The sequence below is a fragment of the Camelus dromedarius genome, chromosome 4, assembly GCF_036321535.1.
Source record: "Camelus dromedarius isolate mCamDro1 chromosome 4, mCamDro1.pat, whole genome shotgun sequence".
Classification (NCBI taxonomy): domain Eukaryota; kingdom Metazoa; phylum Chordata; class Mammalia; order Artiodactyla; family Camelidae; genus Camelus; species Camelus dromedarius.
The window spans coordinates 41827640-41899728 of record NC_087439.1 but is presented as its reverse complement, the minus strand read 5'-3'; the positions used below and the strand labels follow the sequence as shown (position 1 = coordinate 41899728).

Here is a 72089-nt window from a genome sequence, read left to right as displayed (position 1 = left end):
AAAACTTTTGAACTGCAGGTAGACTCATTACACACAAAGTGAGGGGCCTACGGCAGGAGAGGATTTCCTTTCCTTCAAACTACTCTACCACCATACAACCATCTATCCCTATCTTCTTTCCCTGCTTTAAAGGGGAGAAAAACACAAAAGCTCTCCTAGGAATACTTGTCAATGATTAAATTCCACCATTGGAAGCATGTATTCCTTTGATATAATGTGTTACCTCTTAATGATATGGAGATGACTCCGGAGAGAAGTTGCAGGTTTGACTTTGTCATCTTAGCCTTTCATTTTGATAAGGGAAAGATTTGGCTCCAGAAATCAGCCTGAGATCAGCCAATATAGCAGAGTAGAAAAACCTTAAGCTCACCTCCTCTCGTGAGCACACCAAAATCACCAACTATTTGCAGAAGAATCACTGATGAAAGACCGGAACCGACCAGAAAAGATCTTCTAAACTAAAGATATAAAGAAGAAACTACAAGGAGATGGTGGGAGCGAGCGCACTGTGATATAATTAAATCCCGTATCCCCAGGTGGGCAACCCACAAGCTGCAGAATAATAATATTGCAGAGCTTTTCCCACAGGAGAGTTCTGAACCCCATGTCAAGCTCCCCAGCCCGGGGGGTCCTGCACCCCAGGTAAGCCCCCAGAACATTTGACTTTGAAAGCCAGTAGGGCTAATTTCCTACAGGACTGGAGGAAAGAGACTTCACTGTTAAAAAGCCCACACCAGATTCCACATGCCCCAGACCCAGGGCAAAGCAGTAATTCGATAAAAAGCCAGTGCGAGACTTACCTGCTGGCCTTGGAGAGTCTCCCGGAGAGGCAGGAGGTGGCTGCGGCTCGCCCGGGGACGCAGACGCTGGCGGCAGGCAACTTGGGGAGCTTACCCTGCCGCGCGGCCGGCGCCGTTTTGAAACCTCCCCCCAGCTCGTTAACTCCAAGACCCGGCCCCACCCAGCAGCCTGTAGAAGAAGGTGCGGGGATGCCTCAGGCCCAGCAACTACCTGGCCTGGGGCACAATCCCACCTATCAGCAGACAGCCCGCCTAAAGCCCCCTGTGCACACTGCTACCTCTGGACGTGGCCCTGCCCAGTAGAGGGCCCAGGACTCACTTCCACCTACTAGTGGGCAGGCGCACAGAATTTAGGGGTCCTCGTAATGATGATTTGCGTTGCTCTGCTTCAGCGGTTCTCTGTGTAATCCCTGAACCAGCGTTGTTAGCATCACATGGGTACTTGTTTGAAATGTAAATTCTCAAGCTCCAACTCAGACTCACTGAATCAAAAGTTGTGGAAGTGAAGCCCAGAAATCTGTGGCTCCTCTAGCCCTCCAGGTGATTCTAATGCATGTTCAAATTGGAAAACGCTGCTCTGCTCCATAATTTACAGCTGCTAGACCACAACCCATGGTCCAGGCCCACGTTACAAGGAGTGGTCTATTAAAACAGCGGCTGAATTATACGGGGGGCAATGTTAGATTCTGAAAGGTATGAATCTTTTATTTGAATATAAATCACTTAAAGAATAGATTTTCATCCTCTACATGTTCTTAGGTGCAGCACTTAACTGCTGAGGATTAAGGTTCCACCAGTGAACAGTGATAACGATAGTTTTAGTAAATATCTTTCAAGCAACCTATGATAGCTCCCCATAGTTTACTGTAATTGAATAAGATTAGAATAGATAAAATTTCCCCTAGTAACCTAATATAATACTCATCTTAAACTTACAGTTTTGAAACATTTCAAATCAACACAGAGTAAAATTTTCAATAAGCATAGCTGAATTTGACAGTTACAATGTGGATGGCTGATTTCATGGTTTACAGCTGTTCAAATTTAAGCGTTTCAATTTGGATGCTCGGTTACCTCCTCCCCAATGAGATCTCCTTGACTCCTCTCTGCTTTTACCCATCCTAGTAGCAATGCCTTCTTTAGGGGAAGCCTAATCTCGTTCTCAGTGTGGAAATAAAATGAGCAGTGAAATGTAAACAATATCTATTGACTTGAAAGATGTGTTTTAGACACAAGGTCTCTGTCAGGATGGTCAAAGTCCAAAATCCCTCTTCACAGGGTAATAACTGCACCACTACTTAAACAAATATATTCCTAGCAACTATGTTGCACATCATTCGATGCTGAATTATCTGCATCTAAAAGTCGAGCCTCATGTTTGTGGGCATCTCTTTTCAAAGGATTATTTTAGCTTCTGAGATTTCTCTGGCATTCTCATCTCACTTTCTTTCTCCTTAATTTTAAGTACTGTTTTGAGTTTGCAAAGGAATCTCCTGAAATCCTGTTTCTGGCACAGGAATGAATTTAGATGAGGGAGAGAAATGATGAGATGCAAAGAGAAAAAGAGTGTTGCTAATCTGGGTTACAACTGCTCTGTGTATGTTGTAGGTGGTTTATTATTATGCATTATCTCAATATGTAGAAAATTAGTGATTATTATGCCTTTGAGGGGCATCTCCTCTTATACCACCCCCTGTCATGATTCTATGACATATTTTGAACTGAACAGAGAAATAAACCATTTTAATGTCTAGAGAGACTCAAACAAGGATGTCGTCTAGTAGACTTCCAAAAAACAGAGATTTGGAGGCTGTTTCTGAACAACTAATTGAAACTTACAGGTCACATGATCTAAGGTGGGGCCTTTGCTCGTTCCACAGCCTATTCTCCTATATTATCATTTCTCTAGTGTAAAACTTATGTAAGCTATTGCATGACTTAGTGGCATAAATCAACAGCAATCATTTATTATTTTTATGACTCCTCATGGTTTGGGAGGTTAACTGGACTCAGCAAGGTGGTTGTCACTCGGGGTATCTCATGTGGTTGCATGTGCTGATTCTGACAGTTGGCACTCTCTCTACCTTTATGTGGTCTCTGCAGCACGACAGCTTCAGGGAATCAGATTCTCAACATGGCAGTTGAGGGACCCAAAGCACACAAAGAACTTCCAATCAGCTTTTTGGTTTCTCATTCTTAAATATGAACACACAGCCAAGGATCACCAGGTAGTGGAGGGAGACATGCATGACACAAAAGATAAAGACTAAAACAAAGCAAAACTGTAAAACAAACAAACAAACAAACAAACAAACAAAGGTACTGTTCTAAGTGCTTAATACAAATTAATCTCGTTTGTACTTCCCAACAACTCTATGCAATGAGTACTCTTATTACTTCTATTTTAGTGAGAAAACTGATAAACAGAGATCTCGTAACTTGCCCAAGGTCATTGGTCATAGTCAATGGCGGTACTGGCTGCAGAGTCTAAACTCATAACCATTATATCATATACCAGAAGCCATTCATGGAGCAAAAGGAGAAGTCTCTGGACATAATATCTTTAGAGACAAAAGTAGATTTTTGCACTCAAGAAACAAGAAATGAATGCTACTGACAAGGAACATTCAGGAAAAAAAAAAGAGTTTTTTTTAATTAGAAAGAATATAATGGTACAAATAAAAACAGAGAGATTGAAACACAAATTTTGAGAAAATCTTTCAGACATGTGAATAAAAAGCAGAGATGGAAAATAAAGAGACAAGAAAATTAGAGGCTTCATAGCCCCTTAATGAGTCCTCTAAACAGGGAAGAGAAAAAACACAGGTGACAACATTATCAAAAAAGTGAAAAAATAAATGTTTGGAGCTGAAGGACACAGTTTTCAGATGAAAAGGACCTCTCAAGGGTCTATCTTAAGCCCAATGAGTGAAGAAAGAGCCACATCAAGGCTCATCATCAAAGAGCCAGAGATAAAGAAAAGACCTTACACATTTTCCAGAGAGAAAAACCAGCTCTCAGGGTGAGGATTTAGAACCGGGAACAGATTCCACTGGACTTCTCAACAGCAGCATGGGCCCTGTTCCAGTTGGAACTCTGCCTTCACCATTCTAAGGGGAAATGACTTCCAACCGTGAACGCTGTACCGTGCCAAGCCACAACCAGACCTGAGGACACAATAAAGGTATTTTCTGACGTGCAGCCTCTCAGCACATTTACTTCTCAAGCCACTTTGCTGCTTCAAAATGAGGGAGTAAATTTAAAAAAGGACGACATGAAATCCAAACGATAAGGAGTAGACTGCAAATGAGAATAGATGGGAATGCCCCGGATATAGGGCAGAGGAAATTTCCAAGACTACAGCAGGCCTGGAGCGTGGAAGGACAGATGGCTCCAGGAAGGCTGTCTCCATGAAAAAAGTAGTCCTGATGGGTCATTTAATGGGTCTGATTTTACTAGGAGTTTAACAGCAGCATCCAAAAATGTGAGGGTGTGTGAATGATGGGTATGTATGAAACACAATAGTGCAGGACTCTGTTAAAGTCCAGGGAAAACAAAAACTGATACAGGAAATGTAAGTGACAACACATGGTGCGGTTCAGCTGTGATGCCTGCAGTTAGGAATCTACACAGGAAACACAAAGTAACCCAGAAGTGTGCTAATTCAGTGGGAAGACGGAAAGAGGGACCTGTATTTGTGGTGTGTGGTGGGAGGGATGAGTTAGACCCCTTGATCTTCATTTTAAATGCAGGGAAATCAGCCAATAAGGATATCTCCAATTGAAAAGTCAGAACAGTGAGCAGTAGTTGAAAAATTGGGGGATACACATTAGGGTAGACTAAGAATGTCACCTGCCATTTCAGTAAGCAAAGAATGTTGCCTGCCATCCAGCCATCAGTCACTGCAGCCGCCCCTAACAATGCGCCCTGAGAGGATACATGAAGGAGATAAACAGGACACTGGCCCTAAATAGTTAAGATGCATATCTAAGGAATAATTTCAATGAGCCCAGACCCTTGCATCTTCCTATACATAGAGAAGCAGTAAAATCATTAACCTGAGATGTCTGGGTTTTTGTGATTAGCAGTAATCTTCTGATGTTCGACTACATGTTTATTTGTTTGCTTTTCAGTAAAAACTATGTATCCTGGCTCCTCCCTTACCTCTTCAGAAAAGTTCCCCAGAGCTATCTGAGAGGCTGTCTCCTGAGCTATACTCCTTAGTAAGATGCTCGAATAAAACATAACTCACAACGTTAGGTTGTGCATTTTTCTTCAGTCGACGTTATAAACAAATCTAGTGTTGAAATCCCTGCTTTTTAAGTGGGATAATGGAGCAGGGGTGGGCTCGTTTTATTAACAGCCTTAAGTGCTGTTGTACTTTTTAAAAAGTATGCACATGTATATTAATCTGTTAAAATTTAAAATTAAATAAAATCAAAGTTCTGCTGAAATAATATCTGTCAGTATCTCTCCACCAGTGCCTATAATTGTGACTAGAAACCAGGAGCTGTTGCCTTATTTGGCAACATTTAAATGTTGACCCAAAAACATCCTGTTGCAGAAAGCCTAAAATCCCTCTACATAACAGATTTTCTTTCCATTGAGGCATTTACGGCCGCTCTTAAATTGCTTTTGTTATCTGGAGTAATAACACACTGACTACCATCACTTATTAGTTTTGAAAGGAGTTCATCAGATACGTGACCACCATTTAGGTGTGCCCTAAGGAAACGAAGTCAAAAACTCAAGCATTCAGTGGGTGTAGAGACTTAAGTTAAATATGATCCCACCTAAATGTCCTGCCTTGGAGGGACCAAGCTGGACTGGGGAAGGAAAGGTCTGCAGGGGCAAAGCGATGTCATTTGATGAGGATGGACACCTGAGGAAGAGTAGAAAGATGGAAACATAGTATCCAGAAGGACACATTTTTCTGTTTCATGGATTTGCTGAGACATTGTTTTGCAAAACTAATAACCTCTGTGGTTTTAGCCATTTAATAAACACACCTAGATTTAAATATTTGAAGTTCAAGAAGTATCTTAATTCACTTTGGAAAATTTTCAAAATTAGAACTTCTATTTCTATTTTCTCCAGGAGGACATTTGTTAATTAACGCAGCATCTTCTCGTTCAAACTGAAGATGTGTGAGGGAAAAAGAAGAAAATGCATTTCCTAAGTGTAATAAGAAAGGGGGATGGGGGGGTGTAGAGCTCAGCATGCGCAAGGTCCTGGGTTCAATTCCCAGTACCTCCATTAAAAATTTTTTTTAAACTAATAAATAAACCTAATTATCTCCCCCCCAAAAAAGAGAAAAAAATTCTTAAAAAGAAAAGGGGGGCTTGTTTTTATGGCCCATTGAAAAACTGGGAATATTATATTTGAAAATAGATTTAGGCAAGATCTCTTGGTATCTTGTCCAATCTCCAGAACAAAATAGTAACATTCCAGCTCATTCAAGCTAAAATTTTTGGGTTTCTCTCCTTTGAGTAACTTATTGGCTCACAAGACTGTTCTCTCAGCAACTCTTTGAATTGGTGCCTGACTTCATGTAACACATACCTTTTTCATTATTAGACAAAAACCAAAAACCTCCAAACTATACTCATTTTTCTGTCTTCTCAAAGATGATTTTTCTTCTTTAAGAAATACATCTAGCGTCATCTTCATCTTAGTGTTCCTTCCCTTCTCACCACCTCCTGTCTCCCAAAGGCTCTTTCCAGATAACTTTCCTATGAAGTAGAAACTACCTCTTAATGATATTAAAACCATGCTATTGGGTTTTAACATATTTGAAGGGTAAATTGAGAGTACACTTCAAACTTTAAAATATTCATAATCAGTAGCTTTAGGAATAAAACCTAAAGAGATATCAGACAAACACACATGGACATTTGAGTTATTTAAAAGTGAATTGAAATTACTTAGATATTCATTCATAGTGGGTTGGTGAAATAGGTATAACAGAATTCTTGTACTTTGCAGCGTTATAAACAGTGAGGTAGAGATGGTCTATCTATCTATATACCTATTTAATCATCTACCTATCTATATATCTTAAACAGCTCAAAGTATATTGTTAATTGAATGAGTATAGTATGACCCCATATACAATAGCCAAGACATGGAAGCAACATAAATGTCCATCGACAGATGACTGGATACAGAAGTTGTGGTATATTTATACAGTGGAATACTACTCAGCCATTAAAAAGAGAATAAAATAATGCCATTTGCAGCAACATGGATGGACCTGGAGATCGTCATTCTAAGAGAACTAAGCCAGAAAGAGAAAGAAAAATACCATATGATATCACTCATATGTAGAATCTTAGAAAAGAAAAAAGGATACTATGAACTCATCTACAAAACAGAAACAGACTCACAGACATAGTAAACAATCTTATGGTTACTGGGGAAAGGGGGTGGGAAGGGATAAATTCCGGAGTTTGAGATTTACGAATGTTAGCCACTATATATAAAAATAGATTTTTTAAAAGTTTCTGCTGTATAGCACAGGGAACTATGTTCAATATCTTGTAAAAAACCTTTAGTGAGAAATACACAAAAAACAAATATGTGTGTGTGTGTGTGTGTGTGTATGCATGACTGAGACATTGTGCTGTAAGAAATGGACACATTGTAACTGATGGCATTTCAATAAAAAATAAAAAAAGAAAGAGTATAGTATGACCCCATTTTTTCATAATGTGTGTATCTAATATCTATCCATATAAATGTCTGGAAGGATGTATGTGAAAATGTTCATAGTAGTTTTCTTTGGGTGCTTGGGAATATGGATGGATTTTTTTTCTTTTTACATTTTAATGAGTTGTCTGCTTTGTTTTACAACAAATAGGCATTACTTTTTAATCACAGAAAGAATATATGATTTTTATTTAAAAATACATGCTATGGGAAATTATGATTTAAGTTCTTTATAAATCCTTCCAGTAAGAGTTTATTCCATTCTTAATATATCTAAATTAACTATTGGGGAAAATAAATAAACAACTTTCAAATCATAAAACAATAGTCCTGGAAGCAACTCTAAGAAATCTTCCCTATCTTTGAGCAAGATAATACTTTTATCTATTTTTATGGAACTATATTTAGGGGCAGCACTGGGAATATCATTAAAAGGCCAGCCATGAATTGTAACTGGGGACAGCACTGCCCTTTGGACAGAGGCAGTGACTACTTTCATCAGCTGACTGAAGATCACTGATTAAAAACACTTATTTTACGTGCATAGTGGAAGCTGAGATCTCACTGTTCCATTAGTGAATTGGGAAATAAAGTATGCCGACTTGTCAGGAAACTTGGAAATGCAACTGTGTTTTAAGAGTTTCCAAAGTAAAACAGAGATCTGTACGAAAGTTCTGATGATACCACACAAATATTTTCTGCTCATCAGCATAAGGCCGAATAACTTGATTAGGATAATTGGCCACAAGGAAACTGGAGCCTCTAGAACACAAAGCAAGGTTCCATTGACCTGCCAACCTTACACCTCCTGAAATGAAAATGACGTACCTCTTCTCAGAGCTTTCAGAGCCCCAGCGTCAGTCCTAGTTTAAGCCAAATCTCCCTCCTGGCCAGTAAATGTGCAGTACTATTCGCAAGATTTCTAACTTTTATACTTGGGTTCATCGTTATTGCTCTTACTACTAATGAGGACAAGAAGCTTGGTTTAGGTCCAATTTAAGGTCTGTGGAAATTAGTTTGGTTTCCTTCCAGACCAAGCCAATGAAAATAACTGGTTCCATTCATTTATTAGTCCAGATAGACAAAGCCAGTTTTATTCTGGGCATAATGCTTATCTGTGTGAGTGACCTGCACTGGAGCCCAGGGGAGGACAGAAACCGTGAAAAGCAGAAACTGAAAAGTTGGCCTCTTTCCCCGAGAGCCAACTGTGTTCCAGAGCAAGGAGACATAGTACTTGCATGAGCTGAAATGAAGAGCAATAGGCTCTCTGGGTTTTTGACCTTTGAATACAGGAAAATTGAAGCAATTTTACAGTGTAGTCTGGAAGAACAATTCTTGCTGGTTTGTACTCAGTTTAAAGGTCCACAGAAACACAAATGGATTGTTCATTAGGGCACTGATCCCTTTTGGAAAACTTCTCTCTCTTCCCCAAAGCGTATAAAATAGGTTTCCTTTTAATATAAAATTAAATTACTATTTATCTTTATTTTGAGATCTTTAAAATAATCCTCTCGAGCTATTTGGAAATGCCCCTGTAATAAAACCAAGGCTGGGAAATACAGCTTACTAATATGGACATTCGTATCAGGGTTGTGTTACTTAGTCTCCAACAAGGTACTAAAATGGCTTTTCTCCATTAATTTTCTTTCTTCAATTAAATAATGTTTAATGAAAAATACACCTGCTGCCTAGTCCAGATTCTTATCTAGAAGTAATCACTATCTGCACTTTTATCTTTGCAGAAATTTTCTGTGCACACACAGCACTCACATATAATATATAAAACATACAAGGAGATAAATATTTATATGTCTCACAAATGGGAATTTTCTTCCTTATACCTATTTTGCAGTTTTGTTTTTCTTTACTTCTTTCATTTTTTTTTTTTTAATTTAAACATATATCCCAGAGATCATTCCAAACAAGCCCAGTTAGGTTTACATTATTCTTTCTGATGACTGCAAAATATTTAACTATATGGATGTACCATAATTTATCGAATCAGTTATCTGTGGAAGACAGAGAGCTGTTACTTGCTTCTCTCTTATTTCCTACAAGCAGTGCTTCAATAAACATTCAGATATATGTCTTTGCATATGTGTGTAAGTAAGAGAAACTTCTAGATGTAGAATTGCTAGGTCAATGTCCCTACCTCTTTTTAAATTCTCCCTGTTTAGTAGACATGACAAAATTTTACTTTTCACTTAAATAATTACACAATGAAAATAAGGGAAACCAAGGAGTTCACTGTATAAAATGGAAACAGTAACGAGCATTGAGTTAACGTCAACAAAACACTCAGTTTTGAATGTTCAAAGCCTAAAAAACCCAGCATCTAGATCCTGCTAACCCAGACAGAAGACTCTCCGAGAGCTTTTACTCCCTTAAGAAACACCCCACTTTCAGTTCCTGAAAGAATTTGTCACCAAGTTGTGAAGAGGATACCTTCCAGAAAGCAATTCAATTCAATGCTGCAAGTATTTATTGCCTGCCTACTTTTTATAAAGCCCAATGGACTGTAAAAAGAATTTCATACTGTCTCTGCCCAGCAGGGACATGGAGTGAGAGGAGATAACTGCAACAACCAAGGCGTTTAGTGAAAGGGCCTCATTGCGGAGGGGAAGCCGGGGCAGGGTAAGGAGGTGGGGCAGCAGGGGCGGGGTAAGGAGGAGGGGCAGCAGGGGCCTCACTGTAACTTGGAAAAATCTTTATCATATCCCCTCACATGACAAAGCTATGTCATAAGCAGTGATAAAAGGGAAGACACATTTCTCTAGCACACTATAGGTATTAATAAAGATGTTTCAAAGGAAGAAGGAATGGAGAAAGGATAGGAGGAAGGCAAAGAAGAAAGAACATGAAAAACAGAAACAATCTCCAGCATGCATCATCCAAAAAGACTTCTTACATGTCTTGTTCATCTTTGCATCTCCATCAGTCAAGTGATGGCTCCATGTTCACACCTTACAAGCCATCTGCCTTGAATGATTTGCTTTTCTCTGTAACATACACAGCCCTCTCATCCTTCAACGCCTTTGAATGTCTTCCTTATATTAGTCCATCCAGCAATAGCCTACTTATCCTTGCATTGCTGATTTTAGGACCCTTGTTTTTCCTTTCACATGGGAAAATACACCCATTCCTTCCTCTAGGCTCTCATGCCCCTAGGGAATAGCTCCATGATAGTAAAGGACTGAAAGAAAAGAAGAAAAACAATGTGTTCTTTGTTCTAAAATTAAGTATAGTCGATTAAATGTTGTGTTGATTTCTGGTGTGCAGCATAGTGATTCAGTTATATATATTCCTTTTCATATTATTTTTCATTATAGGCTATTATAAGGTACTGAATATAGTTCCCTGTGTTATATACAGTAGGACCTTGCTGTTGATCTATTTTATCTATAGTAGTTAGTATCTGCAAATCCTGAGTTCCCAATTTATCCCTCCCCATCCTCTTTCTTATAAGTTTGTTTTCTATGTCTGTGAGTCTTTTACTATGTGTTTTTCTTGCAATATTAGCACATACTGTCTTTATCAGGGTTACCTGTGAACATTACTTACAACTAGGCTATCATTTCTTTCTTTGTCTTCCCTGAAAATACAAGTCTATATTTCTTACAACGTTTAGCACAGTGCTCTATATTTAATAAAAATAATAAAAAAAAAAAACTTACTGGGCATCTGCCATCCAGGCAATATGCTAATTTAATGGCTCACAGTGCATCATTAAACACTTGGTAATAATAGCAAATGATCATAGGGCTTACCTTGTGTAGGCACTCTTTCAGGCACTTTACATAATTAATGTATTTAATTCTCACGGAAACTATGGGAGGTAGGTTTGCTATCATTAGCATTTCTATTTTCAGATGAGGAAACTGAGGCAATGACAGGTTCAGTATCTTGCCCAATTTTAATGCTAGGTGTTGGCACCAGACAGTCTGGGCCACTATTTGAGACTGACTAGAGGCTTCAGTGATGTTTACATTTACACTTAGAGCTAGGCATCACAACTCCTGGTTTGGAGATAAGGCTCAGAGTGGCAAAACAGCTGGTTCCGGGTCACACAGCTAGCTGGCCAAAAAAGGAACAAAATTATATTTAACTGCAAGAATCCATACATTTTCCACTGCCTCTGCTTCAACTCAAATAAAAGTCCTGCCTTTCCCCAGAACATGACTCTTGCATCAGTTTGTAGTTTTCAGCAGTAGTTTTTGCCTGCTTATCATCCATTTTCCTTTCTTATAGTAGCACCCTGTTACTCCTTCAAGGATCTGTCCCCTCTCACGCTCCGTACATGGAGGCAACACATGAATTGTGTTCCCTTTATGTTTACATGTCTTCTCCCCAGGAAGGTGTAAAGGTCCTTGAAAAGTTTCTTCTTCTTCCTCCTCCCACCCTCTCCTCCTCCACTTTTTCTTCTTTATCTCTTTCTCTTCTTTTTCTTTAGGTAAATCTCACTATGCACGATACAGAGGAAAAGTTGAAAATGTTTGTTGAATGAATGTCTTTCCCATGGTACTTGCTCACTCAATATTTGTAGAATTGGACTATCTGTTGAACAAGACAGCAAATAAAATGGGCTTCACCAGAGTGTTAGGATCTCAGTCAGCAGAGAAAGGACAAGCCTCAGCCCCAGGTATGTTCTACTTCCTTGTGTCATGCAAAACCGGACACCGGGGTCACTGGAGGTTTCTGAGGCAGTTTCCTTGAGAGAGCCTATTTAGAATACTTGAGTATAATACAACCTGTTAGATGTAAAGGAACAATGAAACTGACAAGTTGCATATCTTAGAAGAAAAAAAGAATCAACATTCTCCAGACAGCGGAGTAAAGTGATCACAATACACAACTCATTGGCCAAAGACAAGCAGTCCCTGTGCAGTCGTAATCTAAATTTGATTAAGACATTTAGAGCTTCTAAACAAAAACAAGATTACAATGTCCACCTATCCTCTATCTTTCTAAAACTAGAGTTCGAAACAGAATCAAACTGAGGGGGAAGGTGTAGCACAGTGGGAGAGTGTGTGCTTAGCATGCACAAGGTCCTGGGTTCAATCCCCAGAAACTCCATTAAAAAATAGATAAACTTAATTGCCTGCCCCCTCAAAAAAAAAAAAAAAAAAACTCAAAAAAAAGAACAAACTCTAAACCAAAAATAAGCATAACAAAGTCTTGTAAGATTCCAATTCTTCCCACTTTTTTAGGCTTCCCAAAAAAGATCAAATATCAAATTCCTTCAAAAAAAAATGTTGGAGGAGCCTGCTCTGCTGTGCCTTAAGCATGTCGTTGGTTTTTCTTTGGGATAGTTGTGTGCCGCGCCTAAAAACAAAGGCAACAATAATACAAGTGCTGATCCAGTCATAAAAAGAGAAATTCTCTGCTCTGAACAGTGACCCTAACTTGAGGCTTCCTGGTCTAGATAGTTTTTTTCCCTTCTTCAATAGTTTGACATGCATTATTGCACAAAACCCACCACATATTTCCCATTATTCACAGCAGTATTGCCTGAGTATTTTCTGAAGAAAATAGTCCTAAAAGATGCAGTGGAAAAAAGTGCTTTGAGGTCACCCGTGTATGGGGCACTCTATCTCATCCACTGGGGATCTTAAAATATCATGTTGCTTATTACCATATAAGGGTCCTCATGGGGAAAAAAAGATGAACATAGCAATAATATTGTGGCTCCAGACAGCTGGTATTAGATACCATAATTATTGTGGAACAAAAGAAAACTGAAGGAGGCTAGTATAAATGTGGAAGTTAGACAAGATGTGAGTAATTAAAATTAATCTTCTTGGTACTACACTCTAGTTCCTGCTCTTGACTAAAGACCCTGATATTTCAATCAGTTACTCTCCAGACTGCCAAGCCTGGTTTAGAAGGGCTGTTTTTTTCACTGTATATAAACCTAAATTGTGAGAAATCAGGGAGTAGGGGACTATGAAAGAGGAAGTAATCACGGGGAGAAAATTTGGCATAGATCATCATTACTTCCTTGCTGAGCCATGGATACTTCTCTTTTTGCTAGTTTTAGTCTAAATTTCCCATTTTCTGTCTCTGTTTACTGAAAGACAACACTGAGAAGAACTGAGCCTGGCAAGGAAGAAGCCCAAAGGATAGTTTTACTAATGGCTAATATTTCCTAAGTGCTTACAACATATAGCCACTGTGCTAAGACTTGGATCATCTCATTAAATCAAGTGCCCCATGATGTGGGCACTACTGTTAACCTAAGTTTACAAGTGAGGAAATGGAGGCGTAGAGAAGTTAAAAATAAACAAACAAAAAACACGTGTCCAAGGTCACATGGCTGTGCTTTAATCACTATCCTAAAATGACCAAAGATGTCTTGTTAGCACTGTAGGTAGGTAGTTAGTCTCATAAAATGACCAACGAGCAATACGTAAGTATAATAACCTGAAATGAGGCAATGGCTGAATGAAGAGGGTCTTGGCCCAGGAATTAAAAACCTCAGACTACTGTCCCAGCTTCTCTTAAACTCTTTGAATCTCAGTGCTTCATCTTCCTAGATTATGGGGTTATTGTGAAAATCAACTAAGATAATGTTTACTTTAAGGACTTTGTAAATACAGACAAACCATACAAGCACAATGCATTGCTCTATTATACATTAAAGAGAATGGGCCATGAGTTAGGAAGTTCCCATCAGGGGGCTGAAATCGAGAGAGACCAGACTGAGTATTAGAAGGAGAGGTGGCTATGCGGTGAAGTATTCTGATATTTGGAAAGTTGGGGCAGACGGAGGAAGATGCACCCGAGATGCCTTCTAGAAGAGCAAAAGAGGAAGTGCCCAGTAGAGGAGGAGCTGGTAATGGCCAGCAGCATGGGGATGTTAGAGGGGAAAAAAAAAAAAGCCAAAAAAAAAAAAAAAAAAAGAGAGAGAGAGACAGAGAGAGAATGAGGAGACAGTTAAAGGCCAACCCAAAGCTACGTACAGAATAGTATGAGAGAAATAAACATGTGGCTAGTCTTCTCCAGCTGCTGGGTTGTTTACTTTTGCTCTTGTGGCTGCTGGAACAAAAGCTAACCTAGTATGAAGAAGGGAAAAACTGCACCCTTGCTCTTCTGCATATTTGTTTTGGGGACTTTGTGGGATACCTCAGTTATTTCTGTGGGCTTTTTTTTTCTTTTTTCTTTTTTTTTTTGGTCCCCATAAAGGAGAACTTACAAAGTTAAATTTGACATTTTTGCCAAATTTCTTAAACCAGTGGTCCTCAAATTTAGTAAGCATCAGAATTCCTGGGATAGGTTTGCCAGATTAGGCATTAAACATACAGAATATGCAGTTAATTTTAAATTTCAGTTAAATAATGAATAATCTTTTTGGTGTAAATATGTCCCAAATATTGCATGGGACACACTTATACTAAAAAAAAAAAATTATTCATTGTTTATCTGAACTTCAAATTTAATTGGAAATTGTGTATTTTATCTTTAACAACCCTAACCTAGAGCTTGTTGAAATGCAGACACACCAGTTCCGTAATCTAATTCTGTCGGTATGTCTGAAATAGGGCTCAGTGATCCGCCGGCTGATTCTAGTGCAGCTTCTTCTTGGCCGGCACTTGGAGAGATACTGGTAAGGCTTGGAGAACGCCAACTTGGGCATGAGAGGTTTCAAGAGGCTGGAAGCACATCTTGGAGAGAAGAGGAAGGTATGTGTAGTGAGCTTAGGGGATGCTAGGGGATCTTGGGTGACAGCAGAGATAAGTCTGAGTGCTAGGACCCCAGTGTGGTAACGAGAGAAGATAGTCACTGAGCCCCACTGTTGCGCCATTTAGTCCTCTCAGCAACCACAAGCAGAAGAAAACTATTATTACCTCTATCTCTTTAGATGAAGAAATCAAAGCTGAGGGTTAAATAACTTGCCCAAGGTCACACAGGTAGTGTTCAGTGGCGTCAGTCTTGATCTAAGATCAGTTGTTTCCACAGCCCACATTCTGAAGCAGTCCTGTGCAACAGTAGGAGGTTTGGGCAATCTTTCCAATGCAACTTTTTTTTTTTTTCCAATTACAGTCTTCAAATAGCTAAGTTAACGAAATATAGTCAGGAATGTGACATCTGCTCTCTAGAGGTACTCAAAGATCTCCACATTCTGAAGAATAATAGCCAAAAGGTCTGGAAGTTCATGAAAAGCTTAAGGGTCTGAGCTGATGGAAAAATTGGAGGGCCACTAGACAAGATATTGTTTAAGGCAAGTTTTTGTTGTTGTTGTTGTTGTTGTTGTTGTTGTTGTTACTGTTGTTTTTCTGAGAATGCTCAGCACCAGCCAAAAGCCATCTTCCCAAAGGGGTGTGTGTCAGGGGATGCTCTCCTTTGCAGCATAAACCAACAATTTTCTCACCAGGGGACCCAAGATGGTTGAATAGGCTCTGAAGAGGATGTTAGGTGAGACCACTCTATATGGGGAACAGGCTGATGAAGGAATTGGAGCCAGTTAGACTAGAAAGGAGACAGATCAAAGAAACCATGGCTGCAGTTTTCTAACGTTTGTAGAATTGGTAGAAAGGAAAGGCAATGAGCAAGGACCACAGGTTAGATGTTAGTAGGAAAAGGATTTTGACTCAATAAATATGTGGTAGACTGCATTATTATTCAAAATATTTGCTGCCTTTCTCTGGCATGTCTCTCTCCCTGCCTTGCCCTTCCCTGGGGGAGGATTCCACATGACCTGGGATGGCTCATAAAATGTGGAGACTTCAAGGTCCAGCATGGGATGCTCCATGATCTCTTTTCCCCTACCACGAGGTCTGCCATGTCCCAGATGGAAACTGATGTGGGGCAGAGTCAAGCTGACCTGTGGTCGGCACACAGCATAAGCAAAAAATAAGCTTCTGCTGTTTAAAAAAAAAAAAAAAAGTCACTTTTATTACTGTGGAATACCTCACTTTTCCTGACTGGCAAAATAAGAAAGCAGTCTCTAGAAGTCAGAATTGTCCAAAGATGGAAAGGACTACTTGAAGAAGTAGAGCATTTCCTGGGCTGGAAGTATTCAACTATAAAAAACAACTTTGAAGGATGTTTTAAAAAGGTGGCGGGGTGGAGGCAGGGAGAGGTGGATTGAAGTACTGGCTGAGTAGTTAGGACCTTAAGCTCCTGTCCATATCCCAGAGTCTGTGCCACATGAACAGTAGGGTAACAGGAGCTGTGAGATGGGCAAGGCCTTTTGCACATCCATGCTTTGAACACACTTGAAGAGGAGGAACACAGTGACATTTGGGCAGATTAATATCAGTTTGTGGTTACTGAAATTTAGAGTATTAACTTATGCTTGTTTGAGAACAGGCTCCTGGAATGTAACTAAAAGGAGAGCTAAATATTTATGTGGTTTGAGATTAACCATAAAAGACTTTCATGGGAGGCTTAGAACACAAGAATAGCTCGGGAAAGTGTAATTCAGTCGCTAGCATGGGCCGCTCCCAGAACCCTGCTAACTGGCAGATGTACAAGGCCAAGCCACACGCTTGGCCAGTGATCAGAGAGAGCAGGGACATGGAGTAGGATACTGCCATTCCGCCTGTCCACAGCCCAGAGAAACGCCAGGCAGCATTCACTCCCTTCCCTCTCCCCTTCTCTGTTTGGTCCCTTCATTAGCCTCAGTTTTTCTCTTTGCTCTTGTTTCACGCTTTCACTCATCCCTCACTCTTAACATGGTCTCTTAATACTCTGATCTATCACAACTTTATCATCTCTCTATAACCTGATCCTATTTGCATCTACCATCTATTTACCTAAATCACTGGTGAGAAAGCTAGAAATGAAACGGGGTAAAACATAGCAACATTATAAAACGAGGAGAGCTTTCATCCAGTCAATGAAGGAAGCATGTGGTGGGGTGTGTACTATGTACAAGCCTGGCTTTGGGGAAAAAAAGAGACCAAACTTCAGATCCATTGCTTATGACTGGGGGGACCTTGAACAAGTTACTTAAACGTGCCATGTTCTCAGTACCTAATCCTTAAAATGAGATCAGTGATCACTCAGCAGGATTAAATAAAGTAAAATATGTTATATTGCAAATACATAATAGACATCAGGTAAAAGGCTGATGTTATTGTATAAATTACATGACATTTTAGTTCAGCTTGGATCTGTATTATATATATATATATATATATATTTTTAAATCTCAGGTTTAATGTTAGTATTTTTCAGCTACAGTTTTGTTGGTCATAGGGATTTTAATAAGTACTTGGAGACTTGGGACCCAAATCTACAAATACGTCTAATATTATATATCTTTATATGTGTATATTGCATATATAAGTATATATTATGGATTGAATGTTTACATACCTCCCACAAAATTCTTATGTTGAGCCCTAACCTCCAAGGTAATGGTATTTGGAGGTAGGGCCTTTGGAAGGTAATTAGATGAGGTCACGAAATTGGGCCCTTAAGTTGGAATTAGGGTCCTTACAAGGAAATGAAGAGAGACCCGAGCTCTCCGTTTCCATTACAGAAGACACAGCAAGAAGGCAAGAATGCAAGGCAGGAAATGCGCTCCAGGAACTAAATCCAGCAGCACCTTTGTCTTGGACCTCCTGCCTCCAGAACTGTGAGGAATAAATATCTGCTGTATTTAAGCCATTATAGTATTTTGTTATAACAGCCTGAGCTAAGACTACATATATATTTTTTATCCTGTCCTTTTGTTGAGTACCTCTCCTGAGAGTTCAGCTGAGTGAAATCTGGGGGTGCTGCCCAAGTATATAGAATATAGTCTATGTATCTGTATCATATATCTCTATATCCAATACAGGATTTAGTGTCAACTATTTTTGTTATGATCTACGTCCTACACAGAAGGAAGGGAATAGACACAATCCCAGTCTTCTAAGAATTTTACATTGTTCCAAATGACCTAGGGCATTTAGACAGACCCTTTTTGCTCCCTACCAAACCTCCATTCACCCATCTTCTTGGCTGGCAGAATTTATAATTTTCTTTGAAATGTCTATGTACCCATCCCTGGGTACATAGATGTCTCACAAGGGTCTAAGTCATGAGACTCTTGTTTCCTGCTTTCCCAGCCCTCTTTGGAACTTGCAGTGTCCTTGAGATGTAAGACATTGTTAAGGGGGCTTCTGGGGAAGTTTTACCTTTCTGACAAAAAAACACAAGTTGCTGGGAGCCCCTCTCTGCAGCCTGTCCTGGCTGGAGCATGCACGTATTGCTGGCCAGGGGTGACCTTTTGTAACCCTCGAATGACAACCAGGGGAAGAAAAATCAACATGCCAAAGACAGTAGCGCAGAGAAATAGGGAAGCAAGTTATCGACTATGCTGCCGAGTAACTAAGCCAAAGGCAGCGACCACCTACTTCAAGGCTTGTTACATGAGAAAATAAACCTCTATTTGTTAAGTCACTATTAATCAAGTATTTCTGATAAATTGCAACCAAAGATATTCTCAATAGATACCAAACAAACGTATAATGTATGGTAAAATTTCTGCTGCTGTGAAATTTCAGGACAAGTAAACAGGGGAGTGAAAAATTGGCATGGCAACAATGAAAAAAAAGTTTTCCTGAGGAGCTCTTTCCCTCATAAATGTAAGATTTAGTTGAGCCAATAAAATCTTCAATATTTAGACTATTCTTAAAGTAGATATAGTAGGCAATATAAAACTTTATATTTTGATCCAGAAAGGAGAAAGAAAAAAATATACATTTCAAAACATAAACAAAGAATTCTAGATGTATGACTATCTGATGACAAAAGAAAAATATTTGGGGGAGTTTTTTTATAGTAAATATTAGTTATATAATGTTGGCAACTAACACATACAGTTTTACCAGCTGTCTCCACATTCGTCAGTATCACGTGTTGAGATGCTGAAGGGAAGCGAAGCATCCCTATATTCCATTTAAATTTCTTCAGAGCCTGGCTGCAATCCGACTTCTTATTCCTAACGAATCCTCCCTCACCGCCACCACCGCGTATCAGTTTGCTTGTTTTGGAGTGCTTGCCTTACTGCTGTTTTCTCCTGAGACATTATTACCTCACGATAAAGCCAGTAATCTTCTTTACTTTTTCAGCTTCAAAAATATCTGAGTTTTACATGTCTAGGCCTACAAAAACTTTTAATACAAGTAGATCTAACCATAAAATTTTTTCATGGAGGTGTTTGATCATCGTTGGGCAGTCAGTTTACATACCTTTCCTGTTGACCTCTTTTTAAACTGACTTTCCTGTATTTGGAATACTTATTTGGCCGTTACAAAATTTTTCAACTCAAATGGAACCTTGTGATTCGCTGTATTCAGGGGCATCAGAGTCAAATTGAGAAGTTCCAAAGACATCCCTTCAACATGTGTATCTACTAAGTCACAGTAGCAGTTCGTATTGTGCAAGTAACCTACCTGCAAAAAGCAGCTTTAGTCTTTCTGAAATTTATCCCACAGAGTTCCAACATGGAATGATACCATTTAAATGATCGAACAGCAATTTTAACAGTGGTGGTTCTCAAAAAACAAAACAAAACAAAACAAAAACCCTTTACTAGAAACCATTATTAAGAAAATGTTTTGCATATCTGTGAATATACTCAGTGAAGTTCAGATCCGTTATGTAAGCACTTTTTAAAAACAGAAAACGATCCTTACATAATACTATTTTAAAATAAATTTTAATAGAATCTAAAATTCTTTTAAAACAAACCATTTCTTTTCAAAAAAGGTAATAGAGAAAATACAAACCAAAGCATTAAAGTTCTTTTCTACTCAGAGCCTTTGCTCCTGTTTTGTTCACAGTCATCACTTTCTCAGTGACAGTGAAAACTAGCCTTTTTTCCCTCACTGAGGGAGCTATGATGGCAGGAAATGACTGGTCTCGTTCACCCCAGCATCTAGCACAGAGCCTGGAACAAACTGACACTCCTTAAGTATTTGTTGAATGAATGATACCCTTCTTGCTTCAAACCTTCAATGCCTCTCCTTTGTCCAAAAACTGAGCACAAATGCTTCACCTCAGCATTTAGGATCTTCTTTATAAATAGCCCGTCCTAGTCCAACCAGGTTGAAATAGAAAAGGTGTGCCTACAAATGCCTTAAGCTTTTAGCTGCAGGGTCTGCTTTGAGCAAAATCCTGACTTCCTACTTTATCTCTCCTTAAAAGATTCCTATCACCTGCTTTACAAAGATGCTTCTTGTCCCTCTAGCCAACAGAATTTCTTTCCTCTGTGCATCCCCTCTGTGTATGTCTCTTACAGCACTTGCCATATTTTGCTTTTGATTGTACGTATTTGTGTTCACATTTTATCCCCTCATCGACATTGTAAGCTCCTTGGGGAGAGGGATAGTGAATGAGTCCTTGTGTCAACTCCCCACAAAGTTGGCATTTCCTTCAGACATAAGTGTATACACCACATATTTGGATCATCAGAGTTCATAACTGTGAGAAGGAAGCTGCTAATGGAAAACATATATTATTAGAGTATTCAGAATTACACAGTGTGATTAAGGACACACACTTCTGTAACAGTCAGCATGGGCTGAATCCTCACTCTGTTGCTCAAAAGCTTTGTAACTTTGGGTAATTTACATAATCTTCAAAGTCTCAGTTTCCTCACCTGTAGCATAGTAATATTATTACCTACCTCATAGGGCTTTTGTGCAAATTAAATGAAATAAGGTATGTGAAATGCTTAGTAGACATAATAAGCATTCATTACTATTCACTCTTAATATCATTATTATCTGAGCTTAAGAGGTTTGATTTTTTTAATGGCTGATAAGTTTGCGTTGAAATTTTGGATCATAGATTAGAAAGCATCTCCGCACTGAGTAGCCCTCCATCAACCAAACAATAACACTTACCACATAATTTAGGGCCCATATATATTTCACTTGGAAATCTCAAAAACTTTCTGCCATTCTCCATTTAATTTTTGTAGAGACCTGTGATACGTTTCTTATCGTGGTATTTAATGTCCAGTTATTCCTCATTAGGTTAACTGCAATGATTTCTTATAAATAACTCTGGTTACTCATTCAGTATTTATTACAGCATACCAGTGAGTGCACTGCCCCATCGGAATGAACACCTCATGAAAAATCTAAGCCATTGTACCTTCATTGCAAAATGGGGTTTTGCAGCTTTTTTGTCCTACTTCAGGAGACCATCAAGGACACATATGTTAATCAACTGAGCACAAGAGCTGGGAGGGTACCACTCAAGGAATTTTCAAGATAATGTTACCATTTACTTGACTATAATTTAAATAATTTGGAGTACTTCTAACATTAGGAAGCTTTGAAAAGTAGAATGTTGACACAAAGAGAGTAGAAAAGAAAATCTTTTTTTTGGCATTTTACAAAATGTTCCTTCTAAAGAACAACACGTTTTTATAGGCCCGCACTGATTAAAGAAAACTTATTAGATATAAGTGAGAAGCATGTGCTTCTGGTGGTGTTGTACCCAGAGGATTTTAGTTAAGTGAAGTCTAAACTTTTAGAGTATATGAATTATACCCAGTTGGGCAGTGAATGAACCCTCTTCAACTTAAAGTGCAGAACTGTTACAAGAGGAAAAAAAAAAGTACAAAAAGTTATGGAGGAGACAAAAAGATATTGAAATCCTTTCCAGTGTCCCCATTCTGATGATTTTTAGGCGTTATAGCTAAAGAAGCACAACTTTTCCTCCATCCCTGAAACTGGTGTCTTGTCTAACACATTATTTTGGATGTCAGCAATCAGCCCTTGCACTTCCTTAGACTGAAGACCAAGACTGAGAATGGAGTGAACGCCTTTTCAGGCCCAGAAACGAAGACATCAGGAGTGTAAGAGAAGGCAAGTGAAAGATAAATACATTTGTTTTTCCATCTGTTAAGACATAACTAAAACATTCTTCCCATTTTTTCCGCAATATTCTGTCTCCTGGCAACAAATAACAAAAATTCCCAATCAACCACATCTTTCACAATTCTTGGTTCCTTGAAAAAGCCGCACTAACACTGCTATTTAGGTTTCTAATATATAAAATTATTTTCAGAAAAGAAGTAATATACATGATAAAGAGTGATGTATAATTACATGTATAAGTGATCTACATATATCACATACAGCTCAGTGAGGGAGCATGCCATCAAAACCATAAGGATGCATTATATAACTACTTCAAAAAACAATTGGGCATTATCTGGTAAATTTTCTATAACCCAGCAATTTCACTTCTAGATGTTTATCCAAGAGAATCTCTTTCGCACCCACCAGAAGGCAAGTATAAGAATGTTTTAGCAGCACTGTTTATGATCTCTTTTTCTCTCACATATGCACCTGGAGATTTTTCAAATGTTCATCAGGAGCAGAATGGATAAACCTATTGATACTTGTGGAAATTAATTACAGCTACATGCAAAAATATGTACAAATCTTGTCTACATAACGAGAAAATCAAGTAGCAGAATATTACACATACATTTCCATAATATATAAAGTTAAAAATGTACAAGATTAACCAGTATTTTATTTAGGCATAAAAGCTTATGTGGAAAAACTAAAGAAACACAGGAGAGTAATGAACACAAAATTCAAAGTTGAGAAGGAGTAGGACTTGACAGAGTAACATTCTTTCTCTTTAAGTAGATAGTGTGTAGATAGTTGTTCACTGCACTGTGATTCTTTATATATTGCATGTATTCAATAAATGTTCTTTGGAAACTGCTCAATATTTGGTAAAAACACTGAAAAGCAAAGGGTGCTACAACATCATTGCCATTACTGTATTTAAGCAAAATATTGTAAAAGTAATACAATTTTCAGTTCTTTACAAAGTCATCTACTTGTGTGCAGTCTGGGACATTATTGAAATTATGGCAGTGTTTAAATGCTGTTAAAACAGTAAGATTGGCAAAACTAGTTGGTCTAGTTCATTATGCTCTGTCATTCTACAAAAGGTCAAATTCCATAAAATAAACTGACAGGCTGTCTGTCCCAGGACTTTTGCTTTTTACAAACCTTAAAAATGAAAAGTTATTTTGAAAACTTACTGAGACATTTTAAAATACATTTTTGCATGAGGGTTTTTGTTTTGGCCTCCCTTTTCATTGAATGGTTTTATATTATCTACTTCTAGAATGATTCCTTAAATGAAATCCAGACGCTGCAATTCCATATGTCTATTGTGTTTGTATGGGCTCTACTATGATTCAATTATAAACTCACAATTTTATTTTTTATATTAATGAATTTTATTGTGTCTTCTCACTTCACGTTTTTGCTTTTATCGAGATGGATTTAGTTAAGAATCATTGGTCCCAAAGTCTTTCTAAGTATTTCATTTTCAACTAAAGTTTATGTATTACTTAAGAGATAAATTTTTAATATTAAAATATCAATTTGAAGATATTTTATTTCCATTTTGCTAGTTATAATTAAACTGATAAAATTATACCGTTAAATATTATGAAGCACTACTTTGGAGAATTTTATGTTTTTAAATATTGCATTAAAATTTACAATTACAGTTTGCAATTATATCAAAATTTTAACAATCTATTTTTTTATCCTTGTAATACTTAAATTATACTTAATGTACCTAAGTGAACAATTCATGCTCGTATTGTTAAATGGAGCACTGTGTTGCAATAGTTTTGTACCCTCTTTTATTCTCCCAAGTTATCTAGAGAATCCTGCAATCCTCAATGTTTTGATTATATAAATCAGTGTGTTAGCTTTGTGGTATGACATTGTTCCATAGCACCTTATATTTAAAGAAATCTTTATATGAAACAAAATTAACAATTTTTGTTTTAATGTATTGGAAGATATTGTAAGATTTATGTGTGAGAAAAACCTTATTGCTTAACTTTTCTATATGTTATCATTATATGAATGGAATAGAAACTGTGAAAATAAAAATTGTCAATGAATGCCTAAAGACAGGCTCAAGATGCCAAATTATTCATCCTTGGACTCAAGGCAAAATGATTTTATAGCTTCAACAGCATGATATAGTTTATAGAAGATGGGTTTCTGGGCCTGACAGACCTGCTTTTACATTACAGCTCTATTAACTGTACATTTTTCAGCTATTTATTGAGATGTCCTCACCTGAAAGGTTACACAGGGGTTTTGTGGAGACTAAATGAGATAATGTAGGACTAATTCCTGGTACAAAGTTATTACCCAGTAACTGTCCTCCCTGCCCCACCTCCTAGATCAAAGAAGGAAATAAAATTTTTTTCAGTATAAGAACATCAAGTAATTGCAATGGATTACAAGCAACTTCTTTATCATCCAAAGCACTTACCAGTGCTTTTTGGTGACTTAAATTACAGACTTCAGGATTTCTGCCCCACTGTCTCCTCCCACTCACTTCATACATGTTTTCCTGTCTGTTGTTCTCTTTTATTTTAGGGGTTTGGGACAAGAGAGAGATGTGGTATCTCAGGGAATGGAAAACCAGAGGGAGGGAGGGGATGGACCAAAAAGAATGTGTAGCATCATCATCATCTTTGAAGAAAGCTTCTGTACGACATGAGTTGTGAACAAAATACTTTCTACGTGAAATGGCAATGCTATCTTGCAGCTTTGTAAGATAAGCCATCAAAGGAAATCCCATGGAGGCCAGACATTCCACATAGATTTCTCTTGCATCATTTTGTGCTTATCACTATGGAAGGCCTTGCAGTGGGTGCTACTTTCCGAAGACAGAATCAGATATACAACAAATTCAATGTAAAATTATTTTTCCATTTCTATATCTAAGGTTAATTTCTCTCTCAAATCCATTCTCACCCACACTGAAAACATTTTGAGACCTCTCTGACTCTTCCTGGGGCACAAGAGGGCTTTAGGGCTGTCTTAGGCCTGTCTTCCTCAAGACCCCTTTTATAATGTTTTCTGTTCTTACTCAGCATTGGGCAAGGAATAACCTTGGGGGTCTTTCTGCTCTCCAGGGTAGGGTCTAGGAGCCTGGCTTCTTTTTCGCTCTCAGTCTCCCCTCACCAGTCCAGTGCTTGAAGTCAAGTCTGCATTCCTGTACATCTTATCCTGCACACCACTCTGTAAATGGTGGCCCAGGTAGTTGTGCAATATGGCGTTCCTCCATGAGTACACGCTCCCAATGCCCTTGCCCCCAGCCCACCTCAACTCTCTTCTCTTTTTCCACTGTGCACAAATTTTATTCAGATTTAGTGTGGGAAGAGAAAACTGGTTGAGACTGAGCACATAATCTTTAAAATATATGGTTTATGTCGTATTTTGTGCAGTCATGCAAGGCTTTAAAATTCCAATACATCCAAGATTTTGCATCTCAAAAGTTTTCTCTGTATGAACAGGGAGAGTACAAACGGAGCACAAGTAGGAAATGTGCTTATATTCCTGTTCTTGTTGTGAGACCAAGTTTAGGTGAAATTGTTAAATAAATTAAAAATTCCCCTCCAAACTTAGTGGCTGAAAACAACAAATTAATATTGCTCCCAGTTTTGTGGGTTGACCGATGGTTCTTCTACTGATATTTATTTGCCTGGGCTCAGACACAAAGTTGCAGCTGGTGGCCAGCTGGGGTCTGAGCTCAGCTGGAACATCTGAGACAGCTGGGCCCCCCTCTCTCTACACGGTCTTTCACTCCAGCCTTCCTTATGGCATAGCAATGCTCCAAGAGACTAAACGCAGAAGGTGACAAGGCTCTTAAGGCCTAGCCTTGGAAGTCACATAATGTCACTTCCCCCATATTCTACTGGTCAACACAAGTGGCACAAAACTCCGTGTTCAAAGGATAAGGAAACAGACTTTACCTGATTGGACACCAGGTTGTGTGTGCTGTGCCCAGCCTGCATAGAAGTACCCTTGTCAAAGGGCAAGGTTGAAAGGGATCCTGGGCTCCATTCAGCCATCTGGTTGCTTTGGAGTGGATTTACCGGTACTGGGAGGATGGGGGTCTTCCCCTTGCCAAGTCCTGTGCTCGTGAGCGCTCTCTGCCCACTAGCGACATTTTCTAATTCACACAAAACACTGTTTAAGCTAGTCAAGGCCCTGCTGAATACCATCTTAGTGTGAATCAAATAGACGCCAGAGACTGATGGAGGCTAAGCTCATTCCCATAGAGTTCAGGTGGTTATTCCAAAGCTGCACAGAGGTTGCAGTGTGGGGAGAAGGGGAGAGGGAGAGAAATTGGATGTTTCTGGTTTACCTCCTCTGTGCCCTTTTCACTCCCAGGAGTGAAGCCACATTATCAGGCCCTGGGAGGGAAGTGTTCCCAAGATTGTCCTTAAGCCTTCTGAGCATGTCCCACATGGATGATTCCTTTGCTGGCTACTCTTCTCCTTCTTTATCATTTCTAAGCCCTTTAACCCCTTTTTGCAATTTCTCCAACCCCTTTCCCCTTTTCTCTGCTGTCCATCAACCCTTCTAACAGAAATAAACACATTTCCTTCCCTAGCAGTGATTTTTTTGGTCTGTGGCCTCAAATATCAGCTGCTTGTCAGGGACTCCTGTCCCTATAGCTTTGAAGAAGGGAGAAGTAAGCTGTGGTCTTAGTCTGCTGACTCCCTTGGGAGTAGAGAACAGGTACATTTTGATTCTGTGATTAGATGTAGGGAAAAAGCAAATGGCTTTTCTGTTAATAAACTAAAAGCAAAGACACTGAATTTGCAGATATTAACTACTATATATAAAAATAGACAAACAACAAGTTTCTACGGTATAGCACAAGGAACTATATTCAATACCTTGTAGTAACCTATAATGGAAAAGAATATGAAAACAAACATATGTATGTATATGTATGACTGAAACGTTATGCTGTAAGCCAGAAATTGACACAGCATTGTAAACTGACTACACTTCAATTAAAAAAAGATTCATATAAAAAAAGACACTGAAAATATAGTTTCCTTCAAAATTTTGCTTCTGGTATGCATGAAAAAAATCATTATTTTTCTCTTTAACTTAATTACAATGATGCTATATCTTTTAGTAAAATATCTTAGGCCAATTATGGTAAAAGGGCTTCCTTATCTTCTATGACTTAAATTATATAACAAATTATTGCCTATTTGGCAATAAGTGAAACCACACCCAGGTAGCGTTTCTCTACAACTCTTTCTTCATAATATTGGAGTAAGCAGAGGGGTGAGGGCCAAAGGAGGAGGAAAGTTTCTTATATGCCACTGTACTGGAATTAAAAAATATCAAGGAGATTTGGGCTGATCTTGGAGGTGCCATAGGAGAATAGGGTCTTCAGCTGGGCTAAAGGGCATTTGGAGAGATGAAGAGAGGGAAGAATATAGTAATAAAAGATCCACAGATTTTCAAAAGTGGGAAGCTGAGTGTGGTATGATCAGGAGATGGTAAAATATCTGACTTTTCTAAAATAAAGGGGCACTCTACTTCCTATTTCTAAAGTGATAAGGTTTTAATTATTATGAGCATCCTTTACATGAAGTTTGGTAACTAGAATTCTTACAAATAGAAAATGCGAGATTGTTTCTATTTCTATGATTTATCTTTATGATAAGATTCTTCTATTGATATCATCATTGTTTAGGATCTTGAATCACCGACACTAAGTGGCTTAATAAAAGTTGGAAGAAAGTCATTACAAATGTTTCAACAAATGAGGACAGTGATCTCTAGATAAAGAGTGTGATCATCACCCACTGTTTGCAAGAGCAAAATTTGGAAACAATCTTCATTATGCAATAATGTGACTGATTAAATACACCTATACAAAAAGAAACCATGCAACTGTAAAATAATGCTATAAAAAGTGAATTATATTGATATGGAAAGATATGTTAAGTAAAAAAACTCTGGATACAAACAAGACCCCGCCAAATGACCTAGTTTTAATTTTAAAAGCATGTCTCTGTCTCCCTCCATACATCCTGTTCCTCTCCTCCAACTTTTTCCAATTAAAAAAAATCTGAAAAGATACACGATAGAAAAAGGTCTGGTAGTAGTACTGATTTATCCTCATGGGGGAAATTTTGGAAACTGGCTCTTTTTAGTTCATCTGTATTTTCTGATTCTTCTACAATAAACATGAATTGCTTTACAATTTAAAGAATCATTTTACAGAGAAAGAGAGATAAATTGAGGAGAAGTGAGTCAGGAATACCTGGAGCACACCTCCGAGGTTGACATCATGCTGGACTATCACCATCTTTTCCCACTAAATATCCTTTGGCGCCAGTATCAGAATTTAGAGCTAGCTAGATTGAATATAGCCTGACTCAGCATAGTATTTGTTTTTGCTCTTATGCTAATGCTTAAAAGCTTGGAACTCTGCACTCTAGTCAATCCATTTCATCAAATATTTATTGAGCACCTACTATGTGCCAAGCATTAAGGACACTAGATTAACAAGACGTAGTTCTATTGCAACTTAAGTCAATAAATGCCCTTACAGAACTTTGTACATCTTTGAAAGTCCCAGATGGTTTTTCTGATGATATTAGCCTAGGGGAAAAAAATCATAAGCAACCCTCATACAATACAATGTCCACAAGAGTTCATACTAAAAATAATCTATCCATGTTTTCACTGTTTTAACTCATAATATTTCAAACACAATGTAGAATTGTGCTGAATCATTATTAAAAAAATACCCACATGTTTGTGGCTCTTCACTATGATACCAGCACCATTCTCCTTTTAAATCAATAGCCTTTCAATTCTTTTAGTAGAAATTATTTCAATCTGTTTAGACTTTGAGCCAAACCTCTCAATTTGCCTTTGAGATCTTGAACTGAAGATTCCAGTTCCCATCTAACACAAAATTGTTTTTAAAGGCTAAATCAGGCAGTATGTTTCAAACTAAAGTTGCTAATCCCTGGGTAACCATAAATTAAACACTTAATAAATGAAACATTTAAAGTTGGAATTAGTGAATCTGAATAATTTTACTAGTTATATTATACATTATAATTAATTTTGAATTAAAATTTCAATTTCAGTTAAGTAATTTTCACTTCTTCATTTGTATTTTCCATTATTACTCCTTTATCTAGTGGGGTTTTTTTTTTTTTTTTGCATGACAATTATCATAGCATTTAAATGAATCAGTGTGTAAAGGAACTTGGCAATCACATTATACCATTATTTTATTTTGTGGAAGAGAAAATGTAAGCCCAGAAGTAAGTAATTTGTAGGAGTATATGTTTCTTTGTGTAGTGCCTTATGAAATATAAGTACATGGTAACTGGTAACTATGGTTATTAGAAGCTCATCCCTCAGATTCCTAGTCCATTACCATAACTTGCCCCAGATAATTTCTCCATACTCTTTGGTTAAACTAGTCTTTGGACTTGTACTCTGCTCAAGACACTCTGTGTATTGGTTGGTATTTAATGGATCTATTTATTCATTTAACTATTATTTATTGAGCACCAACTGTCATATACTGATCTTGGCATTAATTTACATGTTAACAGAAATTATCAAACAGTGATTATTATTTTAAACCCATATATGATATGAGCATTTTATGGCTAGTCCTATGTGTGTGTGTGTGTGTGTGTGTGTGTGTGTGTGTGTGTGTGTGTGTTTGTGTGTTTGTGTCTGGGGGTAGGGGATGGGGTGGAAGGAAAGGGGATGTAGGAGGGAGAGAGAGAGATGTTTGTTTTTTCCTTTTCTATGTAAAATCTGCTCAATTTTTTATCTTAACTGCCATTTTATGCCAAACATGTAGTATTAAAATAAGCTTGTTTCTGAGAAGCATGTCTACACTAAGGCTCCTGGATTTTATTTTATGATGAAATACAAATTTCTCCTTTCTAAAACAAATTTTTTTATTTCATAATTTTGAATAGAATGATATTTTCAAAAACCCTTCATCTGATTTGGGGCATTAAACATTTCAGCATAATAATATTTTTCTCTGGGTTTACAGCATTTTAATTTTACTGTTAAGTAAATAACTTTAATTAATTTTAAGATTCTGCTTTCAGAATGAAATGAAATAGTACATGCAATGCTAGTAGGTATGCCAGACACAGAAATATTGCTTTCCTTGTTTAAATTATGTCTCCATTGTGAAACTGACAGTCAATTTCTAGTAATTTCTGATTTTTATCTTTTTTCTGTGCTTTTCTCACTCCTCATGCAATATTTTGGTCCTATTTGCTTGCTCTCTCCTTTTATATAGGTCTCCCCTAGCTTCTCTTTTCAGTTGTTATTTGACTTTACTAGTCTTGCTGTCAATGCATTTTCAGTCCCTGGATTCCAGATTGGTAGTCTATATCCAACTGCTCTGTCAGTGAAAATTCTTGCTCTTTGCTTGGTGGGACATCAAAACTCTGATCATCTTTGGCTCCTGTTGCATTCAGGGATGGGTTAGTGCAAGACAAGAGAAACAGACTCCTTGGTTACACATTTAGGATTTCTCCCAAATTCCCCAAAGCCTAACATTAATCTCCATTTAAAGGCAAACAAAAAGAAAGTGGCAGAATTTTTTAAAAGGGAGGTGGGTGGTGGAATTTAGGTAGTGTTTTTTTAGCTCTGGGCCTAAGGATAAATATTATCAAGCTGGCATGGTAATACTTATAATTTGCTCCTTAACTTTTTGGAGAGAGCGCTTAAAAATTGCTTATAGGTACGAATGTTAAAATGTCACAAATACAATGTTTCCTCAATGCTTGCAAAGTAACCACAATCTACAATGCAAAGAACTGAAGTTTTAAATCTAATTCATGGGTGTGGTATAAAATCATACTGTGGATGCTACAAACAATGTCAGACTAGCCAAGTCCTAAAGATACACCCTGTTGACACTGTACTAACCTGTATTTCTAAATCTTGATTTTAGGTCCACACATAATACTAATATACCAATAAATAGGAACCATAAGAGGATGTATGAAAATGCAGGAGAAAGGCCACAGCAAAACTTTTTAGAAAACCTGCCACTATGTAATTAAGCGTTCCACTAAAACACACCCAGCTATTTTCCCATTTATATTGCTATGTGCACTGAAGATACAGCCAAATAAATGAATAAGTTCATAGGAAGACAGAAAGGTCATTTTAAGCCCTGGTTTTGGGTGTGTCAATGTTTGTCAGAACAGCAAAATGAAGGCTGAAACAGAAAGTCGCACCTATCACAAAAGAAAAAAAAAAATACTGCTTAAAAATTTTTTTTTTGTCTTAGAAACAAAAGCCCAGCCTCTCCCTAAAGCCTGCGTTCTCACCTTCCCAATAGATGTTGGGTTTTAAGCAAACCTGCAGTAGAAGCAAGTCCTTTCCAGGAAACCACAGTGTCTTTCCAAGCAAGAACAGCGTGTTTCTCTCTAATGTCATTACTTTCCCTCTCATTTGGGAGTTGGTTTTGCCTTTCGATAGCAACCCAGGAAACGGTGGTGCGCCCCAAATTGGCGAGGCTCTGCCAAATACCAGAGGCGCTTCTTAAACGAAGAGGAAGGCTCCTCCTTTGGACGTGAGGCGCCCCTACCAGAGCGCGCGCTTACAGAAACGGAAACCACTAGCTGCGCTGGAGTGAGTCAAGTGATGAAATCAAGACTGCATGGGAAGGAAGCTCACCCAATAGCTCACGAACCTAAGTGGTGACAGACGCTGCTGAACCCTGCTCGTGGAAACCGCACGAGCCAACAGTGGCTGCCGTCATGAGGTGGTCCTCGGAGGCACGCGGCCCCCCCGACCTCCGGGCCGCGCACCCCTTTTGGCGAAACGTAGAGGAAGGGAAGTGTGTGTGAGGGAAATCTAGACCTTCTGGTTCCCCAAGGACCCAGACTGTGTTCTGGGTACAAGGTGACCCCTGCCACGAGGTCAGCTCAGGACTCCTCAGTGTAGACGGGCTTAGGCTCACCTGGCGCAGAGAACCAGCCTCTCCTCGCGCGGAAAAGAAGAGCCGCGCGGGGTCGGGACGGCGCCCCCGCCCCGCGCGCGGTCCCCGGTCCTCACCTGGAGCGCTCAGGTAGGGCTTGGGCGGGGCGGGAGGCTGGCGCGCAGGCGCGGGACGGGGGCCTCGCCCCTGCCGACGTCGCAGGCTGGAGCTCACCTGGGAGACTCCGAGAGGAAGCGGAGCCTTGGTTCGGCCTCTCCTGGCAACGCCGGAGGCCCAGCGGGAAGGCAGGAGGCGGCGGCGGAGGAGGAGCTGGACTAAGCGGCAACTGTAGCGACAGCAACCCGAGCTGCCGCCACTTGCACCTGGCGCCCGGCCCACGTCCAGCGCCCGCACGGCCGCCGCTTCCCGCCACCTTGCTCTGCCCACCCGCCAGGTAAGCCGGCGGACCAGCGCTCGGGCCGGGGCGGGGGACCAGTAGCCCCTGGGCAGAGTCGGAGTTGGAGGGGGGTGTCGGACGGACTCGGAGGCTCGCGTGGCGGGGAGACGGGGCCGGTCCCAGTGGCCAGTTAGAGATAGTCTCGAGAGCGGTGTTTCAGTTGCCCCTCGGGAGAGGCCGAAAGGGGCGCCCGAGGCCGGGGAGGGGTGGTGCTCCGGCGATCTCCCTGTCGCCCTTGTCCCCCGCGGTGCCCCTGACAGTCTCTTTAAGGAGGCTCCAGAAGAGCCGGACCCGGGGCCAAGTCCTGGGGGCCCCCGAGCTGGTCCCTGGGAGGGTCGCGGAGTAGGGGGTGGGAGGGGCAGGGCCGAGGGCGAGGCGGCCGCGTTTTCTCTGGGCTAACAGGTGGCTGGTCTCCTCCCTCGCCGGTGCCAGAGGGGCGACCCGCGGCGGGAAGGGCACTGCTTGGCCAGGCAACTTTCCCAGCCGGACCCCAGACAGTCCTAGGCTGGAAACCGCGGCCGCCCGAGCCACTCAAATGGTTTCCGAGTGGTTTGGAAGGCGCTCTGTGGTCGGGACGCGGACATCCCTTTCTCTCTGTCTGTTTCGTCTCTGCACTTTTCCGGGTGCGCTCCCAAGCCAGAGCTGCGCCCACTATCCGGTTTGATCGAGAAAAGTTATTTTCTTCGTGGCGGGAGGAAATCCAACTGCCACTCACCAACCGCACACTATCTCGTTAAAGGACCTGTTGACTTAATGACCGCATATCGCGGCTTTGGTTTGCCTGTGGCATATGACTCAAAGGTTCAAAAAAACTTTGTTTCAGGAACCTGCCACGTCTAAACCTGGGTGTGCCAGGCCCAAATTCCTTTCCCTGCCTAATTAAGCTTTTCTGAAGCCCAAGAATTGAGGGTGAAAATGGTGCTTACCTTAGACTTTTATTTCCTTTTCTCTCCCAACCCATCAAAGCACTTCCTTCTCTCTCAAAAACTCATCAAAACAGTTCACTTCAAATTTATCAAATAACTATTTCTGTTTTTAGAACCCCATGGAGTTACCAGTTCTTCTGGTTTTCAGAAGACCTTATTAAGCAAACATAACTTGCCATAGAAATTATACTACATAATGAAGACTTTTAAATTCAAATTGTATTGTTAAAAATTCAGCAAGTTGCTACATTTATGTGAGAATTTCTGTTTTGGGGTATATCTGTTATTTCTTTCACTGAATTTTTCTTTGAGTTTGTGGCTAAAATACACGAGGTTAAAGTCATACCCTACAATTAGATTTCTTTAAGTTTAGCTTTGACTTTTCATATCTGAAGTCTAGCATACATATTAGTTTAAACATTCTGAACAGTTTGTTCGTACCAAGCATTTTTTGCATTGCTTTAAGTAGCATTTTTACATAGAAGTTTCTAATAATAAATGGCAACCTCACTGCTTAAATTTGTTTGGTAACATCTTTGCTAATTTTTAAAAGATATATTTTAAATTGCATACTTAACATAGCATGCCTTAGGAAACACATCTAGCCTTTTTTTTTTTTTTTTAAGATGTAGTTAAAGCTAACCACAGCCCAATAGGACATAATTATTAATGATCCTTTCAACCAGTGCTTTCTGCTTTTCTTAAAAGAGCCTCACCTGCCCTGTTAATCTTGTCTCCATATGGAGAAATAAATGTGCTAAATACTATTTAAAAATTAGATGTAGATGCTGCTCTCTAAGTCTAGGGTATTAATTTAATCTCTGTTGATTATTGGGCCAGATGTTATTAGACTATCTTTACTCTTAACTGTATGGAGAAAGATAACATATTTGCATTAGCTAGAGTAACAGTGTGCCTCAGTTAAACTATCTGTAAAATAGGAAAAATAATACTTCCCTACATTATGATAATGAGGGTTTAACAAATCAAGAATCTCTTCTAGCCCTGCTTTCTTAGGATCCCCTTCTCACTTTGGATATCCAGTCAGTCCATCCAGTTTGGGATAAACTGAAGCTAAGAGAAATATTCTAACTTCAGTTCTCCCAGCAAATTAGTGGTAGACACGGCAATATTATTTGAGTGGCTTGACTCAAGACTTGTGTTATCTTTACTTTTCACCACCCACATCCTCTTTATCGTAAGATGTTGATTTTTTTGTCTTTCATATAGTTTGTAAGCCTTTGTAATTACACAATAGTCAATTGTTCTTTGTCCAGCTCTTATTTACCCTAATTTCTACTTGTCCAGATGATACCTGACTCCAGGGAGAGTGAGGCCATCATTCTCTTCCTCTCACTGTGGATCACATGTGTACTGAAGATGCCATGTGGACTGAGATTTTTAATCCTTTCTTGGTATTTCAGAGCCATAGTTAATTTTTTGAGTCAATATGGACAACATAATTTAGTCCTCTGATCTTTTATTGTATTGGCCTGAAATGTATTTTATGAGGCAGCAACCCAGAGTCATCCTTCCATTTGCAACACTCTCGATTTTTAGTTGGCAAGCACACTTCCTTAACATCAGTGTTTTTTAAACTTTTTTTGGACTACAATCTTCAGTAAGAAATGCATTCAATGCCTCAACACAGTATGCTTAAGTATGTGTGTGTATCAATGAAACAAGTTTTACAAAATAGTACTTAACCTTACAACATGGGTATTCTCTATTTAATTAAAAAAAATTGGTCTTAAAACACTGCTTTGATTTTATGACCCCAAATAGACTGGAACCTACGATAAAAATAGTATCCTATTGAATTTACATTTTCTTAAGGCTCATTTTCTACCAGTTTACTATGTCTTACACATACACACACAGAGGAACACAAATACACAAGCATGCATTCACAAGAAAGAAAGGTAAACTATACATTTTTAATATATGAAATTAAACTATAATCCTTATTAAACATTTATTGGAGGTCTTGAGATTCTAGGACCTGGTGCTAGACTAAACCTCTCAAACGTTAGAACTGCATGAAACCTGACTGTCCATTATTGTATCTTAAATGGATTCTCAGCATATTGTAGTATGTTTGGGGATAGGAAAAACTGAAAAGTCTTTTCTGAAGAGACAATGGTAACAGTTATCAAGTGAAAGTTTGACAGAGAAAAAGAATTCTATCCAGCTCTATTTTAAGTTCTAAATTTTATGGTTGAGTTATAGTGCTGGGTGGAGTCTGAAAAAAATGATTAAACAGGCAAGTTTATTATTTGGTTTGTAGTCTTCTCATATATCTTTTTTTTAACTATGAAACAGATATAAGACATATGTTAGGAATCATTCCACGTATGCTCCCCCCGAAAAAAAAGAGTAGATGGAGAGATTGAGATATTAGATCCCTAAAGGACCCATAGGAATGTAGGCTTGGAAACTGTTTAGATGATTAAGCCTTCCATGGAAGCTTTTAGTTTTAATCTGCCTTCAGATTCCTGGTCAAAGGAATTTTTCTCCAAAAGAAAATATTAATGTATTTAATATTTTAAAGTAATCAATGTCCCAGTCATCTTCAGAGATATTCATTTCTCTGGTCTGTAAAGTATGAAAAGACCTTTGGTATGACAGATCTTTTATGGTATTAAATCTGATTGAGAAGGAAATATTTTCAATCACCTATCTAACTATGCATCTAGTTAGGGTCAGAATAACTACTTTTATATAATATGGGTAATCTTAACACAATTAATAGACTGCCAGTAGCGACACTGAATTCAGATCAGTGCCGACAAAGGCGAAAGACCAAAATGCATTAACTTATGGCAAAGCAGAGACAAACAGGACTCTGAATTCTAGGTCACTAGTGACTCCTGACAATAAGATAAAATCTCCTTCAGTCATTCTCTGAGTTGGGCTCATGTTTTTGGCACTGAATAGAGAGTATTTTCCCAAGTCCACATTTTCCCTATAATTGCTTCAGCTTCAAGCTATCCAAACTAGTTTACTCATCTCATCTATTCCATTGCCTGCTGGACATCTTTAAGATGTCATAATTACCTGAGATTATACATGTGTAAACCAGAACCTTCATCCCATCAACACAGAACCCCCTCCTCAAAAAAAACAACCTATTTTATTTCCTATGTTTTATTTATAGGTATTATTACATTTACCATTTCTTATCTGCAATTCCACCCCCCCCCCAAAAAAATCTCTGATTTGGTTAAAATTTTTGGTTAAGGCATTTGTCAGCAAAACTTGAATGCATTTGCTGCAAACCTGAGTGAACTAGAAGCTATTTGTCATCTACTCCGCTTGGTAGATGTGTCCTGCTGCGGAAATAGTAGTGTTTGATTACATGGTACTGTCCTATACCCTACTGGGGGTACACAATTATATTGGGTGTGTAAATTGTATCTCCTAACTTCCAAAGTATTCCAAATTTGAAAAGACCTTTGGTTCCTGTGATTTTTGAGAATGGGTACCACCATCCAAGTGTTGTGCTGGAAATCCAGAGGTCATTTTTTACTCTATTTCCTTAGCTTCCACAACTATCAGATCACTTAATTTTCTTAAGATTTTCCATGTATTCTCCCCCCCCCCCCCAATTTCTCTCCTACTGCTCTCTTTCTGGATCTTGCCAACTTTTGACTTGGGTACCACAGATACCTGCTACCTGATATCTCAGTGGATATAGTGTTAAACTCAAATCCATCCTCAGCAGAACCCGTAACGGGATGATCTCTTTAAAGATGTAAACCTGAACTTCTTTCTCTTATGCTTTAAGTCATTTAATAACTTTCCACAGCTCACAGGATAAAACCTATGGCCTTTAAAATGGTCTCACAGGATCTGACCCTTGTTTAACTATGGATTTATCCTGTGTATTCTGAAATTTTATTTTCTAACAACAGATTTCTTTTCCCCCCTGTTTGCTTCTCTTTTGTTACTCCCCACTGCTGAGAGTACCTTCCATTTTGTCTTTACCTCTTTTACTCTTTCTGGTTCTTAAGAGTCAGCTGAGATCTTACCTCATTCAGAACACTGCACCCCTGCCTCCCCCAACACACACCTCCATGTGCACCTGAGCTGGGTGAGATGTCCCTCTGTCATATGCCTCACATATGTAATATAGTCTGCTTTTTCACCTGTGTTCCACATACAACTTTTAGATTATTTGCAAAGCATGTGAAATTTCTCTTCCCTCTAAGGCTCTTGTGGGGTATGTTGGAGTAAAAGTGGCACAGGAAGGAAGGGGCACTGGGCAGGCAGTGTATTTACTTTATTTTATGGGCAGTGGCCACAGAAACTGGGAAGTAGGCAAGTTGTTTCACTGCACTTAATTAGGCTGTTATTTCCATCTCATTCCTTTGAATTCGATGTTATTTTTGTGCCTTTTGGTTCTGTTCCAAGATCTGGTTTTTTAATTTGAAGTAAAAAGTTAACTTTGTGATTAAAATGTCTTGGAGCTTTTGTTTATAAATACTCTACAACTGAGTAGTGCTGAGGAGTTCAGGAGAGAAGCTTTTACTTAAAGAATATAATTTAATTAGACCAAAAAAAAAAAAAAAAGGCAAAAGATTCCTTCTTAGGAGTCTCCCTTTTCCAAGTTCTGTCAGTTTTGCCTCTTAAATAAATATTCCTCAAATCCGTCTACATTTCTCCATTCCTGTCACCACCATCATCTCCGGCCGGGACTTTGGCAGTGTCCTCCCTATTGTCGATCTGAATTCGTCCTGGCTTCTTTCTAGATGATTTCTCACACTGCGCCCAGAGGGATCCTCTCTCAGTATGTGGTCTTGTCACCCTCTGCTTATGGCCCTTCATTGCCTAAGGATAGTTCATGCTCCCTAATGTGGCCTAAAGGCCTGGCATGATGCAGCTCCTGTCCAGTGCCCACCTCTCTGGTCATCACTCTCTTTCTAGTTCTGCTAGCCTTGCTTTTATCGCCATGTTCGTCCTGCCTCTAGGTCTTTGCAAGTGTCATTCTCCCCGCCTGGAACTCTCTTTCCTTCTCTTTTGGCCTATCTTGAGTTAAAACTCATCCTTCAGATTCCAGTTTGAGCTCTTACTGTAAGTGGAATTTTTCATGGGTCTTTTTTTTTTCCCCCTCAAACTATTTATTAAAGTCAAGACTGTAGCCTGAAGAAATAAAGTCCTACTTAGTACCTGGGAGTAGTAACTTTAAAAAATTAGCCTCCTCACAAAGGGAGCAGACTTAATATGTGGCTCATATTTTTAAAAAATAGATTTTAGTTAGTAATGCCTTTATATTTTTATTGAGTAACAGTAATTAATGTTTATGTCTTAATAAGTATTAATCCTTAGTTACTATTTTACTGTTGAGCAGTTATGTGCCAGACATATTTTAAGCAACTTACATAAATTAATCACTTAATTTTCAGAGCCACTCTATGAGGTGCATATAATTTTTTTCCTACTTTAGAGACAGGAAGATTGAAAGGGTAAGTAATTTGTTTCTATCTACAAGTCTAGTGAAATGTCAAAGCCAAGATTCAAATCCAAGCAGTCTCATTCCAAATCTTGGACTTCCACCTGACTTATATGTAAATAAAATTAAATAGGATTGTTAAACATATTACAACAGCAAAAGCAACAAAAATCCAGTCAACTCTCATCTCCCCTAGTCTTGCTATGTAAAGGCAAATGCTTTCATCTCTTTTAACTGTTTCTTCCAGTATTTACCTTTTGAAATAATATGCTTATACTGCTGTTTCTTAATATATCAATATTTGACATTACCTGTTGACTCCCCATTATGGTGGATAAGTATTAAGCTTTTTCACACATGTAGCCCTTACTCCCCCTTTCCTGACCGCCCAATAGCTCTCACAATATAATTCTCACATTCTTTTGTTTGCATTTTAGTATGTATTTATTATTGTGTAAATATTGTTCACTATTGAGCAAAGCAAGTATATTATGAACATGATTCCTTACTCAGAATTTTTTAAAACCCTGGAATAATAAACTCACTTAAGAAAAAAGAATATACTTAGTTTTTCTATATATCAATTTCTATTTTTATGTAATTCAAAGTCTTCTCAGTAAGACTTTTTCCACATAATCTAATCTATCAGATTTATGCTTTCCTTCCTGGAGCCACCTGTCCACTTGTTCCAGTTCCAGACTGTTGCTTTCTGGGTCTGTAACATAGCAACTGTTGGGCATGTTTCTTAGCTGACATTTTGACTGAGTCCGTATTTCTTAGATATGATGACTTTTGTTGTTTGTTTACTCCCTCATTCAGATGGAACACACTGCCTAGTAACCTTTTTTCTTTCACAGTTGCCCTCTGATACCCAGTTTTCCTTTCTGGAGGCAACCAATACCTTTTTTTTTTTATTTAAGTAAAAACAATATGTATATATTTTCTCTGTTTTTAAAATGCAAGTAAATCTTGCTTTTTTTTCTTTTTCCTATATTGTGGCACTAATTTCATATCAGCATATAAAGTTGCTTCTTTGTTTTTAACTCGGCATAATATTCCATCATATGAGTTTATCATTATTTATCTAATTCCTTGTTGGCAGAGTTCTAGGTTGTGTCAACCTTTTGATATAAAAAAATTGCTTTAATGTGCAAGTTTACAGGTTGTCACTTCACCTGGGTACTAGCATATCCATGGGATAAGTTTCTGTAAGTCATTCTCATACCTGATTGATACATTGATGAGACTGGGGTAGTGTAAGACCTTACATGTTGGATAATTCTGAGTCAAATGGGATAAGTGCAGAGAAGGTTCCTATTGTGAATTGTTTTGTTTTATCTGAGATTTTTGAACATGGTCTTTGTTTTCCTAGATATGACCCATCTTTTTGAACTTTGTCATCACCTCCTTTAAGTGTTCATGGCTTCTTGCTCCATTATTTTAGCTCTAGTTCTGCCTCTGCAGATAGTCCAGAACAGAGAGCACTCCACTAGCTGGTCTTTTTCAAGAACTCATCTTTAACACACTTCACAATTTAACAACCTTTCCAGCCTCCACGTTCATTTATTTGCAGAGTTCAGCTAACTCTACCTTCTAAATCCTATGCCAAGCCTCCACACCCCTTCTTCTCACTTCTCACCTGGATTACTCTTAATAATTTCTTAATCGCCTCCAGCCTCCTCTCCAGTTTTCCCACACCCTTCCCCCATCGGAAAAAAAAATCCATATTCAGCACAGCTTCAGACACAATTATTCTAAATTTCAGTTCTGATTAGGACATCACCCTGCTTAAAATCCATTAAAGCCTCTCCCTTTTGCCTAAAGAATTAAGTACCCCACAGAATTAGGTACCCCTCCCTTTTCTACGTGGCGCTTGGCATTCAGCATGGGTCTCACAGGCCTCACTGTGCGGTAATTGTCTGGGGATGGTTCTGACGAAAATTACCCTACTTGAGGTCGGCTGTTGAAAGAAGAATTAAAGTTTAGGCTGATACTGGTTTACTTCCAACTGAAACATATACTAAGAGGGTCTTTTCATACTTTAACCATGAGGAGTGGGTAGTTTGGAAATTTCAGATGGTAACTGGATCAGTAGAGGGATATTGTGTGCTTCACATTAGGCACATACCTAGCCTAAGCTTCAAGGCAGACACTGCTTTTATGCATAATTTAAGAAATAACGTTATGGATTTGTGGGGAATTAATTTTGTTCTTTTACATCTGGGGATGTGGAAGCTAATGGAGAAGGGGTAAGATTAGGGAAATATATAAATGGTGAAATGGAAGTGTTCTTGAATTTCTGGACTGGGGGTTGGCAAACTACAGCCCTTGGGCCAAATCCAGTCTACCACCTGTTTTTGTAAACAAAATTGTCCTGGAACCAGCTATGCCCTTTCATTTATGTATTGTCTGTGGCTGCTTTTGCACCACAAAAATAGAATTGAGCAGTTGCAATAGAGACCATATGGCCCACAGAGCAAAATAAATGCTTACTATTTGGCCCTTTACAGAAAGTTTGCTGACATTTTTTCTAAAAGTGAATGCAAGTTGAGAAATGGAAGACAAGTGTTTACTAAATGAACTGTGCATACTCCTGTAGAGAGGTGAATGCAAAGTGATAGTAATTGAGCAAGCAGTCTTGCTCCCCCCACTCCCCCATGCCTTAATATTCTGGGGCCTCAAAAGGAGAATGGGTGGACAGATACTGTTTACTACTTGTGAATTTTGGGACTCTTTCAAGAAAGGAAAGTCTGCCTGGATTTATTGTATGCACCTTGCACACCCATCTTCCAACTATATTCCCATATATATACATCCCAACTATATACATCCCATAAGAAGGCCCAGTAGACATTTTTTTCACTAAGCAACATGGACTTCGTCTTTCTAAAGTTGACCTGGCTAGCACTTCTTCTGACTTCCTACTCTGCAGAAACCAGTATTGAGTGCCTAGGGGCCACAGACAGCGGCTGGGTGGCAGGTTGATTATCTGACTTCTGCCGTCATTGAGGGAGCAGAAATTTATCCTCATTAAAATAGAGAAATATTCTGGATATGGATTTGCCTTTTCTGCCAGCATCAACAGCACAGAATGCCTGAGGACAGGGTACATTCAGAATGGGCAGTGGAAGAATGACACCATAGGTATCAGTTGTGGCCTCGTAGCCAATTAGGTAAATGAGGATTGTAGTAGCTTTGCACATTTTCCCTTTGCTTTTTATATGTGTTTATTTGTATATGCTAACAGTTTTCTTCTCTTTCTCATTTTCTTTCTTTCTTTTTTTTTAATTACATAGAAGCTGTTAGAGATTAAGTTTACAATTTACTCTTTAGGTAACAGAATGTTAGGTGGGACTGTGACAGAATTTGAGAATTCATATATTCACAACAGTGGGTACAATGATTTTGGCACTCTCCATCTCCTCACTCTGAGGTCTCCCCTTCACTTGTAAGAAGGATGCTTGCATCTTGTTAGGGGGAATATAGTGTTGTTTTGTTACTGTATAGGTTCAGATGTGTGGCAAAGAGGCTGAGTAGTCAAAAGGATAGACTACGCTCTTTATCAATTTATTGTGTCTTGGCTTCAGAGTCATTCTGTTTGCCTGCTTTTAATGATGGAGCTGGGCCCTATAAATATTTCTCCTAAGCCTTTTCAGTAGAGGCCACTGCAAGGACACTGAAGGCGGAAGGAGCTTCTCTTCCTGGCTTCAGAGTGGCTCACTAGCCAGGGTCTTGCTGGGCATACTTTTCCTCTACTGCCCCACATGGTTTTTTCCAGTGCTAGGCAACGGCTTGGCATAGCTTTCTCTACAGTTGGCATCTCCCTGCCCCCCTGCACTTTTCCAGAGCTTGACTTGGGCAGCAGTGGTGTATGCTGGAGCCACAGACATCAGGGACCTATTCCTCAGCCTAGGTCACTGCTCCCCATGTTCTCTCTTTAGCCTCGCACATGTACACACTGGGAGCTCCACAAGGCTGGGTGTCTAGGGGGCCAGCTGCCCAACTTTTATCCCAGGCACCAATCTAGATGCACATTAAAGTGCACTAGACTCCTGCAGAGGACAACTTCGCAACTCCATCAGCAGCCAGCAGTTTTCCTCAGCCCCTAGCAAGTTCCAGGATTTGATGCCTCCCTATGAATGGCTTCTTCTAGGACTCCGGAGGGCAGATTTCCAGCTAGTGTCACCTAGTGAGGCACCTCTGTGACTTTTTCACATTAAGGAGCCAGTGCTCTGCCATCTCCATTAAGATCTCTGGATCTCAGCCCTTGTGGGGAGAGGGTTCTTCCTTGGGCCTTCATCTCAGCCTTAAGGGTAATGGTTGCCCCTTATATCTACTACTCCTGTGTTCTTTAGAATTCTTGTTAACTCTTACTAGCCAATTCCCTATTACTCCAGTCCTCCCTTAATAATAGATTAAACTTTCCTTGTTCACATCGGTATCATTTCTGTCTCCTCATTAATCCCAAAGCCACCAACTACGTTTCGAGGTAAATAGTTAGATGGACAAATCCTTCAAAATGCAGTGCTTCTGCCTGGGGGAAATATCACTTACATGGGTCATCTGTGGAACCCCTAGAATCACTCCTCAAAATGCCTCTAGAATGCCATAAATAATCAAATAGTATATTTTTCCTATGTTATGTAGAATTCATTCATAGGTGCAAATGAGGCAGGAGACAGTATGTGAGCCTCCCTTCCCACCACGGGTAAGTGTAGCTTCCTAACTGCTTGTTTGTTCCAAACTGTAAAGAGAGATGGGCTGGTCCACAAATCAAGATCCTGTCTACGACCTTTCACCTTCAAAGATAATGGAGATGTTTATCTGACCCAGGTTGGCTGAGAAGTTGGATTTCTGACCATGCCCTTTTCCTTACTAAAATCTGTGCCTCACAGTTGCTGAAAGTAGACTCTGTCACTAGGCTTTTTGTCTCATAACCTGAAGATACCTTTGTTCAGAAGTCATCCTATTTTATGACAGAAGTCATCCTACTTTATGATAATTTCATGCATATAGTTGTCTGCTGGTGGCATTTTCCAATCACCCAGAGCAGCTTTACTTGGTCTTTAGCTGGGATCTTGGAAGTCTGTCTCCTGCTGCCTCCTGTGAGATGGGCTGTGGCTGTCTCAGTGCAGTTGGCTTTGCATCAGTGTTTGTCACATGTCACACAACCACAACTTACTTCCTGCTCAGAAGAATTGCTGGCAAGGATGTGAACGTGGACTTAAACATAATCAAAACTAACAAACCATAGTGGCAAATCACCATGAAATTTGATTCCACCAATAAATACAAACAGAAATGACTTCCTGCCACTCCTCCATTCCCTAACATTTTCACCAGCAGATGAGGGACACTTAAAATTTCTGCCCAAGCACTTAAGGATTTATTGTCAGGGCAGGTTTTGTTTTCTTTTTAAGTTTAATTAGGAAATCCAGGTGACAGTGCATGGGAAAGCTCCAATGAGCATTCATTCATAGTAGTGTACTTCTGTTAATCTACAATCTACACTGTGGTTAGGGGATGTAATTTTGTATTTTCTTGCTTTGTGTAGTTACTCTTAACTCTTTGCAGCAAGCTTTAACTCTAAAAAGCAAGTTTTATACACCAATTAGGCCTTGTTCCAATTAAATTCAGCTAGAACCAGACCTTTAATCCCTGGAGCTAGCTGTAAAGGTTTATTGTCACAAATACAGAAACAAGAAATGGGAAGACCACTGTCCTCTTATTTTATTAAATGTTACTTTCCTGTGCAGTTATGAAGTTCTATGTTTCAGTGCTTTAGAATATTGTTTTAGGTGGAATTTTAAAATAAACTAACAACTAACGTTCTTGCAACGTGTGTTCTTTCACCTTGAGGGACAGTCATGACTGTAGAGATGGATCTTGTCTTGCTATTTTCCCATCTGAATCTGTATTTTAAAGACAACAGCAGGTGATTCATTGTCACATTAAAGTTTGAGAAACCATAGTCTAGATACCTGGAAACCACAGTTTTATAGTTAGATCCTTTTAATTTATGAGATTTTGGTTTTTTTCTGTTGAGATGGAAGCATATTTTTACCCCTGAGAACAGTTCATTGATTTTAACCCCATTTCACAGACTGGTTAGAATTGTGCATTTTGTTTTAGCCTTTCAAAGTATCATTTTGTGGATATCTTTATTTATTATTAATGCCTTTTTGTAATGTCTACATACATACTGAGATATAGATTAATGTTTTTTTAAGACCAGAAGTTCTCTGAATTATAAATTTTTTTCTAATTTTAGAAATTTATAAGGATTTAGAGTTTAGAAAATGTCTGAATTTTAGTTAATTTTTTTTCTAGTTTTAAAAAACTGTTTCATGGTATTTCCCTTTATTCTTCTGTGAACATGATCTTTTATAATTAGCAAATGACCATTCTGGAGAGGTATATTTAAAGGTTTTAGAAAGAGTACAAGAAGAGCAACCCCCCATCTGCTAATCATTTCTAATGTGCAAATATGACTTCTTATACCCTGAGTTTGCTGTTGTGCTGATTTTTTTTTCAATTCTCAAACTTAACAATCCAATTGGATTTGATTCTAGGAGAGACTTGTATTGTTTCATTGGCTGTTTTTACACTGGTCTTCAGTTTGGTAAGTAGTGTGGTCTAGGAACATGGTATTATTCCCAGGAAGAGAGATTGAGAATCCTTGTTTCGTTTTACTTACCTACTTACTTACTTAATTTAAATTATGTCTTTTATTGTTTAGAGACTCAGTTTTCCCACCTTTGTGATGGGAATAAAATATTTAAAAAATGATTTTACAACATCATAATTTGCAGTAAAACCTCAGTGCCTCACTTATAACAGCATTAATTCCTGAGCCTTCTTAGGAAACTTTGGGTCATTCTTGCTTTGGATTTTATCTTACCTCTTCATGTCAATATAATTTTGCTTAATTTATATCAAGAATCTATTTTGAAAAGCCTGTCTTTGGAGTATTAGAAATTAATAATGTGGTTGCCTTTGGTTAGATGCAGTCCTTTCCTTATCAAGTGCTGGTTTTGTTTTGCCCCAAATCTTAAACCTAAACCAGTGATTCTTAACCCTTGCTGCCATTTAGAAGTAGCTGGAGAGCTTCAAATAGCAACAAAAGCAGGGCCTAGGCCCCGTCCCTAGACCAATAAAATCAAACTCTGTAGGGATGAGGCCCAAGGCACTGCAGTTTTAAAAGAGCTTTCCACTTAATGTATTCAGAGTTGAAGACCACTGGTGGAGATACTTAATGTTAAATGTAATTTATCATTAATGGAAGCCTGATATTGTACATTAGCAGCAAAGAACAGTAAAGTCATATACAATCCCTGGGGTATCTATCTTGGAATTGTCATGTGATCAGCAATGATAAAAGAAAACTATTCCCTTCGAAATAATCTGAGAAAAGCAAAGCATTGTGTTCCTATTTGAGTAGACTCTACCACTAAATGGTCTCAGTTTCGTAATCCTCCGTTGTCAAAATCTACAGTCTCATCCTCCTCAATCTTTCCAGAAACATGCTGAAAACAAGGTTTTTAAAAACTCATTTGTTTAGAAAACCTTACTTGAGGTGATAGGAGGCTATTTGTAGTTTTTCTCCTTAGGTTTTCCCCTTATTTCCTTATATTTAGGGTATCAGTTCTTGACTTTTAAAAACCTTATTTCAGACAAGTTTAGTTAAAAGTTCAGGATTTTACATCAGATCTGAGTTTGAACACAGTTGGGGAAACGCTCCTCTTCTACTTAAATGAATGACCTTGACCAAACCACTTAATCTGTTTGACTCTCAATGTTTGTCAATAAAGTGAGAATGACATAAACTTCACAAGATCGTTGGAAAGACTACATGAGAATGAAAGTATTAAAGTCTTTATCACGGACCTAATCGACATGAAACAAAAGTTAACTATCGTTTTTCCTATTTCTGATAATAAATGACATCTTGGTCCTTCTCCTTCCCTTGTCTAGTCAACATTTATTGGGTGCCCATTTTGTCACCAACATTGTGGTAAGTGCTAAAAAACCCATGAGTAAGGGAGGCGCTCTCCATGCCCTTCATGAGCTTTTCTTGACTCCCTCGTTAGAGAGATCCTAACTGAGTGACTCCCTTAGGCACACAAACCTACACACGATAGGATTATTGCCCTATTGACGAACTCCTCTAGTTTATAATTTGTTCCTAAAAAAGAACTCGTTTTCAACTGCCTTGTTAATTCCATCCATTCTTTCTAATTCCCCACCCCACCCACGAATATGATTTCTGGCATAAGATGTTTTGGGAAAACCATCACAAGTGTAGAAGTATCTAGTACTGTCATCTCCCTCTACTCTTTGTTTTCCCAGGACTCTTTCTTGTTCCATGCTGTGTTAAACCTTCTAAGGAGACCAGCTCATTCCTTTTCAAATTCCTAATCTAGCCTACTGTGGCTACTGAAGAAATCTGGAGTCACTAAATACTACTGGAGAAGGGGGTTTTGGTGGTTGTCTCAGAAGAAAGGAGGGTGAACATAGGTTGATTTATATCTATTCATCTATTGTCAAGCACGAACATTTTATGCTGGAAATCATATTTGTGGGTAGGCGGGGGAATTAGAAAGAAGGATGGAATTAATGAAGCTGTTGGAAGAGAGAAAATGATCCAATTCTGTTTCAGTGCCTGGGGACCACTGTCCTATGAAAATCCAACATTTTGCCCATCCTTTCCTTCCTGGAACCTCTTAGATCATTGTTGCCCTGTTAGTCTGAAGGTGCCCTGGATCCTAAGCCCTAGGATCTTGGGGGCATGACGACAAGTAGTCTATTGGATTCTCTGGCAGATTTGCTGGTTTTGCACTAAAACCTATTGGACCAGGTCTTGTGAAATTTACTTTTAAAGATCAACCACTGTCAAATAATTGACATCTCTCAAGGCTAAGATGCAGATTGTATCCAGATATTCCTTCTGTCAGTTTGTTCTCCCTTGATTCTCCTTTGTTTTGTTTTCTTGTGTTCTTACTCCTTTTGGTATTTTTTTTTTCCAGTTTCTCCTTTTTATTCCCCCAACCCTTAAATTTTGTAGCTATTTCTCTGGGCTTCCTTATTTTATATACTGTAGGTGAACTCTTTTGTACCCCAAGACTGTCAAATTTTCATTCCTAACACAGAGCTTTTCCCTAATTTTCAGTCCCGTATCTTTTTGCTCATGGAAGCTCACTTTGGAAGTCCTACTAGCACCTCAAATTTGTCATGACCAAAATTGAACATCCCACCCCAAATCTATCCTCCTTCCTATATTTCCTGCCTTTGTCAATGTCATCACTTCACGCATCTACCTCTCATTCTTCCCTTTCTCTCACCAAGCCCTATTTGATTTCACTTCCTGGACTCTCTTGAATCAGCCCTCTCCATCCTTCTTTCTCTCCTCAACTCTCTGGTATATATTACCTCCACTGGTGCCAAGGAATCTGTGATTTTTCTAAAACATAAATTTGATTACAGTCCTTCCTTAAAATCATTCAGTTCTCTCCATTCCATCCATTCAGGACAAAATTGGTAAATTCCAAATTCACTTTGTGAGCCAGTCTTCATCTGAACTCCCAGCCTCATCACCTCCTGCCAATCCCTGCCTGTGCCTTTTGCTTCTGCTGTACTCAAAGACTGACCACACTTTATCTTGCTCCTTTGCCTTTGCATCTGCTATTCCTTCTCTCTCCTCTCTCTTGTCCACCAGCCTAAAAATTGCTTATCTTTCATGATTCTGCTCTATGGTGTCATTGCTGGGAAATTTTTCCTAATATTTCTCCTTATCTTTCATGTTGCTGCCATAGTCTCCATCATAGCTCGTATCACACTGCTCTTTGGTTGCCTGTTGAAGTGCCATAGTTCATACTGGCCTCTGCTCCTTGAAGCTTACCTTCAAGTTATCTTTACCTTGGTAGCCATAGCCTAGCAGAACATTTGACACAAAAGAAATGACACAACCACAACTGTGTGGTTCTGAAACTCCTTGTATTTTAAAATGATGTAAAAAGCTTAAGAGGTCATTTTAATCCTTATATGAAGTTCCTTCTTTACAATCTGTTTAATGAAGTCCTTTGGCCCCTTGGTTATTGAGCTGAGTTTTTTTTTAAACTCAAAATATATTTATAAAATTAATCTATGCATATCATACATAGATATTAGCCAGAATTAACAAATAATGTATTTTTTTACTGGAGAGAAATCTCCAATATTTTATAACCCCAATAGATTGTAGTTAATTATAGCAATTGTGTTCTTACAAAAGTGTAATTTTCTTGAGGGCAAGGTACCTTTGTATAATTGTTACCCAGAAGAGTACATTGTTTACAGCTTACATTCAGTTGTGGCTGAATGAATGAAGTCAGCCATGCCTATAGGAATGAATAGTTACTAATGTCATCTATTATTTCTGTTTGTAGGTATTGCAATTTAAGGAAACCTTCCTGCCAGCAAATCTATGATAAAAAATACATGTAACAGAGGAAACTGTAACTGTTATTTGTCAAGTGACAAGCTTTTAATGTCAGAATGGCTCACCTAAAGCGACTAGTAAAATTACATCTTAAAAGACATTACCATAAAAAGTTCTGGAAGCTTGGTGCAGTAGTTTTTTTCTTTATAATATTTTTGATTTTAATGCAAAGAGAAGTAAGTGTTCAATATTCCAAAGAGGAATCAAGGATGGAAAGAAATATGAAAAACAAAAACAAGATGTTTGATTTAATGCTAGAAGCTGTAAACAATATTAAAGATGCAATGCCAAAAATGCAAATAGGAGCACCTGTCAGGCAAAACATTGATGCTGGTGAGAGACCCTGTTTGCAAGGATATTATACAGCAGCAGAACTGAAACCCGTTCTTGACCGCCCACCTCAGGATTCTAATGCACCTGGTGCTTCTGGTAAAGCATTCAAAACAACCAATTTAAGTGTTGAAGAGCAGAAGGAAAAAGAACGTGGAGAAGCAAAACACTGTTTCAATGCTTTTGCAAGTGACAGGATTTCTCTACACCGAGATCTTGGACCAGACACTCGACCTCCTGAGTACGTTGAAGGAATGTTCATTGTTTAGTGTTTATCATCAGGGTTTGCAGGGGAGGAGAATTAGCTAAGGAAGCTGCTGGTTCTTTAGCCACTTTTAGGCAAAGAATCAGCAGATACCATTTATTTAATCTGTTTTCATTGTTTTCCGCTTGGAATTATTGAGGATAGATTTCTGTGTCTATGCTTGGTGAGGCATTGCAGATGTGAAAAATTATCACCTTAGAAATTAGAAAACTGAATTCTAGATCTGAGGTTTGTAGAACCACAAGGAAATCCTTTATTCTTAAATGCTTTAGCTTTCTCATCTGTTAAGTAGGAAATATGTGGTGGGTTTTATGGGAAATGTGGGAGCTGGAGGAGTTGTTTCTGTTCCTCTGTGCATTGCTATGGAATAGAAATAATAAAAATTGTGCCAAGATTTTGGAGCTATTAGATAATGATATTTTATGAGGTAAGTCACAGACTTTGTGGCTACTTTTAGTGCAATAATTATATTTCAGAATACCCTGAAGAGACAATATCGCTGTTATTACTAATTCAACTATGATTCTTTCTCTAGAGTTTGGTTGAATAAGTTCTTGTATTTATAGGGGTGTCTCCCTTTAGCTTATGAGAGGCTAACATTGCTTTTTATTGTCACATTGTTTACATGTTTATCTCAAGTATACAGTATTTTGATTACAATTTCCCCCTAGATTCTACTACGCCACCTCTTTGTTAATAGTTAACCATTTTGTTGTCTTTGCGGTAGTGTTCAAAAGCTCTATTTACACTGAAATAACTAAAATGAATTCCAGTGCTTTCAAACAATCTGTAGATTTGTTAAAAGTACAGGATAGATAAACTGCAAGCAAACAGCGCCTATATATTTTGCTTTCCGGTTATAACAGAATTACACTTGGATGTGAACCTGAAGAAATGTACTTTAATAGACTTAGGACTATTGCTTCCCTCATAATTTTTTAGATTTATGATCACGAGTCCCTGCTCCAACTATAAGTCCCTCACTTGAAGTCGTGTGAGTGAGATTTCTGTCGCTCTGTCCTAATCTGTGTGATTCAAGGTTATACTGCTCATCATTTTAAATGAATGTGTGAAGAAACAGATGTCTGTAAAATGTTCTAACAGGGCACAGTTTAGTTCTTTTTTTATTTTAATAGGTTAAAATGCAATATGGCACTTTACTGATTTTTGAGAGAGGTCCTGACTGAAAAGCAATCCACATCACAAAACAAGAAGCATGATTTTTCTTCTTTGACATGACAGTCAAAGTGAGCTCAAGATAAGCTTTTTTTTTCCCCCAGTAAAGCATTGAGAAGCTGCTATAATATTTAATAATGTTAACCAATCAGTAACTGCAAAATAGCAAAGCACACAAAGAACCTTTTTCTGGATAGGAATGGATAACCTTAGAACTGTGAACGGTTGCTTAAGATTTAATACTTTCATACTTTCAATTTAACCTATATCAGTAGGGGACACATTTTCTGAAGAATTGCTAAACTTTTACATGCTCATTAGAAATATAGATCCAGTTTCTCCCAAAGCCAGATGGTCTTTTGACTGATAATTTAAGCACGTCCTGTATGCCAAATTTTTCAAATGGTTTGACAAGGAATCTGTAATCACTTTGGCAACTTATTTTAATTTCACCACTTTAAATGACATGTGAAACAACTTCTTTTAAAGCATAAGCTGAGCATGCTAATTGTTTCAAAATAAATGGGGTTTATGAAATCACATTGTGAAATGTTATTATCACCTGCATTTACAATATAATATGATACTTTTACTTGATATTAATACTTATCAGTTGAGCAAATAAATCTTAGCTTAAACTGAGGGAAGGCCTCATGAGATTAAAGTGGTAACACTTTATTAGTGTGAATTTTTGTGAAGTTTTATACTTTAAATCTTAGAAACCTTTTTGTAATTCTTGATTAGTGTATTAATTAGTCACACGGCAAATAAATTAAGGGAAACAATTTTTTTTTAATCCCAAAACTCCCTCTCCAAAATGCTTATAAGACAACAAATAGTAGGGTTTTCTCTTTTCTTAAGAAAGAAATACTATAGTATGGAGTTTTTTGTAATGTTTACTTGGACCTGATGTTGGTTTATAAGACATTATTAAAAATACAAACTTGTATTTAGTCATTTGTTTCTGTGTAATTCTGACTCGAATATAAATAGGTAGTTTGTGTTTGGATTTTATTTTTAATTGGTTGTTTATCCAAAATTCAATTTAGAATAAATCATTTGCTTTCATCTACCAGTGCAGATGAATGTGATTGCTTCTGGCTACGTGTGTATGTTACACTTTAAAACCATGACGGTACCAAGGAGCTGAATCACTTTCACTCAGAACCTCCCTCTTCTTTTCCTGCTCAGTGATGTTGTCACCCCATCTTAGTATTTTATCCCTGACCTAATTCCTTTTTATCACTACAAATATTTCAACCTAAAGACCTCCTCTCAGAAAAGGATCTGAAGCACATTCATATTGAGATATGGCTATAAAAGTAGTAATTAAAATTAATGAGAGTGTGGAGAGTGTCTTTTTAGGGTGGCTTTCCCGGGCCTCTAGTCCATTCTGGGGGCTCTGGTTTCCCCACCGACCCTGGCAGAACAACTGAAGTGTGCTGGGCTCTTATCTCCATAAGTGAATGATTTACTTCTTTATCTTTGGGTTTGAACAGCACTGTTTGATTGTTCACACACTGTTTATAGTGGCTTTTGACTCTGTGGGAGGATTTCATAGTCTGTTGTCTAAAATTGTACAACCCTTTAGGTTTTTAAGTGAACTTCGAGATAAAGTTATCTTACTTATTTATCTTTACCATAGACCACACATGCTTTATGCCCCAGGTTCACTCTGTTTGATTTTACAGCGTTTTGAAGTCCTCTCTTATGTATTATTTCATTTGATCCTCACATCAACTTAGCAGGTGAGGGAATCTGGTCATCTCCAGTCTCAAAGGCTGGAGATCATACAGACCCACCCACACCCCAGTGGCTTCATCTGAAGGTTATTTTCATTCAGGATGACATTGCTATAAAAATAAATTCACGATCAATTTGTCACTAATGTTTTTAGTGAACGGGTAGTACCACTGATCAGTCAAAAATTACTTAGGGGTCTCTTTCCTTGTGTCTATCAGTGTTTCAGGTGGTGACAGGAACACAGGCCTTTTAACATGGATTTAGATATTTTACTTTAAATTTAAACACGGCATTTTTAAAAGGAAAAATTTAAATGCCTAGGTCTTATTTAATTAAGTAATAGATTGGATTATTGGAGCAAAATCTTTAACACAGCATGGCATATGGCATATGGTAGGTACTTAATGAGTTTTTGCTGAATGATGAGCATCATAAGAAAATAGGCTTACTTACTGTAAGTAAGCTGTTTTTTCCCTTTTGGTTCTGGTATAGGTTAAGTAAATTGATTAAATAAACTTAGAAAATATTACATATGTAGAAAAGTATCTAATTTGAGATAATTTCTACAAAGATGAAGATTCATTTAATAAAGTTGCACTGTTTAAAATTGCAAATATTAAGAAAAATGCCTGATTTCTATAAGGAAGGAGAAAAACTTGGTTTTCATTTGAGTAGTTACAAACATTTGCCATTTTTATAGGTTGTCTCACTTGTAGGTTATTTTTCTTATTTAAAATGTAATTTGTATTTAAAATTATATTGTTGCGAATGCTTACAAAAGCAGGTTTCAATCCTTGACGTGTGATCAGTATCACTGGACATGATCTCTGGGTGAGTGGTCTGTAAAAAATTTTGTTTTGATCTTTCTGCCTTTACATAGCATTAAGATCATCTTACATGGAAAGAAACTATCCACTATCATTTCTATTGTGATAAAGGTTTAACAATAATTTTAGTAATGCTATAGCTGTGAAGTAAAGTAATCAAATTCATAACTATTCTACTTCTTTGGCTTTTTCTAGATGTATTGAACAGAAATTTAAGCGCTGTCCTCCCCTGCCTACCACCAGTGTCATAATAGTTTTTCATAATGAAGCGTGGTCCACACTGCTTAGAACTGTCTACAGTGTGCTCTATTCTTCACCTGCCATACTGCTGAAGGAAATCATTTTGGTGGATGATGCTAGTGTAGATGGTAAGAAAGCGTATGCAAATTAGATTGCTTCCTGAGTAAACCCATGTGGTGCCGTCCAAAGTCTATTCAGTTACATTGTACTCTCTGTGTGCCATCTCAGAGCTTGACTACAGTGGCTTGGATGGCATGTATGATGGATGAAAGGAGCATCCAGGGATGTCCATATTCACACATTTTGGAGTTCAGAAATGTATGAAACACCATTATTCATAACTTTGTAGTCCTCAGTGTGAGACTTTTATTGTAAGGCATAGTGGTTAAGAGCACAGATTTGAGCCTTAAACCAGGCTGCCTTGGTTTGAACCCCAGTTCTGATCCTAACCAGCTATGTGACTTGGGCAAGTTACTTAAACCCACCCCATGCCTCAATTTCTTTATCGTTATCTGTAAAATTTCATAAAATTTATTGTGTATGATACACCTCTAGTGTACCTACCACTAGAATAAAAGACCCTAACAGCCAATTTAGCTAACATGCCATTGATTATAAGAAGTATATAATTGTACAGCTTAGAACTGAGGGAATACACAAGTGGTAACTCCTGTGGTTGCTTTGAAGATTAGATAAATTAATATAAATCATACATTAATTAATAAATAATGTAAAAGAGTAGTTAAAAATTACTGAAGAGTCACCACATCCTGTTTCATTCTGGCTCTTTTAAATACTCCAGTAGCACTTACGAAGTTAGCCAAAATCTTTAACGCATTTTCATTAAAATTACAAGTCTATAGGTGGTTACTAGGTTACACATTTTAAATTGGACTCATAAGGATAATCTTGTAAGTACTCCAATTTACTGAATTTTCAAACATTAAAGTATTTTAAATACCAAACACATACACATTATTTCAATGATTACAAAATTTATTCCTGAATGAGCCCAAGTTTGGAACCAGACTCCTTAAAGTTCAATTCTAGCTCCAGCACTAACTAGTTGTTTCCTTATCTGTAAAATGGGATAACACTCTTGCATCAAATCCAAAGCACCATCCATTGTAAGGTAAATCATTACTTTATGGACCATGAGGAAAAAAAATTCTGCCTATTAGCTGACATGTCATCAATTATAAGATGTATCCAGACTTTAGATATGGTAGTAAGTGAATAAAGCATAAAATCGTTATCCTGGTTTATTTATTTCTACATACAATTCTAAACATTCCTGTGGTTTCAAAATAAAATATCCTGAGTGAATTGAAGTTATGTTCTTGAGCTAAATTAACATCTAGATGGAATAAGATTGCTTATCACTAGAGATCTTTGACTTGGATGTGTAATCTATCCACCAAATGGGAAAGTTTTATAATTCAAGTCCCCTGGATTCAAGTTACACACTATATACAGATCTCTGATTTGAATCTCCAATCCTTTTACCCAGGTTACTTCACCACCCAGTTGTAATCAGCTAATTTATTTATTGCTTGATTTGTTGAATTTTTTCTTATCTTTCAGTCTATTTGGACCAAAATCCATGGACTTTTAAATGACGTCTGATTAAGTTCTGCATACCTCTCGTATGTTTTATCTAAAAAACCCCCAAAACTTTATTTTAGAAATGATTTCCTTTTCCTTGCATTCTTGAACTTTTTTCTCAGACAATTTTTATTTTGTTGATTTTTGAAGAATCTGGGTAATAGGGGCATAGTAAGGCTTCTTCTAGTGAGCCTTCAGTTGAAGGTAACTTCTGTTAATTTAATCTTACAACAAGATTAATATAATTAAAGGAAATCAGAATGAACAATGATATCCATTTATGATCCTCCTGTTTCAACCATTTTAATCTTTTCCTTTTCTCTCTCATAATCACTGTCTAAATAAAAACATAATGTTTAAGTAATTATGCCCATGTCAGAAATCCAGTTTTGAAATCTGACATTTTCACATAACATTTTTATTAGCCTTCTTCTGTTACCTTCCAAACTTTTGTTTCAATAACAATAATGGGCTAGATACATTTTCCTTAACCACTTACTTTTATTTACCTCCTAGTATTACTATACATGATACTGCAATAAATATCCTTGTGCTTATGTTATTTTCCCTTTTTTTTGAATTATATGCTTAGATAAGTTAGAAGTAGGACGACTTTGTCAAAGGGTCTGAATATTTTTTATAATTCTTTATAGCTATCAACAATAGATTTGGAAAAGTTTTCTTGACAAGGGCTAGTTTTGCATTATAGTGTAATTTGGTCTTGTTGAATCAAAGAGCTATCTAATGAGTACCTACTGTGGAAAATGTGTCCCTAGTTACTGTAAAGGAGCTTGTGAAGTAAAAACCATAGTCCCTGATTTCAGTTTGCTTCAGGAAAAGCAGCGTCAATATGTGGATTATCATTTAACAAAGAGATAGTTAAATCCCAATGACAGCAAACAAATTACAATGAACACTTTCAGAGCATAGGCTGTGTGAGAGTTAGTCCCTGTCTTAAATGTCTTATTGGTATAGTAACCTTTCATCTTATCCTCCCAACAATTCCTTGTGAAGGCAAGTCCTATTATCCCCATTTTATAGGTAAAGAGACTATGAGGTACAAAAAGGTAAAATAACTTGCCCAAGGTCACATAGCTAAAAGTAATGGCACTGTACATCAAACCCAGGAAATCCGATTTCATGGCTTTGTGTTCACAAAATGAGGGGTGTGGATAGGTGCTGAATTTGTAGGAAGTTCAGAAGTTGTGGGTAAATCAAATATTTCTTAACATATGAACAGTGGGAGGGTTTATTGAAGGAATCTATAGTGACTCCATTTAAAAAATCAATTCCCATTAAGACCTTTGAAATGTTCCTGTCTTAACAAGTTTCTGTGTTACCAGTCTATGATTAAAGCAGAAATATCTATGACTGTATTTTTAAGACAAATTCTAATCCTACTTATCTCTCAGAAAATCAATTCTGAGGTGCTTAGAAGGTGTTTAAAAAGTTTATTATTCTGAGACAGTAATGTTTAGATAGGCTTATTTTTCCACAAAAGCTGTTCCTAGACTCTTACCTCCTCTATGAATGTTTAAACTTTAAATAAGCAACTCTCTTATCTGCACCACTGGAGAGTTGAAAAAAACATATGTAATGACAGATAAGTCAAAACCATCTGCACTTGCTCCTGAAATCTGGCAGAAGCAAACATCTACCCGGGACATTCTGACATTCTCAATATTCCCAAATCTTTTTGAGACTGTGCTCTGGGCCCAAGAAGGCCATGTGAAGAAATGCATGATATACTCAACAAAGAATCAAGAATTTAATGGTGAAAAAGCAGGCTTAAGAAGTTATTTAAAAATATGAACGATACTTGACTGACTTGATTGATGTGGTTTTCTTTTACCTACTGTTTTAACTCTTGCTTAGTATATATCTCATCCAACTTAGAACATTGAGTGCCTTAAATTATATACTCATTTTGCCTGTTTTTAACTTCATTCCTGATTTGCATGCTCACTTCTTCCTTCATATTTTTACTGGAAAAAATTCTGTGTCAAGAGACTCCAGAGCTTTCAAAAATTTTCTGCTGACTCTTTGTAGAAATATTCCCAAACTGCTGTAGGCCTGGATTTTCCTACTTGTCTTCTTTTTCTCAAGATTTTGGTCTTAAAATACTTTGACCACTGCCTAAATATCAGAGGATTTTTTTGATACTTGGCATTTTTCTATAAATTTCCAGATTTAAATACCAATTTAAAAATGACTCAAATGTCTGTTTTGGCCAAATTCAATTTTTTTCACTCCTTGGTCTGTTTTCTCTGGCCTCCAAATGAGTCATTTTAAGTCCTGGGGTCCACTCGATTTGAAGTCTCCCACTCCCCCCAAACGCATTGTGTTTATTGGTATGATGCAGACACATTAACTGTGTTATAAGTCATGCACTGTAATAATTCAGAAGGTAAGATGTGTATATATAGTTTTTATTCTCTAATAAAGAGTTAAAATAAAGATACGATTTTTATCGTCAGGGAGGGACGTGTACAACTGTTAAGCTTAGGCATGTGGAGGGTTCATTCCTCTGTGGGCTCTTTATTAGCTTTCATATGTTGTATATGAAAATAAACTTAAGAATGAGTTAATCCTGATTTTTTTTCTTACAGAGTACTTACATGATAAACTAGAAGAATATATAAAACAATTTTCTATAGTAAAAATAGTCAGACAAAGAGAGAGAAAAGGTCTGATCACTGCGAGGTTGCTAGGAGCAACGGTAGCAACGGCTGAAACGCTCACATTTTTAGATGCTCACTGTAAGTATGTACGTGTAGACATAGTTTGTTACATTCTCCCTCCCCCTCCCTCTAATGTAAAAGGTAAGGAAGCCATTTCTTTAAATACCTAATTGCATTTTTTTAACATCATTTTCAACTGGTGATTTCAGCACTGACAGCCCAAGCAGACTACAGCACTTATTCAGAGATCTTACCTCCTTTGTGTTTGAGGCTCCTCATCTTTATTTCCTCCAGTGACCAGCTTCTCCAGCGAGCTATCCATATCTGGGATTTTTTTTTTTCAGATAAGCATTCTGTGGGGAAAAAAAAATGATTTTCCTTATTATTCTTGATTACTACACTTCAAAGTGAGTGAAAGTTTTGTTTGTTTAAGTGTGGTCAACCCTAATATTAAATTTTGTCCTAGTCCTAACACTTTTACTTTTTATATTTCAGTTCTTTGCCCCTCAAAGAGTCACACACTCCTTGTGCCAAGTTAGGGGCACCCCTTCACAATTTCTGGTATCTCTCCCATGATGCTGTCAGTTTTTGTTGCTCCTGGGTTTTTTTCCTTTGTAGTTTAATAATTTTTTTTTCCAGTGTCAGTGATTTTAAATGAAGTATTTAGAAAAGTACTTTTAGAGTCAATGTTTAATGTACATGTTAGGTATTACTAAAATGCCACTTAGTCCCTCAAGCTCTAAGTTTAGTGAGTTTTACTCTGAGTGTTTGGCTTTGGATTGGCCAGCCCTTAGGTTATGTTTGACCAATAAAATGGTTTTGAGCACACGCTAATTGTTACAGAAGGGCTTTCAGATTTGCTTGAGTCTCTTTAGAGCTTTCACATCCTGCACTCTCTTAATACCAGGCAGTTAAGAGACGTCTAAAGGTAATACAAGAGAGATGTTTTCAAAAGGAAATGGTGCCTTCTCTAGTATTCCGTTTCCTGGTCCAAAATTACAGTTATGTCAGACTAGTCATCCTTCCTCTCCAGGTGGATGTATCTGATGGTCCTCCTGGACCATGACTGCCAAACTCCACTTGATGATGGGAGCCCTGAGTAGCACTGAACAGGCCGCATCTCCTGAGCTCTGTGTGTGATGGGAGACAGCCTGGCCTTGGGCTGGGCCCAGACCTTTCATGCCATTCCTTTACCCTCTGTCACTAAGGCTGCACAGGTTTGATCGGTCCTTCTTCTCCAACTGCTGAAGTCAGAATATTCTGACTCCTTGACTTACTTTCTCCTAAGACCCTGTCAGAGAAATGAAGATTTCAATTACTATCCTTGACTCAGGGAGACAAACAGTTTTTGGAGCTAGGTGGTATGGATCAGCAAAAAGTTACCTTTGATTCATAGCCCATTTTAAAAAGAAATACACAGTCTGAAAGTTAAATATACCAGTATCATTTTGCTTCCATTCTAAAGTTTAAAAAAACCATTTTCTATCTATGCCTAACCTTGCCTCACTTTTTTCATCCTACCCTTACTCGTGACAAGAAACCTTCAAGAAATCTCCCCTTTATAAATGTTCAAAACACAAATGGCTTTGTTATTCTCATTTCTCTGTAAACCCTCTTCCAAAATCCAAAAGGGACAAAACCCTGTTTTCACTGAATTAATTAAAATTGTATTTTTTCCAGGTGAATGTTTCTACGGGTGGTTAGAGCCTCTGTTGGCCAGAATAGCAGAGAACTACACTGCCGTCGTGAGTCCAGATATTGCATCCATAGATCTGAACACGTTTGAATTCAATAAACCTTCTCCCTATGGAAGCAACCACAACCGTGGGAATTTTGACTGGAGCCTTTCCTTTGGCTGGGAATCACTCCCCGATCATGAGAAGCAAAGAAGGAAGGATGAAACGTACCCAATTAAGTAAGATGATTGCTCTCAAAGTCTTATACACAGCTCAATTATTTGAATATGTATGCAGTCTTTGCCTTTTACAGTAATTTCCTCCAATGCAATTCACACTAACAAAGAACACACGTATTCTATATGAAAGGAATAGAAGTAGAAGAGTCATTTATTTATGTACTTGCTTACACATGGTGTTACTGACTAGGAAGCAGAATTGAGTTCTTATGTCTTCCTCCTAATCATTACTTAAGAATCTTTAAGTTTGGTTAGAAGACACTTAATGTGCTCTGCTGGGAAAGGTCACTTAAAATACTTCTTCCCCATCCCCCAAAACTCAACTCTGAAGATAGTATTTTTAGTTTTTATTATCTATATAAATTCTTGAAATTGTGATCTCTCTTTATTTGTAAATTTGATTCAGTTGCTCTTAAAATATGTTCTATTTCTCTTATTTGGCTTTTATAATAAAGTTTGACAATGAATTATTTTTCAGAACACCCACTTTTGCAGGAGGCCTTTTTTCCATATCAAAAGAGTATTTTGAATATATTGGAACTTATGATGAAGAAATGGAAATTTGGGGAGGTGAAAATATAGAAATGTCTTTCAGAGTAAGTGTATCAGTATAGCACACATATTAAATAGATCTTTCTAGTTGGCTGATACATAGTATCACGGATGCATGCAGTCTTTACTTTTTGTGCTTTCTAATATTGGAAATTTTAGAATAAGTATATTTTCTCTTAAAATGTAACTTAATATATGTATTCTTTTCTCTCAGTGTAACAAGAAGAATCAGTTAAACGCCTGTGTCCAGGCAGTAACACCAATTAATGCACTTGTAGCTACTGAATTCCAGCCAAGATAAATATAATTAAATCTAGTGCTTCAGGAAATTGGTTGATTATCAAGGGAGTCAGAATGGAAAAACATTTATGTATAATTTTAAAGGACATTGAACTTGACTCTTTGGATTAAACAAGCTTTTTTTCCTATACATATTAAAAGTTAATATGAGAAACTAAAGGCTTTGGATGGTCTCCACATGTACGTGTATGATTTCATGAGTTCATTTCTACAATGACTTTGTCATTCATTTTTTTATCCCTTAGGCTGGAATGTAGTGGAAAAAGAACTGAACTAGGAGTTAGAAAATTTAAGTTTTGGCTCTGGCTCCATCACATAATAGCAGTGATGATCTTAGCCAAGTTTGAGCTGCTTAAGGGCAGGGGTCTTGTTTTATTCATTTCAGTATTCCCAACCTCCAGCACACATTGGCTCTCAAGCAGTTTGTTGAACTGAACATATCACCGAGCGTTCTCATTTTTCTTAAAATGAAGAGAGAGAGAGAGAGAGAATACAATCACTGCCCTAATATTAGCACAGGCTATTAAACATGACTTTTAGATTTTTATTTATGGCAGAATAGATTGTCAAGATATTTAAATGAGTAGTTACTGATTTAACGATTTGCCGTTTTATTTAGAGTTCATGCAAGTAAGCTTTTTGACCATCTATATAGTATGATTCTTTCTAAATAGTATGACTTTTAAAATAATGAACAACTACTTTACAAGTTTAATAAATTGTGCTTTGGTAATAATGACTATCTGGAATTGTTTTCTTGATTACAAAACTGAATCTGCAAAGGGTAAAGTCTGGGCCCACGTACTCCAGGTCTGCTATGGAAGCCAAATGCAGAAGAGCCATTGGTGAATTCCAGAGAACTTGTATAATTATTGCAAAAAGAAAAAAAAAAAGAAATTTTAGAATTTATTGTTATGAGAAACCTGAAATTACTATTTCATTAAAATTCTTTTTGAAAATATGGTTTTTTTCTTTAGTGTCTCTACCGTTTAATAAAATTGTTCTTTATATTTAAGAACTTAACTTGAACTGGCAGGGAACAGAGACTATTTGTAAAGTTATAATAAATCTCTTATCTTGTTTTTTATCACTATCTTAAAGGTAAACTTAAAAGCAACACTTTGATTTTCCTAAAATACTGTAAATTTAAACAAATATCATTAATTATCAGGTGTGGCAATGTGGTGGGCAGTTGGAGATTATGCCTTGCTCTGTTGTTGGACATGTTTTTCGCAGCAAAAGCCCTCATACCTTTCCAAAAGGCACTCAGGTGATTGCTCGCAACCAAGTTCGCCTTGCAGAAGTTTGGATGGATGAATACAAGGAAATATTTTATAGGAGAAACACGGATGCAGCAAAAATTGTTAAACAAGTAAGTGAGAACTAAAAAATTACAACAAAAATCCACAGTAAGTTCACATGTCCATTTACTTGTTTGAGTCAACTCAAATATAAAACATTTTTTTAAAAAGTTATTTTTCAGAAACAGACTCACAGACACAGAAAACAAACTTATGGTTACCGGGGGGAAAGGGGGTGGGAAGAGATAAATTGGGAGTTCAAGATTTGCAGATACTAACTACTGTATATAAAACAGATAAACAGTAAGTTTCTTCTGTAGAGCACAGGGAATTATACTCAATATCTTGTAGTAACCTGTAATGAAAAAAATGTGAAAAGGAATATATGTATGTGTATGCATGACTGAAACATTATTGCTGTACACCAGAAATTGAGGCAACATTGTAAACTGAGTATACTTCTATTTAAAAAAAAAAGTTATTTTTTAAAGCTGGGCTTTTTAACTCAAAAATATACAATTTATTGATGCCATTTTTTTTTGAAAAAGTCAAGTAAACTGCTTTTTAAAAATTAAGGCATTCTACTCGATGTGGCCCTTTTTAATAATGGAAGATGTTTAGTTTTGTAACTGCCTTGGTTTGATATTTTACTCAAAGTAAGAGTAAGTGGAACTGCTTTTAACTGGTTTTAGGTGATGTGATTAGCACCTAAGTCAGTGTGCTAAGTGGCATTTTGAACTGGAGAGAGAGAAGGTGTCAGAACGTGGCAGGAAAATGAACTGGGAGTACCAAGGCTTTTTTAATAGCAAGTTCTGATTCCATTACTCCCTGGAAAAGTGACTTTGGCTAAGCCCCTTGAGACTGTAAAATTGGGATGGCACCTCGCAGACATGGAGTGTGTGCTCCACCATGTCTCTTCTCTCTCCTTCCCTGTCTTAAAATAAAATGCTTGCCTGTCTCCCAGAGCAGCTGTGAAATAAGAAAATAAATGCTAACAAATGTATGGCACTGTGGTTGGTATTGACCTGTCCTAGATAAAAGCCCTTCAGAATCGTCATGCCTAATACATTAGAGCTGAATCCCAACAGTTTCAATGTTGGATGTGGTAAATAAACTAGACAGCTTAAGGACATGTTTCAGTGAACAGCACCCAACTCTTTGTAAGAAACAATGCCGATTTGCCAGGAGGTATATATTGAAATTAAAGGGCATCAACATTCTGAGTGTCATAAAGCTCTGGTTACCTCCTTTCACCTTTTCTTTGGTCTCTGGTGTCTCCCTGTAACATGTCAGTACAATGCAAAGCCAGAGCACTATTGGGTTAGATTGCTAACTAGTTACCCAAGGCCACCAAAACCAATCAGGCAGATTGTATACTGCACAATGGTACTTGGCTGAGCAGGCAAGTGTGTGCTAAATACAGCGTATGCTCTCTTGTCACCCACAGAGGGGCAAGCGAGCCAGCAAACCCTTATTTTTACCACAGGGCAAACAGAGCCATGTGGTAAAATTCCTTAAGCCATCCAGAAGTCCTTTAGCGTTTCATACGTTTTGCTAAAACACTTGGGTTCAAACATTGAAGCTGGTGGAGAAAATATTTTCCTTAGTTGAGCTGATGAGCTTGAGTATTTATTTTTTCATATGTTTAGGCACCCACTATAATTTTCTTCAAAATTTTGCCTAGACCAAATACCTTTTCAATTTAATAGTGTTTTGTTTTGTTTTGTTTTTAGTTTTCTTAGTCCCTTTAAATAAGATAAATAAAACACAATTTATTAAAAACTTCCCTTTTTCTACTAATACATTGTTATTGTTAGGATATTATTAGAAGATACTGTTAGGAGTAAAAGTAGAAGAAATTATTCCCAAGTGTGTGTTGTTTGTGGTGCTGGCTGGGGGAGAGGGCTAAATTATGTTACACGTCAGCACTGTTTCTCTGGACCTGCTTTCTCACACCTCGCTGTACAGACCACTTCTGTGTATAAAACTGGGATCAATTTTGGATGCCCCCACTACTGTTTTTTGCCCTGAACATTTTGCTAGAGATCATTGTTCCCTGACGGAGGTTTGTGGCACAAAGGAAGAATAAAATAGCACTAGGTCAGCACTGCAGGAGTCCTTGATTCTTTTTGAAGCCAGAGTGAGCAGCAAGGCATACTTGTCGCCTAAATGAATGGTGACTGCCGTTAGACTGCATCTTGCACTTTGGCCCAGAATTTTTTTTAAGACCTAAATGTAAATACAAATAATAGCATTTGAAGTACTTTATTACTGCTGTTTTAATTAAGCATTCCCCTTCCCTTCTCATCTTTCTCCAGAAATCATTTGGTGATCTTTCAAAAAGATTTGAAATAAAGCAACGCCTTCAGTGTAAAAATTTTACATGGTATCTGAACAATATTTATCCAGAAGTATATGTGCCAGACCTTAATCCTGTTATATCTGGATATGTGAGTATTTTCCTGTTCCTTTACTGCATTCTCTTGCCACCAACATTTATGTGGTTCAGGAAAAATTGCTGAAATACTTTCTGGTTTATTGCTTTTGAGATTTTACATTATTATTATTAACAACACTTCCTGAAATTAATTGAAAAAAATGTAAGCCACATAAATTTTTAAAAAATCTAACTTGAAATTTTTCCTTCAGATTAAAAGCTTTGGTCAGCCTCTGTGTCTGGATGTTGGAGAAAATAATCAAGGAGGCAAACCATTAATTCTGTATACATGTCATGGACTTGGGGGAAACCAGGTGAGCACTGCAGTAAAAATCCTACCTTCTCATTAGCGCCTACAGTCTTGAGTAAGTTGCTGCGTATTTTCCAGAACCCCTAAATCGGTTTTATGTTCACTTAAACTAGTATGTGAAATGTTTTCAGATTAAGTTTGGCAATTAATACTGAAGTTACATAGTATTTTGATTTTCACTCTGACTCAGAGAGCAGTTTGAGGTTGCTTACCCATTCAGCAGAAAGCCAAATAAGAAAATGACAGAATAATGCCATTTGAAATAAAAAACCAGGATCTTCTGGGTGGATCTTTGATGTTGCGTTACTATTGGCATGGTGATTTTGCTAAATTATACATAAAGCTATATTTAACTGGATCCAACAGCAAATAACATAATGTTAATACCATATTTTTGTGCATCATGATATTGTATCAATATATACTGAAACAAAAGTATGTTCTTGATTCTCCTTGATTGAGAACACCTCTGCTTGAAACTACCTTATGACTGTTTTACCAGTTAGGACTGAAATGTCAAATGTCACTATGGGTAGAGAACATATTAAAATATTGTTCTTAGTTTTTAGCTTCTAGCTTCATTTCCTTGCATTTTACAAGTTAATTTCTGGAAGGATTAGACTCTTTCTTCATTAATTCAGCAAATTCACCGAGTGACCCTTGAATGCCAGATTCTCTGCTGGGTTCAAGCAATTTGGATTCTAACTCCTTCAGTAATCTGTATTTCAAAACCAACAGTTACCGTCAGGGTGACGAGGTCTGGGGTAAAACATTCAGGGTGCTCTGGGGGTATGGAGGAGGGCATTTGAAGCAGACTCTGTGCCCACACATTTTCCTGGGAAAGATGACCATTTGAAGATGTTTTTTGAATGGTATGCAGGAGTTAGTGAGGTGGCTGGCGGAAATGAGAATGGGCTGAGAATAGCATGAAGAGAGGCGTGCTAAGGGGAGGACCTGGTGTTTTTTTTTCTCCTGGAAATTGCAGGTCTTTTGGTTTAGAGTCCAAGATCTGTGTAGAGGGTTTTTACAATATTAAATACTCATGGTGTCCTATTTTAACAGGATGGGACTTTGATGATGTAAGTTTTAAGAAGAAAGGGCCAATTTATCTCCTGATCCAGCCTCTTCCATGTTTCTTCCTACTCAGCCTCAGCTTAATCTACTTCCAATCCTTAGTTATCCAAAGCAATCAGTCTGCTGAGGGTAGATGATGCTGATGCCCAGAAACCGTAGGTAGTAAATAGGGTCCAGGATGGTTAAGGTGTGGCTCTGAAACAGGATGGAGAGACACATGCATACACTTATATATACACATGCACACATGCATATATACCTGTATCTATATACATATACATCGTGTGTATGTATACATGTAAGTGTATACTTCTATATGCATATTTTAAAAATTTCCTTACTCTCTATTAGAAGAAAAATTATGTAAATAGTTGCATTCTTTTGGCAATAACACTGGACTATACTACTAGACTATCCTAGTAAAAACTAAGTTTCTGAGCAATGAGAAATATTTCTTCATTTGTAAAAATCTTATCACTAAATGTAAATACTTATAAACTTTTTTAGGCTTCCTCTAGTGTTTTATCTATTCTATCACAAAAGTTAAAGACATATTCTATACGTTGTTCTGTCTTCCTCTTGTTATTGCCATAAAGATGTTTTCATAGTTCTGTCTCAAATAATTCTTAAAGTATAAATAGCATATAGCTGTCTTAAAAATTTGGGGATGGTGAAATAATTCACATATTCATTCAACAAATATCTGTTTGGAGTCTGTAATGTAACTGACACTGTTGTGGTAGTGAAAAAGACAAAGTCCCTATGTTGTGGAGCTTGTGTTCTAGAAGGAAAGGAAAAAATAAATATGTAATTTTAGGTATGAATAAAAATAAAGCAGGAAAGGGGTGATAATTTGCGTGTGGGGGTGGATAGTTATTTTCAGAGGTTTAGGAAGACCTCTTTGAGAAGCTGACCTTAGAGTAGAGACCTGAGGGAGTTAGGAGAGGGACCATGCTCCAGGAGGAGGGCATCCTGGAAGAGGGGCTGCAAGGCCAGAGGCCCCGAGGCAGGTAAATGGAGCAAGCATGAAGCCAGCGTGGCTGGAACAGAGTGGTCCAGGGAGAGAAGGGCGGAAAGTGAGGTCAAGGGCGTGGATAAGGCACCTGGTCATATAAAGCTTTGCTGGCCTGGTGAAGGAACTTGGATTTAATAGTTAGTGTGACAGAAGCCACCTGAGGATTTTGAGCAGAAGAAGAAGAATATTTTCTGGTTTATATTTTAAGATAATTCTGGCTTCTATCATCCTGACACAGCCATTGATTTTTTTTTATTTCCTTTAAATGTTATTTTCAATCACACACTGCATTTAAACTAGCTTGGGAATTGTAGCTCCTTGAGTACTAGATGTTTTATGATGTGATCTAACTCGATCATTTCCTCATGCTCCCTTCTACCGTTTTGATCAGATAATGATACTTTTATAGCACAAAACTCCATTGTAACAGTGTTTGAATATGCCAAGTGAAAGTATGTATTTTGATAATGTGACTGGATGGACTAACATCCTGGTGCCAGGCAGTTTAGTTCACTATGGCTTTGTAACACACTGCTTTGCTTCCTCCCATTTCTCTTCTAGTGTATTTGTCCTGCTTCTAAATTACAAGTCTCTCTAATGTCTTCAGCTAGCTAATTATGTCTAAGAATCTTCAACTATTTTCCATTCCTTACAACTTCCTTTTTAATGGTTTTTAAAAAGTAATATGGAGTGAAGTAAAGCACTAGACAACCTTTCTTATCATCTTTGAGGTCCTAAGGTTTATCTTTCTTAAAGAAGTACAGCCAGAGTGCTGTTTTTATGATCTAAACCCATTTTCTTTCAGTGACTCCACGTGAAGAACTATCAGTTATAAAAATGACTGATATTATATTTGTGGAAGGAGATAAATTAAGCATGAGGCTAAGACCAGGGGAACTCAAGATTAATTCAGCTAATGTTTGTAGAGAGCCTACTCCAATACACTTAAAGGGTTTAGGTCTAGCACATAATAAGGGCTCAATAAATATTGTGCTAAGACTAATTACTTCATTATTGAAAATCAATTATGTTCACTTATTTTATCTTAGGAATGTCAACATTATGAAATATTTGATTTGTAATGAACTTATTACTAAATACACTGCCTGACTTTGGTCTATGGTTAACAGAGTGCTATGAAAGTTATCTCTGATGGTCAGTGGGAACCCTGAGAAGAGTGTAATTTTTGTACATAGGACCGATTCAGGGAAAAGTAAAGGGGGATGGTAATATTTGAATTGGCTTTTGAAGGATCGAAAGGAGTTAGCTAGGCAGAGAAGGATCCAGAAGGATGTTCTAGGCAGGGACAGTAAAGCAAAGTCTTAGAGTTATGGATACACCTGTCCTCCTTTGGTAGAATTGTATGAAAAGAATATAGTGTATAACTGGGGCAATGGTTGGTGTAAGATTGAAAATGGAAGATTTAATGTACCAGTCAAGGAGTGTGGACTTTATCTTAGCAACAGGAGTGATTCACTTAAGCAGGGAAGGTAGGGGATCAAATCAATGTTATAAAAGACTAACTGGCAGCAGAGTGGATTGGATTATAGGTTGCTGGAGGTGTTGCAGTAGAGATTTGGAGTGCCTGAACAAGAGAAGTGAGGATGTGGAAGGAAGGGTGGGTGGGATGGTAACATCTGAGAGGAAGATTCAGTAGGACTGGGGAGCTAATTAATTGGACATATGGGAGACAGAAGCATCAATAATAGTGACGATAGCTAAAAATGTATTGAACGCTTACCATGTACCAGTTACTGGTCTAAGTGTTTCACATGTATTAACCCATTTATCTTCCTATGGGGTTGGAGCTATTAAATTACCTATTTTACAGGCAAGGAAACTGAGGCATAAAGAGTGCTCTGTGAAATGTTTCTAGTTTAAAGGAAAATGTTATTAATTGAAATGAATAAGAGAGAAGGAACCCTTGTGGAGGGGGAAAGGCAGGAAGTTAGTTGGCTTGCTAAAAGCTTCCAGGCTCTTTTCTGTGGCATCCTTCTTGCCACCATCCCATCTGATAGCCTCCAATTTCTGACATGGTGATGGGGACAATATTTCTTAATTAAGTAACTACCTGTTGGTGATAGGCTGGAAAAAGGCTGTAGTATTTTCTGTCTCAGAAACTCAGCTTACGATTCTGATACCTATTTTATTGTATTATTTCGTTGAAGTGCATATGACTCCATTATTCAGTGAGTTGATTTTTTTTTTTTTGGCTGATTATTTTGCAACTGAGGCTATAGGGTACTTTTATCAGTAACAGCGTTCTTTCTTTCACAGTACTTTGAATACTCCGTTCAACATGAAATTCGCCATAACATTCAGAAGGAATTATGTGTTCATGCTGCTCAAGGTGTTGTTCAGCTGAAGCCGTGTACCTACAAAGGTCACAAGACAGTTGCCACTGGAGAACAGATATGGGAGATCCAGAAGGTACTTCAGTGTAATTAATCCACCCCTTCATATAGTTATTTTGATTAGCTCTAACTGCTCATCTGGGAAAATGCATGCAGTGCATAGTGTGTTAACATCCTCCATCAGAACTTCTCTGTGTTAGCTCAGTCGTTGTGTATGTCTGCCCGTGTGATAAGAAAGAGTCTATCTGTGAATTAAATACTTTTAGGAGCAAAATAGTTGTAAAATTGCTTAGTTAGAGCATGAATTATGCAGATCAACAGTCTGTGGATTAGTAATAATAGTTGTTCAAATTTGTCTTTTTAGAGTTTCTTATAATACTTCTTGCAACAGTCATACATTTTTTTCCTGGCAGAGAGGAAAAAAATATTTTTTCTCACTTAAAGTGATTCTTTCCCTGTGTTAGTACTTTTTCATGAATCTAGAACTGAGAGAATATGTGAAAGGTTTTTTTCTGTTTTTAAACATACGTTTTAAAGCTTGGCTGGAACCTAGCAGTTCTTATCTGAATATTGTTTTGTGCAATACTGGAACACTGTAAGACTGATTTTTATGACTTAGGGGTTTTTTTTCCTTCTTCTTTTTGTTTTTTGGTGGGGGAGGTAATTAGGTTTTAATTTTTTTGTACCCTCCACCCCATGACTTAGGATTTTTTAAAGAGTTTGTCACTTGCAATTAAATCACTGAATTTTTTAAAAAACCTTGATTGAGACCTTGCTCTGTACACATCTCTTCATTCACCTTCTGTGAACTGAACAGTGGTGGCATAAATGGTGTTGCCTATACCAAAACCCAACAAGAATTGTATCAGACATAGCAGATCTTAGATTAAAAGTTAAGAATGGTGTACATTTGGTATATGTCTCCCTTTAGTTTTGATGAGACCATAAAGTGTTTCATATTTATCAGTTAACTTTGAGCCTTGAAACTTAATGTCTGCTGTATTTCTTTCTATTTTAGGACCAGCTTCTATACAATCCACTCTTTAAAATGTGCCTTTCAGCAAGTGGAGAGCATCCAAGCTTAGTGTCATGCAAGCCATCAGATCCACTCCAAAAATGGATTTTTAACCAAAATGATTAAGTGTTCCTTAAAATTAAGGAGTTGAAAAAGGAGATATTCATTCTCATAAAACTGTGACTAGGCATACACTGTAGTTTTTGAAAATTATGCAAAAGCAGCTAATTGTAACTTATTCCAAGTGCATTTTTATTTATATCTTAAAATGTCTATGTAGCACTGCTACAGAAACCCCTTAAGTTTCCATTTCAAAGCACAATAACTAGTCATACCAAAGACTATTTTGAAATGTCCAGGTGTAGGAAGAGATGTTTACAGTATGATGAAAATAATTTTCCAAGTAAAGTGATGTTTGTGTGTTTTGTATGCTTGAGAATAAGCATAGCTACATTCACACACTCACAATTTAAATATTTCTTCTAGTTTTTTGGGGGGAGGGGAAAAGATTTGATACTCTATTTTTTTAACTACTTAGAAATGGATCAGTTAAGGTCAAAAATTGGCCTTTGTGTGAAACCAGGAAATTTTTTATAGATCTAGAATTTATTGTATAAAAATGCAGGTAAACTTTTTTTGCATTTTGTTTACTTATCTGTCAAATGTTTCCTTAAACATGAAATTAAATGAATAAGGAGGAGACTATTTTTAACACTTGAGTTTCTTGGCAAATTTTAAAATATATTTTAGTCTAAAGTACACTTGACTTGAAGCACTTAAGTCTTCCGTAAAAGACTTTTCTTAAGTAACTATCCTGTGTTTTCCCAAAGTATTAAAAAAAAAACAAAAACAAAAACAGCTCTTAAGTTGCTATCTGTTAAAAAGGTGTCTTTTTCCTTTCTGCTAGTCTTCTTTTCTTCTTACCAAAATTCACTAATCTTGAATGTTTATGAAATTGAATTTCAAATGCAGAATACCTGTCTCATTTATAGCTAAATTTTATTTGTTACTGATTCAATTATAGATTGTCTTTGTAATGAATTTTTTTTCACCAAAAAAATCCCCCTTATTTCTATCTATGGAGAACACAATAAAACAAATTCTTACCACTATTGTAACTATTTAAGGGTTTTTTTTTGGGTAAAATATATAATTGATAATAAGTAGGGGAAGCATGAATTTTGGTCACTAAATTTCTGAGCACCAATTGTAGAGTCATCAATGTTTCTTAAGAAAAAAGATATTGAATAGAAATGGCATAAAAAATAAGGAATGGAAAAGGTTCTGTGTTAGAGAATTTTAAAAATTTTGTACTAATTGCTAATAACTTTCCTTGAGCACATGATAGAGCAATTTTTTAAAAATGTGATGCTGACTTA

General features: G+C 37.7%; 1 protein-coding gene across 3 annotated transcripts; it reads left to right on the top strand.

Moving 5' to 3' along the window:
* Window positions 1–31894: 31894 nt before the first annotated feature.
* Window positions 31895–71831, top strand: GALNT3 (polypeptide N-acetylgalactosaminyltransferase 3). Of its 3 annotated transcripts, none has more exons than XM_064484872.1 (11): window positions 31964–32408; window positions 49518–50141; window positions 54107–54279; window positions 58366–58515; window positions 60118–60352; window positions 60831–60948; window positions 62376–62576; window positions 64824–64955; window positions 65155–65256; window positions 69619–69771; window positions 70714–71831. In XM_064484872.1, exons 2-11 carry the CDS (start codon window positions 49627–49629, stop codon window positions 70834–70836), a joined length of 1902 nt encoding a protein of 633 aa, XP_064340942.1. In that variant the 5' UTR covers window positions 31964–32408; window positions 49518–49626; the 3' UTR covers window positions 70837–71831. The 3 variants fall into 3 exon arrangements, with proteins under 3 accessions (XP_031307439.1, XP_064340942.1, XP_031307438.1); XM_031451578.2 differs by having other exon boundaries at window positions 31964–32712; XM_031451579.2 differs by lacking the exon at window positions 60831–60948 and having other exon boundaries at window positions 31895–32712; window positions 62441–62576.
* The last annotated feature ends 258 nt before the right edge of the window (window positions 71832–72089 follow it).

Coding starts and splice junctions, on each gene's coding strand:
- GALNT3 (XM_064484872.1), top strand. CDS start 49,627: ATGGCTCACCTAAAGCGACTAGTAAAATTACATCTTAAAAGACATTAC. Junction 58,516..60,117: donor CACATTTTTAGATGCTCACT/GTAAGTATGTAC, acceptor TATTTTTTCCAG/GTGAATGTTTCTACGGGTGG. Junction 64,956..65,154: donor ATCCTGTTATATCTGGATAT/GTGAGTATTTTC, acceptor TTTTTCCTTCAG/ATTAAAAGCTTTGGTCAGCC.